Source organism: Eriocheir sinensis, chromosome 16 (genome assembly GCF_024679095.1).
Source record: "Eriocheir sinensis breed Jianghai 21 chromosome 16, ASM2467909v1, whole genome shotgun sequence".
Classification (NCBI taxonomy): Eukaryota; Metazoa; Arthropoda; class Malacostraca; order Decapoda; family Varunidae; genus Eriocheir; species Eriocheir sinensis.
The window spans coordinates 9,120,726-9,192,814 of record NC_066524.1 but is presented as its reverse complement, the minus strand read 5'-3'; the positions used below and the strand labels follow the sequence as shown (position 1 = coordinate 9,192,814).

Genomic DNA, 72,089 nt, shown 5'->3' with positions numbered 1-72,089 from the left:
CGCGTGGGCTGGATTATGTCGCAATAGAGGTGGAGATAGTCCACGTCGGCGTGGGGTCTGGCGGAAATCGGCATTTACCTGGCGAAGCGAGTAATGTGACTCCTCATCCGTGACGAATATATCATAGTAATGATTAGAATAAATCCAAGAATAGCCGCCAATCTGGGCTTAAATAATAAACTTATTTTGCAATAATTTAGATTACCGCAGCCATCTATAGAGCGTTTGTGGTAGCATACAAAATTTTTGGTCCAACTCAGTATTCCGCCTTCTCCATCAAAATAATCCTTGTAATTTGTAAACCCAAACACTCCATTTAATATAGCTTGCCAGTATGTATTAAGGTCAGCCACAATTGCGCTTATTTGCTTGCTCGTTATATTTTTCGAGGGAGACAGCGAGTACCGCAACTGTTTTCCTGAGGTGTCATTGAGCGTTTCTGTGTAAACTTCCACTATGGCTTCTTTGTCTTCTCGATGGAGGGTGTATACTTCTCTAGGAATAAAAATACCGTGTAAGGCAACCTGATAATCTCGGTCGGGGTGTAAATTTAACGGTATGATTTCATTTTTAAATGAACCTGGCACGTTGTCGGGATAAAGATCGCGGCATCCTAGGCTACTAAGGTATATTATATGTTCGTCCGCGCTCGTCATGTTTGCGATAAAGACTGAGCTTGTTATGGTTTAGGCTTTAGCTTTTAAGTAACAGATCAATGATTGCTTTTAGCGCGAGCTCTGTCGCCGTTACAGCCACTCGCGTGGGCTCCTTTGTCTGAAACCCAGCCCGGTGGGGGAGGGAATCTCCATGCCATTCTCGGGGGTGGGGAGGGTGAGGATAAAGGCGACCGTGGAGATGATGTTGACGCTGCTGGTAGCTGGCGCGATGGGAAGACATTGGTTTCTCTCCTCTTTCTTTTGTTTGATCGATTAACGTTCTCTACGTTGTATTTCCTATATCTTTTTCTCCATAGATTACACGCCACTGGTCTAGTTCCATGACTATACACACCCTCATCACCACTTTCACTTAAAGTATCCCCGACAACATTATGAGTAGTACTACTAGTAGTAGTAGTAGTACTAGCAGTAGTGGCAGTGGCTCAACTAGTAGAAGCAGTTTGAGATGTCCTCCGCATTTGACGCAGATTCTCAGGTAAATCAGGGTGGCCATAATCTCTCGTAAAACACGAGAAGGATTACCCGGCATGCTGTCATCAGAGAGCAGATGCACTCTTTTGTTGTCTAATGCGCTTAAAGTCGCCTTCTCAATGGAGGTAGTGCATACCTGACCTTTCAGGGTGCGGATGCAATAGAGGCGTGCCTTGTCCACCCCGCCCTTGCAGTACCTGTCTGTATTTTTCATGATTATAGTTTCTCAAACTATAGTGAGGTACCCCTTTAACTTTTTTTATTTCTGCATCCTCGCCGCTTGAGGGATCATGCAATTTGATAGAGTACATCTTAGGTTTCAGGCAAAGCACTTCCTTTATATGGGCCGCGCCCACTTCTGACTTGACATACCCCGCTTGACCTTTCTTGGAAGTGTCATAGGCGGGGTGGGTGGGGAAGTTACTAAAATCCATTATGGATTTTATGAGGAAGCAATAAAATTCACTAATGTCTTGGAAGTTAGAGATGCATATGGTGGCCGAATCTGTGAGAGTCCTATATTTAGTGCTTAACAATTTTTTTTTTTATATATGTACTCGCTCTGTGTGTATTATTTTTTTATATATATGTGCTTGTGTTGTGTATTTTTTTTCTTCATTTGTATATGTACTCGTGTTGTCATCCTTTTATGGGCTGTCTTTGGGCATGTACGACATAAGTTTGTAATATGTCTCTTTCAATTAGGATTTATTTTGGGGGAGGGAAAAAAAAAGGGTAGGATGGGTGGGTTTCCATTGTATTTCTTTGAGCCTGTACGGTGTGAGTTTGTAATATGTCTTTTTTTTTAATTTTTATGGCGATTGTGTGTTTTTGTTTTTAGGCTTAGCATGTATTTAGTCTGGATTAAGAAAGAACAAATTAGCCTGGATTAAGAAAGAACAAATAAAATAGACTAGATTAAGGTAATATAATAACTTGTCATACCATTTTTTCCACTATATTTCAATAAAAATGTATAAAATCTACTTTTCCCGTTCCTACCCCTCACTGAAAAGACAATCGATATAACTCCAGTCAATATGAAAATCAACAGTAACACACGCACACACACACACGCATATGCTGGCAAACTGAAAAATCAATAGCGGGTAGAGGGAGGGGTAGTGGTACCCTCAGACTGACCATCAAGTCACCGCTCGCGAGGGGTAGGGCATAGAGGGGGACACGCACACACATGCTGGCAAACTGGAAAAAAATCAATAGCGGGAGAGGGAGAGGGAGGGGGAAAGGTAGCCACAGGCCTCCGCCCAACAAGTCACCGCTCGCGCTAACCGATCCCCGGCAGGAGGGTGACGCCCCGGCACGGTGCGAAAGGACCGATCCCCGGCAGGCGGCTGACGCCCCGGCACGGTGCGAAAGGACGCCCCAGCCGATCCCCGGCACTGGGGCGAAAGGACGCCCGGCACGGCGCGAAAGGACCGATCCCCGGCACGGTGCGAAAGGACCGATCCCCGGCAGGAGGGTGACGCCCCGGCACGGCGCGAAAGGACCGATCCCCGGCAGGAGGGTGACGCCCGGCACGGTGCGAAAGGACGCCCTAGCCGATCCCCGGCACTGGGGCGAAAGGACGCCCCGGCACGGCGCGAAAGGACCGATCCCCCGGCAGGAGGGCGACGCCCCGGCACGGTGCGAAAGGACCGATCCCCCGGCAGGAGGGTGACGCCCCGGCACGGCGCGAAAGGACGCCCCTAACCGATCCCCTGAACAAGGCACCGCTCGCGCTAACCGATCCCCGGCAGGAGGGCGCGAAAGGACGCCCCTAACCGATCCCCCGAACACGTCACCGCTCGCGCTAACCGATCCCCGGCAGGAGGGCGACGCCCGGCACGGCGCGAAAGGACGCCCCTAACCAATCCCCGGCAGGAGGGTGACGCTCAGGCCTCCGGGGAGACACGATGGCGTGGAAGGTGGTGGGTGTTTGGGGTGGGTGGGGGGGGGTGGGGGAATGGTCACTTTGGGTAGGTTTGTGACCACTCCCGGTTGGGTAGTGGGAGGGCCCCGCGGCGGCTGGCTGCCCGCGCGGCTGGCTGGCCGTCCGGCTGACTGGCCGCACGGCCGGCCGGGAAATTCGACGTACAAAAATTTTTCGACGTCAAAAATTTTTCGACGTCATTTTTTTTTGGCTGCAAATTCTTGATTATGCTTGCGAATTATTTTGGTCCCGTCACTGTCACCATTACCTACTACTCAGGAGCAGGCTGCCTCCCCCCCGGCCAGCCCCCGCCACAGGAGCAGGCTACCTCACCCCCCGGCCAGCCCCAGCCACAGGAGCAGGCTGCCTCCCCCCCGGCCAGCCCCCGCCACAGGAGCAGGCTGCCTCCCCCCCCGCCCCGCCCCAGCCACAGGAACAGGCTACCTCACCCCCCGGCCAGCCCCCGCCACAGGAGCAGGCTGCCTCCCCCCCCGGCCAGCCCCCTCCACAGGAACAGGCTACCTCACCCCCCGGCCAGCCCCAGCCACAGGAGCAGGCTGCCTCCCCCCCCGGCCAGCCCCCTCCAATGGAACATGCTACCTCACCCCAGCCAGCCCCAGCCACAGGAGCAGGCTGCCTCCCCGGCCAGCCCCTCCATAGGAACAGGCTGCCTCTCCAGCCGGCCAGCCCCAGCCACAGGAGTAGGCTGCCTCTCCCCCCGGCCAGCCCCTCCACAGGAACAGGCTACCTCACCCCCCGGCCAGCCCCAGCCACAGGAGCAGGCTGCCTCCCCTCCGGCCAGCCCCGCCACAGGAACAGGCTACCTCACCCCGGCCAGCCCAAGCCACAGGAGCAGGCTGCCTCCCCCGGCCAGCCCCTCCACAGGAACAGGCTACCTCACCCCAGCCAGCCCCAGCCACAGGAGCAGGCTGCCTCCCTCCGGCCAACCCCCGCCCCAGGAGCAGGCTGCCTCCCCGGCCCGCCCCAGCCACAGGAGCAGGCTGCCTCCCCTCCGGCCACCCCCCGCCACAGGAGCAGGCTGCCTCCCCCCCGGCCAGCCCCCGCCACAGGAGCAGGCTGCCTCCCCCGCGGCCAGCCCCCGCCACAGGAGCCGGCTGCCTCCCCCCCGGCCCGCCCCCGCCACAGGAGCAGGCTGCCTCCCCCTCCGGCCAGCCCCCGCCACAGGAGCAGGCTGCATCCCCCGCCAGCCAGTTCGTGTCCCGGTCGCAGGGGCAGGCTGGCTCCCCCGCCAGCCAGCCCGTGTCCCCGCCGCTGGAGCATGCTGCTGCCCCCGCCAGCCAGCTCGTCTCCCAGCGACAGGGGCAGGCCGCCTACCATATCACCCAGCCCGGATCCCAACCACGGGGGCAGCACGCCTCACGAGAGCGGAGTAACAGTCCTCGCCACCCCTCGTTCGCCCATGTTGCTTCTCTTCCAGCCTCGCAGACGCCGCGCCAGCCCCTCAATCCGCACCCTGCTGGGGGTGCTGAGGGCCAGGGCCAGGAGGAACAAGGGTTTGTGGAGCAGCGTCAGCGCCGCCGCCGGCCTGGCGCAAGGGCGAATGGTCCTCATGGCTCCCCTCAGCACGTCCCTCAGCCCGGATAAGAACATAAGAACATAAGAACGCAGGAGTCTGCAAGAGGCCGGTAGGCCTGTACGAGGCAGCTCCTTTGACCCTAAGCTCCCGTGTATCTAACCCCACCTAATATCGCTGTCCATGAATTTATCTAGTCTATTTTTGAATGTGACAATTGTATTGGCACTCACCACATGACTGCTAAGCCTATTCCACTCATCCACGTTAGTAAACCAATTTTTGCCTATGTCCCTGTTGAATCTGAATTTATCCAGTTTAAACCCGTTACTTCGTGTCCTACCCGGTTCTCTTACCAACAAAACCTTATGAATGTCTCCCTTATTAAAGCCCTTCATCCATTTATAAACCTCGATCATGTCTCCACGCACCCTTCGCCTTTCTAGAGAATGCAAGTTTAACTGTTTGAGTCTTTCCTCGTATGGCAAGTTTCTCAACCCCTGAATCATCTTAGTCATTCTCCTCCGCACCGATTCTAACATTTTGATATCCATTCTATAGTAAGGTGACCAGAACTGAACCTCAAGATGAGGTCTAACTAATGCTAAATATAGTTTGAGGAAGACTTCGGGGCTTCTGTTGCTTACGCTCCTTGAAATAAATCCCAGTACCCTATTAGCTCGATTTCTAGCTTTTTTTTTTTTTTTTTTTTTTACAGCAAAGGAGACAGCTCAAGGGCACAAAAAAATAAACATTAATAAAAAAAAAGCCCGCTACTCGCTGCTCCTAAAAAGAATCCAAAGAGGTGGCCGAAAGATAAGTCAGTTTCGGGAGGAGAGGTGTCCTGATACCCTCCTCTTGAAAGAGTTCAAGTCGTAGGCAGGAGGAAATACAGATGAAGGAAGATTGTTCCAGAGTTTACCAGCGTGAGGGATGAAAGAGTGAAGATGCTGGTTAACTCTTGCATAAGGGGTTTGGACAGTATAGGGATGAGCATGAGTAGAAAGTCGAGTGCAGCGGGGCCGCGGAAGGGGGGGAGGCATGCAGTTAGCAAGTTCAGAAGAGCAGTCAGCGTGGAAATATCGATAGAAGATAGAAAGAGAGGCAACATTGCGGCGGAATTTAAGAGGTAGAAGACTATCAGTATGAGGAGGAGAGCTGATGAGACGAAGAGCCTTTGCCTCCACTCTGTCCAGAAGAGCTGTGTGAGTGGAGCCCCCCCACACATGAGATGCATACTCCATACGAGGGCGGACAAGGCCCTTGGACGGAGATCAGAGCTCACTAAGACCCCTAAATCCCTCTCGCACCCAGACCTACTTATGAGAGTGTCATTTAAGCAATAGTTATGTGAGGGGTTGTTCCTACCTACACTCAGAATACTGCACTTCCCTACATTGAACTCCATCTGCCATTTATCCGCCCAGTCATATAATCTGTTGAGTTCACCTTGGAGAATACTAGCGTCCTGATCCGACTCAATTACTCTACCGATCTTGGTATCATCTGCAAATTTACTAACATCACTACTAATTCCTGTATCTAAGTCATTGATATAAATAATAAACAAAAGTGGACCTAATACCGAACCTTGTGGGACCCCACTCGTAACACATCCCCAGTCAGATCTTTTACCATTGATTTGCACTCTTTGCTTCCTATTGCTAAGCCACGCCTTGACCCAGTTCAAAACTTTACCCTCTACTCCGTGAGCCTGTAATTTAAGCAACAGTCGTTGGTGAGGAACTTTGTCAAACGCTTTACTAAAATCAAGATAGATTACATCATAATTTTCATCTCTGTCAACCGCCTTAAATACTTTATTGTAGAAGTACAAGAGATTGATGAAGCATGACCTACCTTTTGTGAACCCATGCTGCGAGTCGTGAATTAAGCTATGTTTTTCTAAATGCTCCCGAATGTTCCTGGCTATTATGGACTCCAGCATCTTCCCTATAACCGATGTTAAGCTAATTGGGCGATAGTTTGAAGCAACTGACCTGTCCCCCTTTTTAAAAATCGGCGTCACATTAGCTACTTTCCATAGGCTCGGCACATAGCCAGTATTTACCGACTTCTTAAAGATGTCGGTTAGTGGGTCACTGAGTACATCACCTAACTCCTTTAATACCCTCGGAAATATCCCGTCAGGACCTGGCGACTTGTTCTTCTTAAGCTTATCTATCTCATCCTGAACTACTTGCCTGGTAATGATTATATCCCTCAATTTATCGCCATCCCCGCCCTCGTACACCTGAACTCTTTCCGTTATAGTCGTTCGATCCTCCTGTGTGAATACTGAAAGGAAGTAGTCGTTCAACAATGTGCTCATATTTTCGTAATTTTCTACTAGCTCCCCTGTGTTTGTTTTCAGCGGTCCAATTTTCTCCCGTGTTTTTGTTCTATACATCTGAAAGAAGCCCTTAGGATTACTTTTCGCCTCATTTGCTACTTTGATCTCATAGTTCTTTTTTGCTATCCTGGTGTTTTTCTTAACTAATCTAGATAGTTGGACGTACCAGCCCCTGAGATGTGTTTCCCCATTCTTTATTTTCTGATAAATTCCCTTCTTTAACCCAATCTCGTGTTTTAGTCCACGAGTCATCCACTTAGGATCATTGTTTTCTTTTCTAAGTGTTCGCTGTGGTATATGCTGTTCTTGCCCCTCTACTATTACTCTAACTAAATTATTGTAAGACATTTCTACCTGGTTCTCCTGGCTCTCCAATCCGCAGTTCTGGCCCTCATGAATCCCTAAATTATCCCAGTTTACCCCTTCAAGATGTCTTCGAAGCCCCTCGTAGTTTGCTCTTCTGAAATCTGGCACTAACACTGGGTTTGGTTCGCGGGTTACCGCCCAGTCAAAGCTAAAACGAACCGTTCTGTGGTCACTATTTCCTAACTCTCCGCCCACCTCCAACTCACGTAGCAAGTTCCCATTATTGGTTAGGACTAAGTCTAATATGTTATCTCCTCTGGTAGGCTCAGTAACTACCTGCTTAAGGAAATTATCTTGTATAACTTCAAGAAAGTCCTCGGCTTCCAGGTCACCCACTAGATCTTCCCAGTCTATATTCCTATAATTAAAGTCCCCCATTACGCAGACATTTCTACTCATACTCGCCCTGCCAATCTCCTGTAGTAATATACTCGTGTCCTGCCTGTTAAGGTTGGATGGCCTGTATATAACTCCTAGAGTTAGTTTTTCTTTCCCTTTGTAAACGTCCACCCAAACTGATTCTGAATCCATGTTAGTTTTGACTGAGTTGTTAACTAAACATTTAAGTGAGTCTTTAACATATAGCGCAACTCCACCTCCCTTTCTGCCCCTTCTGTCTTTGTGAAACATCTGATAACCCGTTATTTCAAATTCTGATCTAAAATTTCTATTAGCAGTGTCTATCCATGTCTCAGTGATCGCTATTATGTCAAAATTTTCTGAACAAGCTTCACCCCTTAGTAAGTCTATCTTGTTTCTGAGGCTCCTGCTGTTAGTATAGAAGATTCCTAGCCCGTCCTCTGTTACTCCCCTAGAATTACTTCTAAGCTGCCTGGTTATATTATGAGCTAGATGTCCCCTCCCATTACTCCTCCCATTGCTCCCATTACTCCTCCCCATGGGGACGAGAGACGGGGGCCGCCTGGGGAGCCCCCCTCCATGTCAGGTTCTGGTCAAACATTTACCCAGGGACTTCCACGGAGAGGAACTCGCGGCCTATGTACGTGAGCTGCTGCAGGACGACAGAGTGCAGGTGACGGAGCTGTGGAGGAGGCTCGTCTCTGGCTCGGCCTTTGTCGTCTCTGCCCCCTGGTGGCACCAGAGTGTGCTGCTAGACCTGAACAACTGGGAGCGGCATGTGTTTGTGTGTCGCTACCACACCCGAGTGGCTGCCGCTGCTGATACCCAGTCCCCTGTCAGTGATGGAGAATAAGTTGAAAATTGCCGCCTATAACTGTCAGGGGATCAAGAGCAGTGAGCCCTATATCAAGGACCTATTAGGCCAGGTCGATATCCTGGCCTTGCAGGAAACGTGGCTGTGCGGGGATGAACTGCACAGGCCAAACACTCTTCACAAGGACTTTGTGTCGTTCTCTACGACAGCTGTGGACGACACTCAGATCCTGAGGAGGGGGAGACCTTACGGGGGGCTCACCTTTCTGTGGCATAAAAGCCTCAGTAAGCACATCCGGGTGAGTGGTGCTCAGGACCCCCGAGTCCTGAGCATTACTTACAAGGATGACAGGCTCTCCCTCCTCCTGGTGAATGTGTATCGTCACTATCTCCCTACCAACATCAGGGAGAACAGGGATGACCAAGCCATGTGTTTAGGGACACTTGCCTCGTTGGTGGACAGTGCCCAGGAGCAACATATTTGTGTGTTGGGGGACTTCAATGCTGCTCCTGGCACCCCCTTCTTCAGTGACCTACAACACATGTGTGAGGACCGGGACATGGTGGTGGCCGATGTAAGGACGCTCCCCCCAACGAGCTACACTCTCGTTAACATGGGGTGCCTCTCTCGCACCTGGCTTGACCATGTAGTGCTATCACCATGTCTGCACAGTGCGTTGGATGGGTGCACAATTCTATACGACAGTGTCTCCTCTGACCATTTTCCTCTCTTATTTGGGCTAAAAATTAATGGGCTTCCTGCTTTGACACAGGTCAGGCAGGATAGGGTGGCAAGGGTTAAGTGGGATTTTCAGGACACAAGTTAAAGAGAGGAGTATGGTCAGGTGGTGACAATTGCTGAGAGACATTGCCATTGATCCTGTCAGGTTATGCTGCTTCCAGAGTACTTGTCTTGTCAGCGGGCATCATGACGCCATCGATAGGCTGCATCAGTCGTTGGTGGGGTGCATGGTGCGTGCTGGTGAGAGTATTCGGTACGTGCAGGGATGGAGGCAGATTCCTGACTGGAATGAGGTGGTGCGGGAGGCGCACGGTGTTGCCAGGGAGTCCTTCCTGGAGTGGAGGGCCGGCGGCAGTCCACGGTGGGGCCTTCTGGCAGAGAGGATGAGGCGCACCAGGGCCAGATTCAAGCTCTGCCTCCGGTGGTGCAGGGCTCATGAGCAGCAGCTCCGAGTTCAGGCGCTGGCTGCCCAGCTGGCTGGCGGTGACACAGCCGGCTTCTGGCGCGGCCTACGAGCCCTGTCCCCGGACTCTCACACGCTCCCCTTACGTGTGGATCAGGCCTTGGGGGAGGAGGACATTACCACCATGTGGGGTGACCACTTCGAGGGTACCCTGAACTGTGTGGCAGACGTGGAGAGTGAGAGGGCCCTCCGGAGCGAGCTGTGCGGGGTGATGCATGGAGGGCTTTCGCAGTGTCGACCACGGTGAACTGAGGGAGATTCTGCGGACGCTCTCCAATAGTGAGGCACTGGGCGTTGATGGGCTTCCCTCTGGCGCCTATAAGTATGCACCTCCCAGCCTGGTCTCTTGGCTCTGCCTCTTTATCAATGCCTGCGTCTGCCATCAATACATACCCTCTCAGGTCTTGGCAGTGCAAACAATTCCCTTGCTAAAGAGCAAGATTAAAAACCCTGCTCTCTCTAGCAACATCATCTCTCCTCCTCTAAACCTCACCTTCTCTTCCTTACCGAAACACAGGTTTCTGAGGCTACTGACAGCAATCTCTACTCTGTTCCCTCCTACTATCTCTATCCTAAATTTCAATCCAAAGCTGGATGTTGCGCCTACGTGCGCAACGACATCACTTGCTCTCGTGCCCACGACCTTGACTCTTCTGAATTTTCCACCATCTGGTTAAGACTTCACAGTCATTCTATTACTAAATACATCTGTGCTGTTTATCTCTCACCTAACTCTACCAACTATGTAAAATTCTTTGACTATTTGAATTCTAAAGTGGAGCACATCTTGATCCACTCTCCCTTCGCTGAAATCTCCATCCTAGGAGATTTCAATGTTCACCACCAGCTTTGGCTTTCATCCTCTTTCACTGACCATCCTGGTGAACAAGCCTACAACTTTGCTATCCTCAACGACCTAGAGCAGTTGGTCCAGCACCCTACACGTATTCCTGACCGTCTTGGAGATCGGCCCAACATTCTAGACCTCTTCCTTACCTCAAACCCTTCTGCTTATTCTGTCAAACTGTTCTCTCCGTTGGGCTCCTCCGATCACAATCTTATTTCTGCATCCTGTCCTATCGCTCCTGTACATCCTCTGGACCCACCGAAGAGGCGATGCTTCTGGCATTTTGCTTCAGCTCGGTGGGACGACCTGAGGATGTACTTTTCCGATTTCCCGTGGAATGATTATTGCTTCCAGGATAGAGACCCCTCTGTGTGTGCTCAGCGCATCACAGAGGTGATTGTCTCTGGAATGGAGGCATACATTCCTCGTTCTTTCTACTCCTCACGCTAAAAGCCTTGGTTTAATCACGCTTGTTCTCGTGCTGTCAATGATAGAGAGGTAGCTCACAAAAGATACCAGAGCCTTCAAACTAAAGCTAATTATGAACTTTACATTTCTGCCCGAAATCGTGCCAAATCTATTCTCCGACTAACCAAAAAATCTTTCATTAATAGAAAATGTCAAAACCTTGCTTTCTCTAACTCTTCCCGTGACTTCTGGCATCTAGCCAAAAACATCTCCTCCAACTTCACTTCTTCATCTTTCCCTCCACTCCTCAGTCCTGACGGCAACACTGCCGTCTCATCTATCTCTAAGGCTGAACTTTTTCAAACTTTCTCTTAAACCCCACTCTGGACGATTCTGGGAATATTCCTCCTACTCATCCCCCCTCTGACTCCTTTATGCCTGTTATAAAGATTCTTCAAAATGATGTTTTCTATGCCCTCTCTGGCCTGAATCCTCAGAAGGCTTATGGACCTGATGGAGTGCCTCCTATTGTCATTAAAAACTGTGCCTCCGTGCTGTCACCCTGCCTGGTCAAACTCTTTCGCCTCTGCCTGTCAACATCTACCTTTCCTTCTTGCTGGAAGTATGCCTTCACACAGCCTGTACCTAAGAAGGGTGACCGCTCCAATCCCTCAAACTACCGTCCTATTGCTTTACTTTCTTGTCTATCTAAAGCTTTTGAATCAATCCTTAACCGTAAGATTCAAAAGCACCTTTCCACTTCTGACCTTCTATCTGATCGCCAGTATGGGTTCCGCAAGGGGCGTTCTACTGGTGATCTCCTAGCCTTCTTAACTGACTCTTGGTCATCCTCTCTTAGCCGTTTCGGTGAAACTTTTGCTATTGCGCTGGACATATCAAAAGCTTTTGATAGGGTCTGGCACAAATCTTTGCTTTCTAAATACCCTCCTACGGTTTCTATCCTTCTCTCTGTACCTTTATCTCCAGTTTCCTTTCTGACCGTTCTATTTCTGCCGTGGTAGACGGTCACTGTTCTTCCCCTACATCTATTAACAGTGGTGTCCCACAGGGTTCTGTCCTATCTCCCACTCTTTTTCTGTTGTTCATTGATGATCTTCTTTCCAAAACGAACTGTCCTATCCATTCCTACGCCGATGATTCCACTCTGCATTATTCAACTTCTTTTAATAGAAGACCCACCCTTCAGGAACTTAACGACTCAAGGCTGGAGGCTGCAGAACGCTTAGCCTCAGACCTTACTATTATTTCCGATTGGGGCAAGAAGAACCTGGTGTCCTTCAACGCCTCAAAAACACAGTTTCTCCACCTATCCACTCGACACAATCTTCCAAACAACTATCCCCTATTCTTTGACAACACCCAGCTATCACCTTCCTCAACACTAAACATCCTCGGTCTATCCTTAACTCAAAATCTCAACTGGAAACTTCATATCTCATCTCTTACTAAATCAGCTTCCTCGAGGCCGGGCGTTCTGTACCGTCTCCGCCAGTTCTTCTCCCCTGCACAGTTGCTGTCCATATACAGGGGCCTTGTCCGCCCTCGTATGGAGTATGCATCTCATGAGTGGGGGGGCTCCACTCACACAGCTCTTCTGGACAGAGTGGAGGCAAAGGCTCTTCGTCTCATCAGCTCTCCTCCTCATACTGATAGTCTTCTACCTCTTAAATTCCGCCGCAATGTTGCCTCTCTTTCTATTTTCTATCGATATTTCCACGCTGACTGCTCTTCTGAACTTGCTAACTGCATGCCTACCCCCCTACCCCTGCCCCGCTGCACTCGACTTTCTACTCATGCTCATCCCTATACTGTCCAAACCCCTTATGCAAGAGTTAACCAGCATCTTCACTCTTTCATCCCTCACGCTGGTAAACTCTGGAACAATCTTCCTTCATCTGTATTTCCTCCTGCCTACGACTTGAACTCTTTCAAGAGGAGGGTATCAGGACACCTCTCCTCCCGAAACTGACTTATCTTTCGGCCACCTCTTTGGATTCTTTTTAGGAGCAGCGAGTAGCGGGCTTTTTTTTTTTATTAATGTTTACTTTTTTGTGCCCTTGAGCGGTCTCCTTTGCTGTAAAAAAAAAAAAAAAAAAAAAAAACTATAGGCCCATTGCCATTGCGACTGCCTTGTCAAAAGTGATTGAGAAGGCAGTGCTGCACCGCCTAGAGGCCTGTCTGAACACGTTGGACAATCAGTTTAATTACAAGAAAGGGCACGGCACGGAGATGTGTGTGAGGACGTTGAAGAATATCATTGAGTACTATACCTCCAGGGGCTCACCTGTCTACCTTTGCTTCCTTGACGCCAGCAAGGCCTTTGAGAGAGTGAACTACTGGAAGCTGTTTAAGAAACTGCTTGTAAGGGGAACTCCTGGGTACATTGTCAAGCTCCTACTGTACTGGTACACTACCCAGGAATTTGCTGTAAAATGGGTGGCTTCCACTTCGCTGCCATTTAAGACAGCCAATGGTATTCGCCAGGGAGGGATCCTGTCTCCCTACCTGTACAACGTCTGCACGGATAATCTCACTGCCGCTCTGCGTGACACAGGCACAGGCTGCCACTTACATGGTAGGCGCATGCTGAGTTATGCTGATGACATGGTACTAATGGCGCCCACAGTGGAGGCCCTGCAGGAACTTATTGGAGTGTGTCAGGCGTACGCTGCCACGCACGATATTGTCTACAACACCACCAAGACAGAGTGCATGGTAGTGCTGCCGCCACACTCCAGGGTGACCTACCAGACATCTGCGTGGCTAATTGGGAGTGCACTTGCATTTGTGGATAGATTCACATACCTGGGCCATGTCATCAACAGGGAACGGACCGATGATGATGACATCAAGAAGCAGACCACCAAGCTCACAGTCATCGGCAACACGCTGCTGAGGAAATTCTCCTTCTGCAGCACGGAGGTGCAAGTTATTCAGGAGCCACTGCTACTCTCTCTACTGTAACTCGCTGTGGTTGCGGTATAGGGCTGCCTCCATGAACCGTCTTTGGGTCTGTCATAACAACATCCTCAAGCGGCTTCTGGGGCGTCCTAGATGGACTAGCTCATCCTTGGCCTTCACCGAGCACGGGATGAACTGTCTGGCTGTGCTACGTCGCCCCGCGTACAGTATGAGGAGTAGAGTGGAACAATCTGGGAACTCCATCACCACCTCCGTCAGACAGAGCTCGGCCTATGTATGTAGATCTATGCAGCGGGAGTGGCTGGGCCTTCTGCACGTGTATATTGTGCATAAGTGTGCCGTGCATACGCATATATAATCATTAAGCTGTCATCTATTTGTGTATAATTATGTATCTCGATTTTGTTCTCGTTCGTTTACTTGTCCTGTTTTTTATATATGCCGATGTGCGATTTAAAATTATTATTATTATTATTATTATTATTATTATTATTATTATTATTATATCGACCTCAAAATGCCCCTGAAAAGGCTTATTTTTCAAAAGTTTCCCCCACCTGCACATTTTCGCTTCGCTCGCCACCTCACGAACCTGTAATGTCCTTTAGCCCCCTACCCCACAAAAATCTGCCAAAAGTACGGGCCTGCTGAGGGAACGTGCAAGCAGAATGAGAGTAGCACAGAATACCTCTGCTACACCGCCGCAGCCCCACAAAGGTGCCAGATCTCAAACCCGTGAGGTGCGAGAAGCACCACAAACCCGTCCTGAAAAGTACCTGAACCAAATTCCTCAAACTTTTCCCCATACATCTGGGGTCGTATCAGCCTCTTTGGAGGAATGAATGATTCTTTGTACTTTATAGTTAATTAATACCGAGTGTGATATTCTAATATACTGTAGGGTGGTAGGCTATAATACACAAATTTGTAATACTGTAATCGCAATTTCAATTATTATTTTTTATTTTACATTTATTATTTTCTTTCTAAAGCATCTTTCCGTACTGTGCACTCTTATACGCACTGGTTATATCATGTGGGCTACCCCTCCATGCACCCCATTATTTCAATGCACCCTTTGAGAAAAATCGTGCACCCTGGAGGCACCATGCACCCAGGTTGACAGTTGCTGTATTAGCCTAGAAGGCATGAAAACGGCACGCAGACATTATATGCCAGAATATGAAAATCATAATTACTTGACAGCAACTGTTCGTCAGCTAGTCTGAAACAAGTCAATTAAAAATTTAGAATAGACCACTTCACGGCCCTGTAGACTGTATGTAGGGTTTTGTTAGAGGGGAGAATTAGTTATACGTTAACCTATTGATCTATTTTTCTGTATCGGTCTATCTATCTATTTATCTAGATTTATCTATATATTTGTCTATCTTAAAAGATATATACTGTATGTATAAATAGGTACTTAAGGAATTCAAGATAATCAAACAAGTATTAGAGATTCATAATCCTTCACCGAGCTCTGAACACCCATGCAATATTGCTCTCTTGACAACACTACAGACAGCAAGTTTTTGTTATTGTTTAAGGATTGCTCCCTCCTTAAAGGGGGGAGCACTGACCTTTGCTAATTTATGCATGGCGACCAGTAGCAGGGTGCCGACCTACCGACTCTGTCGGCTGACGTCAGCCGAGCCGACCAAGTCGGTCTGTCGACGAGGACTGGCGTGTCTCTGAGACAAGACAGCAAGGATGACATAATTATACATAGTAGTACAGACTGGTGAATCAGTGCACACACGCACACACACGTCAAGAACACTTCTGGGAGCACAATATCCCTGATGAAGGATACAAAACCCAGCACCGAGCCAGCTGAGAGCCTGAAACAGGCAATGAATCACAAGATCCTCCCCCTCTACACACTCCATCACCCTCCCCACCTACAGAGTGCAAGAAAAATCACTTGTAACCTCTGCTTGGAAGAACACAGCGTTGAAACCAGGGCCGGATCTAGGTACTCCAAAACTATGCTGGACGCTTGAGTGGGCGGGGCACAACCATCAGAGCCGCAGCACATTGTGCCATATGCATATTTACCAACTGCACTCACTACCAGCAGCGAGAACAGTCGCGCTTACAGCTTTCAAGGGATAACTCAACAACCCTTCGACACTCCCGCACACTCTCTCTCTCTCTCTCTCTCTCTCTCTCTCTCTCTCTCTCTCTCTCTCTCTCACGAGGTAGTTGAGTTAACCCTAGAAAGCTGCCCGCGCGACCGAACTCGTCGCTGGTGCGACAGTAACAGACGTAAACACTGAGTTCTGCGCATGCGCAGATTTGGCGCAGATCAGGGTGGGACGACTCCAGAGAGTGGGACAAAATACGACGCCACACCGTACTCTCAGTCGCTTTCGGCTCTCACAACAACTAGTTATATAGTTATTTCCAAAGGTCACCAAAGAACTTAATCTGGTTTTCATGAGTGTGCTCAATTCTAAAACTACCCAGGGAAATGTTAACACAATCTCTACGGAAGTCTTATCAACATGTGGGCTTGTAAGCCCCGACATATAAATTTATAATTATGAATATGAAACATTGAGCATTTCTTACATTCATCTACATTGAGCATTTCTTACATTCATCTTCGCAACCATAGATTAAGCGTAGTCTTCGCTTTTGTCCTTGGCGGGACTGACGCACAAGTGATTACTTAAGCGTACCTCTATTCCACAAGTAGCTACGCCGTGAGGCACTCCGGAACGTATATTTCAAAGCGAAGCTACAAGCACAGCGCACAACCCCGCGATGGTGGAGCCCGAATAGGCTTGGTAATGAAACATTGTCAGCGTAGATTAGGTTGAGGAAGAGACAAGGTTGGCGCACCACGTTCATCTATACCGTGAGTAGCACGACTGACTGATGGTTGTGTCCGCGTGAGGTGTTAGGCCTAAGGCAGACCATAGCCCGGCCCTGTCTCCAACAATGCCATGGAAGTTTCTTAGGCAGTATAGGAATCACTTAATTGGCGCCGACGGGCAAACCCTTATGGATAATGGTACACACACACACACACACACACACACACACACACACACACTCCTCGCGCTCGCCCACTCAGCACAGGACACTCCTTATGATACAATAGTGACTTACACGCTATGGTATTGGCAATAACAGTGATTGATTTCACGTCTAAAAATAAAATACAAATAACAGTAATAATAATAAAAAAATGGCCGTAATGACAACAACTATAGATACAGAGATTAAAAGAAGGTCCAATATACTGTGTGTGTGTGTGTGTGTGTGTGTGTGTGTGTACTAAAAATTATCACAAGGTCACAGCATGGAACAGGGAGGGCCCAACACCGTCCCCATACACATGGATCTGGAAGACACCGTTTGACACGGCACAACCTCGGCAGGCGCCCCAGAGCCGAAGAACAGGACAGTGTGGCCACCACAGCCGCCATGTTGTTAGCAAAAGAGCCGCGGGAAATTCAAACTGGTGCCAATACAATAGCGTTTTTTGTGCTCTGCTTATTCCTTTGAGATCCTGGCGATACCTAAAAAAATACTTAATGTATCGGTATCATTTTTTTTCGCGCGGGTCTTTTGGAAACACCATGGTGCCTGTGTTGAGGTGGCCGAGCTCCCCTATATGCCATGGCTCTGGGTGGCCACACACATCCGCCTCAAGTTTCCCAAAGCTTCCCCCGCAACAAAGAACCATACGGCTTGCATAGTTCCCTCACTGCTCCTCTTCTGCCTCCTGCGTTCAGCGTTCACTATTCAGTAATATCACAAGATTGGTAATAGTTTTCATAATGCTTTCTTTATCGCAACAGTCTTTTGTCTTGCAGGGTTCGTATACTTCAGTGGGACATCTTTTTTTCTGCTCCTTCGTTTCATTCATCGGTCCATACATTCCTTGCCGCAACGGAACAAAATCCAGACTAAAAAACTGTTCTTATTACACTTTGTATGTTTCGGTGTTATTCTCATCACTTTATGAATGTATCTATTTATATATATATATTTCAATGCATCCATCCATCTATCTACCCATTACTGCTCTGGAAGTATCACTTACTCATCAGTAGCTTCGTATCACACAACAGTATTATCAATTATTATGTTATTTGTTCTCGTCCTATGTTTCTTGTGATATTTTGTTCATTCGGTAAACTTATCATCAAATATTATACTTCGTTTATTTTGTCACCTTTCATCGTCGCTCATCATAAAGTGACACATAATTGTACTTTTCATCAAACATTCCGAAGCATTGTACAAAAATTATATTAAATTATATGCTCTTTTTACTCTCTCTCTCTCTCTCTCTCTCTCTCTCTCTCTCTCTCTCTCTCTCTCTCTCTCTCTCTCTCTCTCTCTCTCTCTCTCTCTCTCTCTCTCTCTCTCTCTCTCTCTCTCTACATCATCCCTTATTTTCCCCTCATGAATTCTTCTTCCTCTTCTTCTCCTTCTCCTCTTCTTTTTTTCTCCTCCTACTTCTTCTTCTTCTTCACGCTCTCTACTTCTTCCCCTTTTTCTCTTCCTCCTTCCTGCTCCCCGGCGGTTTCTTCCATAACAGGTCTTTGATGACGTCCAGGTTCGTGCCAATCGTGGCGTTGTTTTGGGTAACTGAGGTGGCCGGGTCATTCTTCTTGGTCTGCGTGTGCCATACCCAGATCTGTGGGAGTAGTAGTCGTAGTATTAGTGGGAGTGGTAGTAGTAGTAGTAGTATATAGTAGCAGTACTAGTCATAGTAGTAGTAGTAGTAGTAATGGTAGTAGTAGTAGTAGTAGTAGTAGTAGTAGTAGTAGTAGTAGTAGTAGTAGTAGTAGTAGTAGTAGTAGTAGTAGTAGTAGTAGTAGCAGTACTAGTCGTAATAGTAGTAGTAGTAATAGAAGTAGTAGGAGGAGGAGGAGAGGAGGAGGAGGAGGAGGAGGTACTAAAATGCTTATAGGCTCATAGTAAGTACATTCAAATGTGATAACTTTTCAGATTATCAGCCTATTCTATTTTTTTTTCAGTCTTGAAAATGACCGAGTAGCGAGTTTTACGAAACTACGCGCTGACACACATTTGGTTTATAGCAGACGTCAAATTATTAGTAGCACGCATAGGCATGTCGAAAATGCATTAAACTCCACTTGATGCTTTTATTTTCAGATGACTAGAGAATTGTGATCTACTCAGCCGCACATTCCAACAAGTGGAGATGAATATGCCAAAGAAGAGGACACGGACAGAGTGCATCATTCATTGCTCTGATGAAGACACTCACCTTGGTGTCCATACAAGACTTGGATTCATGGACCCTGAGAACCAGATCGTCAGTAGCTGGACTGGGTTCAATATCCAAGTTTGCAATAACATCACAGTGTGTCAAGACACTGTGAGCTACCTGCCTACAGTCAGTGCTCCTGCAACAGACATGTCAACTGTGAATTGAGTGTTGGAGCAGACTCTCAGCATCATGCAGGGCTTACATCTAAAACATCGTCTGTGTGTTTGACCAGGCTCTCTTTGCAAAGGCTGCAGAGATTGTATGGAAGCATGACAAGTTCAAGAGAATTGTCATTAGGATGGGAGTCTTCCACACAATCTGTAATCTTCTCTCCGTCATGAACAAGCTATTTCAGGATGCAGGGCTCAGGGATCTCTGTGTTGAAGCTGGTGTCGTTGCCGAAGGCTCAGTGAATGCAGTAATGGTAGGCCGCAAGTACAACAGAGCAGTGAGACTGCACAAGCTGGTGTATGAAGCGCTGCTGAGGCTTGCCTCGAAAGGCTTTCTTAACTGGCTAGAGGTACACCATTTAAGAGACCTTCAACCCCTGGAGGAAACCCTGAAGAAGATTGCAAGCTTCAGTGACAATGTCTCTCAGAGTGCACTTCAAGAGCTGCTGGAGCATGTCATGCACACACATTCTGAATATGTTCCAAGTGTATCTGCAGCCACTTAGGGATGGGCATAGCCTCTCAGCATTCTGGATGTCCTACAAGGACATGACTGATATCATGTTAGATCTGATTCGAGCTTCCAGATAAGGCAACTGGATGCTGCATCTTGCCGCAATCAGGCAAATGCTCCCCTGGCGCTTCGCCTATGACAAGGTGAACTATGCCCGCTACCTGACCTACTACTATGCCTCGATGTCTCGACTACCCATCGAATATCCTGAAGTCCACGCCCACTTCATGCAGGGTGGCTTTTCTGTATAGACTGGTAGTCAGAACCCGTTTGGGCGTATACCCGTCGATCAAACAATAGAGGAAACCGTCAACAAAGACACTCAAACACCAGGAGGCACGAAAAGTTTCAGCCTGAAAGCTGGAGCTATTGCAAGGTACTATCTGACATCAGAGTACCGCATTAGATATCTGAGGCAACTGCGGAGCATGATAGGTCAACATGACACTGATTAGCATCATCCAGACTTCCAACTGCCCAGAATAAGAAGAGATGAGTCTGATGTGCAATCCCTCATGCAGCTTATGGAAAAAAAGTTGGTTGAATCCGATCGATCCTAAGCAGGAAGAGCTAGTCAGTTTGTCAACTGCGGCAGAGGTACCACCATTAGTGTCCAAGAACCTTCTTAAGGCCTACCAAATAGGGGAGGAGGCATACCAAACTTTCAACCAAGAGCGCTTGCAAGGAGAGATTTCATCTATGCTGTTTCATGAAAAAACTACAAAGAAGAAATTGAAAAGATTTACTGACATCAGAAAGAAGCCACAAAGCAAATGTCATGGCAAAGAGGGGGTGCTAAAGGCTGACAGGAAACTGTTTGGCCAGATGGTTCTCATTGCAGAGAGCAGAAAGCTTCAGATGAGCGACGTTTTATCCCATCCACTTGGTCCTTTACCTTGGGCTTTAGCCAATGGTGATGGGTCACTTCGCAAGACCAACAAAGCAGCTCTGGCGAGGGAGATAGAGAAGAATGATTCCCCAGTTGAAGAAATTGAAGAACCATCAGCAAACATCATTGATGAGATGGCACTGGTCCAGAAGTTGAAAGGGAATGACCAGACCTTCTTGCAGCTGGCAGAATCAGCCCTGTCCCATGTACCACATGAAGGGTCCAAGAGTCATCGCACAGATGTCGTCTTTGTTGTCTACAGGGATATGTCCACCAAAAATACTGAGCGAATGAACAGAGGTGCAGATACAGGAATCCAGTTCAAGAGTATTGCACCTGGACACAAGATCCAGCGTTGGCGAAAGCTCCTGTGTAGTTCTGCCAACAAAACAGCCCTGATCAGGTTCATCGTGGATGAGTGGAAGGGCCTACAACACAGAAAGAAACTCATGGAGAAGACACTTTACGTTACCTGTGAGCAGACATGCTTTAAGTACACGAGAGAGCAATGGGAAGAGATACCAGAGCTAAGATCATCACGAGAAGAAGCTGATACCCGCCTTCTTCTTCATGCTCTCCATGCAGCAGAGTCTGGCTACAGATCACTTATTGTCACTGCTGAGGACACAGATGTGATTGTTCTGTGCATCGGGATGTGTGATAAAATTCCTTGTCAAATGTACCAAAAGTGTGGAACAAAGGCCCGGACAAGGTTCATTGACACTAAGCTCAGCAATGCACTGGGGAGAAGCGTCTGTATTGCTCTTATTGGTGTGCATGCCTTCACAGGTTGTGACACAGTAAGTGCTGTTGAAATCTGACCAAACATATCAAGAGGCCTTCACTGAACTTGGACGCTCATGGATCGTATCTGAAGAACTTTCAGAGAAAATGGAAGAGATCACCTGTCGTATGTATCTTCCCTGCACCCACACAACGAAGGTAAACAACCTTCGTTACCAAATCTTCTGTGCCAGACGTGGAGAAGTGGACTCGAGTCAACTTCCTCCTTGTAAGGATTGCCTCTCCATGCATATACTTCGTGCAAATTATCAGGCTGCCATATGGCGGAGATGTCTGGAACCTTCAACATGTGTTCCAAGAACAACTGATCAAGGCTGGGCTACCGATGACGATGGGAATTTGGTGCTCCCCTGCACCTGATGTTGTGTTACAGTTTCTTTCTTGCAAGTGTTCACGCTCGTATAAACTACCGGCATGCACCTGTCTCAGCAATGGCCTCAAGTGTACATACATGTGCAGACTGCAAACCTGTGGCAATCAGGCCAGTGAAGACGAGCCACAAGCAGATGTAACCGACTCTGATGTGGAGGATGATGCTAAAGATGATTAGAGTGGGTCTTTTTTTTATTACATGTGCACTGATGCATATCTAACAGAATGTGTGAAACTATTAATATTTTTAACACTTACAGTAGTTTAAGGAATGAACGTCCAGAAGACTATATTTTATTCATTTTTTCTAGAACTCATCGAGTCAAAGTTATGGAAGTTAGTTGCATTTAATTGAACTTTTCTAGAATTACATTAAACTTTACCAGATACAGTTGTGAGGACTTTGAAGGTTTGAGCAATTTGACAGTGACACAAATATGGCCGTTTATTACACAGTTTTTACGGCTTTAGTGGCTAATTCAACTAATTGTGCTTGAGTTTGGATGTCTTTATCAACCACAAAGAAGCGTGGAATGTGTTTACGGAATGGATAGTGTATTCATATTCTGTGCCAGTGGTTATGAGTTCGAGCCTCGATGAGGCCAATATATAAAAGAGCAACCCATATATAGCAGCGGTGCCAGACATTTAAATAAGTGCAGTAGCTGTTTGTAGCCGTGCATTAATTGTTGATATCCCTCGGGTTATTCGCAAGTCTGAAAAAAAGTAAGAGGTTTGCTATCGGGGCCCAAACTTTTGTGTGGCGCTCGGATAACCTGGATTGCTTTTAGAGCCATAATGTATAAAAATAATAAACCACAATGGACCTCTACTTCTGGTTTGGATAATGTGTGACAAAATTGGGTTGTTGAAAAAAACATTGGTAATGTTAGACTAAAGATAACTGTCACAATAGGTGTTCTCGCATTATTCGGGTTGTGTGTCAGGGTGTATCCACTCAAGGAGCGATATCCCCCATTAAGCTGCCAGTTACCAAGGGTTATCACATCAAAACATAAACTAGAGATACATAGAGAGTCCAATATACCAAAGATTATTAGTCACCTCGGGTGGTACCGGTTTGTCAAAAAATCGCCCCGGGCTCAAGGACTATATAGGGATGAGCTAGAGTGGACAGGCGAGTGCAGCGGGGCCGCGGGAGTCGGGGAGGCATGCAGTTAGCAAGTTCAGAAGAGCAGTCAGCGTGAAAGTGACGATAGAAGATAGAAAGAGAGGCAACATGGCGGCGGAATTTAAGATGTAGAAGACTATCAGTAATAGGAGGAGAGCTGATGAGACGGAGAGCCTTAGACTACACTCTATCCAGGAGAGCTGTGTGAGTGGAGCCCCCCTACACGTGAGATGCTACAAAGTGGCTGTAGTATCTGATGTTTCAATTTTTTCAATAACCGAGGGAACAAGTTGTCGGGTCCCGTTGATTTGTTCGTGTCAAGTTTGTCAAGCTACTTTTTAACATCTTGGGGGCTTATGGCGTCAGTTTTTAGGGATAAGATCCCCCTCAGTGGAATGGGATCCTCGGGAATGGTTTCAATGTCCTCAACAGAGTATACGGAAGCAAAAATACTGTCGGTCCCTTCGCGAGCTATTTGTTCTTTATAGTTGCGTTTACTAGTCCGAATGAAAGTTCGACAAGCTCTGAGGCTGTTTCGTTACTGTATTCGGGCTTCGGCCGTGTCATATTATTATATTTCCCGACTTCCTACCCCCAAACTGTCTTCTGGGCTCCAATTAGGAAACTAATTTATAGTTATCGTTAAAGGAGTTAGATTCTGATGTTTCTTGGCAATAGTTAGGCGTCAGAAACCGGTAAATACTATGCTCTGAGTACGACAATCTGGCACCGGTGGATATACGTATTTTCATATTATTGTTCTGTCGTTTATTCAATGTTGTGTTCAAGAAAAAGAATACTCATAATTTTTGTTAGTGTTCGGTTATAAGGATTCTTTACGAAATACAATTATAACTTTTTTTTTTTTTTTTTTTTTTTACGTCGTTGCCTGTTGCGCCGGTAGGCATCTTCCTGGTGGGGCGTGATGGTCGGCCCAAGGCTTCTTCCCGGTGGGGCTTGATGGTCGGCCCAGCCCGTTCTGGCGCAGGCGAGTGTTTATAGTGGCGCCATCTTGCATTGGCTCATGCTGCCCCCCGGAACTCGTTCTTGATTCGCTTGGACGGCTTCCTCTAGAGTCCGGGTTGATGGGTGGTCTTCAGGACAGCATGTGGGTAGTTTTTAAGCCACTCGGCGGTGACTGAAAAATCCGAGTGATAGCGTGGGGATTCGAACCCGCGTCGTCCATCACGCGGTGAATGTGGGCCCAGTACGCTACCAGTTCGCCCACCGCCTACCTACTCTGACTTAGGAAACGTCCTAAATTCTGGATCGGCTATGGTAATGTTAGGTACGCCTATTTCCATCTTATTTTCCCTTTATATATAGTTTTCTAGCTAAGTAATACAATTTTTTGTTATTCCTTCTTAATTCGCTTATTTTTTTTCTTAAGTCGCTTATTAATTCTCTGAATTCGCTTTTTGTTCTCTTAATTTGCTGAATAGTTCTTACCTTCCAGAAAGGTGTAGAGTGTAGTTCAAACTTGCTTCTAGTAATATTATTAGTTTAGTTATGTGTGAATATTTAAACGGTGTTGAATATAGGAGGATGAATGGGAAAGGGAAGGTGAACACCTGCAAACTGGCCGCGTAGAACACCTGCATGACTGTCACGGCTGGGTTAGCTAGGGAGTGCCGGAGAAAAGGTTAGTTGACCGCGTTAATCCTTGGGTGATCATTACCGGCTTTACTGATGGCTACCGGAAGTGGTGGTCCACTGGGAATAATTAAAGAGCTTTAGCGGGGCTCAGGGAATTTCAGAGACGATTAACGAACAGCAACGAAAAGGAAAATACAGCGTGTTGTAGTATAATCATGGACTAGGTTGGTAATAACAAAAAAAAAAAAAAACTCGATATAATAAGTGATAATGTGTCACTCGGGTTTGTGTGTGTTTGAGACAAAGCGTGTGTGATGTGTCTTAATAGAATACTAAGGGAGGAGGAGGAGGAGGAGGAGGAAGGGGAAGAGGGAGAGGAGGAAGAGGAAAACAAGGAAACATGGCAGCATGGGAAACATGGGCGAGCAGACAGCAGAAAGCCTATTGGGTCATTGCGAGATTGTCTGCTTTCGGTGATTTAATCAATTCGTCAGCCACAGGAGTGACCGGCAGGAAGGATTAAAGAACTTATGTACGTACTCGGGAATACGTGCAATTCATTCCTGACGCAGCAAAGTGACGGTCAATGCGATTTTTAAATGAGTTGATTATTTCCGCACTAACCACTCCAGCAAGAAGGCTGTTCTAGTGGCGGACGACTCTGTTCGAGAAATACCTCCTGCCAGTATCCGTACTGCATCGCTTCGCTTTAATTGTTTTTACCGTTGTTGCTTGTTCTCCAGTATATAAGGAAGAGGAGGAGTTAGCCACCCACCTTGGTACAGTTGAAGGCCAGGGGTTCGATGTCGGCCGCCGCGATGCCAAGACTCAGCAGAAAACCGTCTTCCTCATAGCCCACCTTAAAGGGCATTGACGCCTCGGGATGCTGCAGGAGAAAGGCCACGTTCACCGCGAAGCCTGCCATGTCCACTGGGAACTTCCTCTTGGCAATCCACCCATCGTAGAAACCAACCACCCGGCCCTCGCGCACGATAGGGGTGGAGACGCCCAGCTTGGTTACCAGGCCCACAGGGAACATGGAGACTCGCTCGGTCCACCGCATCTGTCATCATACAAAGAGAGGGAAGTTATAATTATATTGATGTTCGTGCTTACTAGTAATGATGCCAGTATTAGGCTATGGAGGAAGGGTCCTATAGATGGTACTGGCTATACACGCAGCGCCACACGGCCACCCGGAGAACCGTCTTTCCTATAGTCTGGCTCGGCCAAACGTGCGGTTGGGGGGGTTCAGCGTAGGGGGATCCCCTTGTACAGCTTTGCCGCATGTCTCCTAGCCCGCGATGTAGCTAGAAATGTTCTAATATAAGTAAAACCATGGCAAATATGATCAGTAAATATGCATACACATTTAATCTTAGTATTATAACGTATAAAAGATCAGTTAACTTATTATGGAAAATATATTTATAAGCATATAAAGAAACGTGGCGTACGTATTTTACAGTGTTGCGAAAAAAAAATGCTATACTTATTATTGAGTTTCCTTTTCGTTTTGGGATGTGTAAGTAGTTGCACAATTATATTTAGATTATATCGTGAAGGAATCAACGTTAAAATAAGCTGACATAAGTAAGAAAAAAAATCCATTCAAATCCTCGAGGCGGTAACGCCACAGAGAGAGAGAGAGAGAGAGAGAGAGAGAGAGAGAGAGAGAGAGAGAGAAGCAACCAAAGTGGGGTTAAAAAAGCGTGGCAACGCTGTACTCCCGGAAAATTCCTCATATGGCACCTTACAGCCACATTTTAAGATGTAATCCAGGACCTGCAATAGAGGCCCGTTTGCAACTCAGTGTACAGAGATTTTCTCACAGAGGTGTTCGTGCGCTCGGTGGCAGGTTACCGAGTTATGGCGGCCATCTTGTATTTCATCCCTTGGCCATTGGGTGAATCATAACTTCCTTACTAATTGGGCTAGAATCATGTATAATGTCAATTTTCCTAGGTTTTCGAGGACAAGGAATTCATTTATGTACTTTTTTTTTTAATTTGACCACATCTTGGCCTTTGAAATATGGGTTCAAGAATCCATCGGCTTCAGATCAGAGCTTGCAGCTGGAGATGGTACTATCGTGTATTATTCATCTAGCTTATTTAGAGTAGTGACTAAAATTTATGACAGTGCTCCCGATGTATCAACCAAGATGCTTTTTCACTTTTCAGGTGTGCAACATGGAGAGAATGAACAAGAAGAATGAAGTGGAAGTGTTCAACCTAAACTTATGCATCATTTGCCAAAGAGATGACAAATCACCAGGAACTAGTGAGATAGCAGGACGTAACAAGGTGAAACGTGCAGCAGAAATCCGTAATGATGTTGTTGCCAAGCGTCTCAGAAATATTTATTGAGAAGACACTACTGAAGGAAATAACGAGGAAACATTTGTATATCACAGTACCAACCAGTGTTACAAGAATTACACACATGTCAACAAACTCAAATCAATTGAAATTAAAAGTAAGCAAACTGATGAAAGGACCATGTTGTGTGAGGCTATCGCCTTAAACTGTCAGTCAGACATTGGAAAACATAAAACCCGCAGCAGCATATCACTCCTCGAGCACCACCAAGCACACAGAAGGACCCTAAGACATTACCATGTCTTATATGTGGGCAGACCACTAACAAGAAAATCTATGAAAAGTACCGGGTTTTTGAGTTTAGAAGTGCTGAGAGACTCATTGAAGCTGCATGCAAATCATAACCAGGACGCTGTTTATATTCGAATTGCCGACCGGCTCAGAGAAACAATGGAAGACTCAGTTAAAGCTCTCGTCGCTGCTGATTTGTATTGCCATGCTTGCTGCAAGACAATGTACACTGTCATACACAAACGTGACACTGAAATGCTGCCTGAAAAAAATAAAATCAACAAAAATATTAAGCGTGTCCTATTTTTACGTGCCTTGCCATTTATTGATCTGTTATTGGCCAGAAAGGAGTTCTGCAGAGGTGGGCAAGTGCAGCACTTAGTGCGGTAGTGCGGTAGTACCTTATCACAAAAAAAGTACCGCACTACCGCAAACTTTCTGAAAATACCACACTACCACGGACCGCACTAAAAAATCCTGCGGTACTTTTTACGGTACTTAGAAAACCATCGAAGACATTTGCAGCGCGGCATTTTCACAGAAATGTCTTTTTTTTTTTTTTTTTTTAGAGTGAATCGGACTCAATCAGTCAATCGGTATCAGTCATCAGAATGGGTGATTCAATCATTCTGACTTTTAAGTTATTGTTCAAAATTGGATGCTAAATGAATAACTCAGAATAAATCTGTTCTTCACTCAACCCAAGGCGGCGCGCCATGACTGCCTCAGACGATGACTGTACATGGCAGTGTACAACAGTACAAGCAAGCACTAACACGATCGCCGCTCAATCTCATGCCCCGTACAAATTTTTCTTTGATGCATAACATAGACCATAGTACATACTATATTTGTTTTGTAACTTCATTGTAACTTTTCTGTTTTCTCTCTCTCTCTCTCTCTCTCTCTCTCTCTCTCTCTCTCTCTCTCTCTCTCTCTCTCTCTCTCTCTCTCTCTCTTTTCAATGTAGCTAAGATCAATATTGTTTGATAATAATAATAATAATAATAATAATAATAATAATAATAATAATTTATTATCATTATTATCATTGTTATTATTATTATTATTATTATTATTATTATTATTATTATTATTATTATTATTATCTCCTCGTTGAAATTTCCACGTGGTTTATTCGCTGAGCCTGAGACGCCAGGGCTTACAGCTTTCCCACGGGAGTCGCTATTACCAGTTGCAGTTGATGTGTTTTGTCCTAATATGTTGGACAGTTTGAATAATCTTTCACTCTTCCCGTCATGACTTTCCTATATTAATAATCTTTCGTTTTCGCTCAAACGCTGGAGAATTCCTCCCCTTCCTCCCCTCCTCCCATTCCCTTTCACTCCCCCATATCCCTGCACCTGTACCACCCTTCCTTCCTTCCATCCTTCCTTCCCACCCCCCACTTCCTCCTCTCTCACATGACGCTGATCTCCTCCTCCCCCTTCCCTGTCCCCTCCCTCCTCCCTCGGAAAGTTCTATTCCCTTCTCTCCCCCTCCTCCCCTTCCCGTCCTCTACTCCCCGGCCTGCCCCCCTTCCTCCTCCCTGACCTGCCTCTCTCCCTCCCCCAGTCCTCCTTTATTATATATTTTGTATCTCAGAAGTTATTAGTTAGTCAATGGATAGTCAGGATAGGCACTGAAGTTTTTTTTTTTATATTTACTCGTGACTACCGCTACCGCAGTACCGCACACCGCGTACCGCACTGGGAAAGAAAAAAAATGGGACCGCACTACCGCAACCGCTCTACTCCGGAAAAAGTACCGCACTACCGTAACCGCACAACTGATTTTTCAGTACCGCGCCCACCTCTGGAGTTCTGCACTTCGAGTGATATGGTAGAATTCTCCACCAGCCTGTTGGAAGATGGTGAAGAGCTGCAAAGTGTCTTTCTAACCCATGATATGAAGCAACTACTCATCTCCCACTATGGAGAATCAGTCACAGTTGCTCCAAATTTCAGAGTGAATGAATCAGACATAGTGTTTTCCTCCTCAGTCACTGCTGCTGAACTAGCAGTGAAAATGAGAAACTTGACCAAATAAAAACAGCAGCACTCCAACTAAGAAAGCTACTCATGGAGGTTGACTTTGGTCTACAAGACAGTTTCTGCGACCGTACAGATTTGAAAGCATCATGGGAGAATACTCTAATGCCAGCACCTCTCCTCACATTCTTTGCCACCCTCTTTGAGATTCCCAAGCACAAGTTCTTTCACTCCAGCCCTATGAACCTGGAGTACCTTCTCCAGGCCTCTGAGGATAAAGAGGCTGACCAGAAAGTCACAGATGAACATTCAGAGCAGGAGAAACAAAAATATATCCAAATGTTTGTCTATACGTTGCATAATGGTAAGCAGGTAACACCTCTTCACATGATGTTGGGACGTACCATTTATGCAAGGGATCGAAGTAAGACCCTCATCACTGCACTCAACAGGATTAGAGCCTGCTCAAGCTATCAGCGTATAAAGTCTACTCGTACCCTTCTGGCAAGGTATGCTATTAAGTCATCTGATGATGGAGAAACACCCATTCCAACGACCTTCACAAAGACTGACTTCATAATGGGTGGCATGGACAATTCAGACTATGCCGACAGGTCATCACTGTCTGGCACTGAAGGATCCCACTATACTGCTCTGGTACTTTTCCAGGATGCAACTTGCAGTAAGGCCCAAAGTAAACCTCCAGTTTCTACCACAGGATTGAACCATACTGATCGTATCCTCCAGGCTACGTTGCCATGTCAATAAGTACCCCCTCATGTAAGGCTAGTAGTTCGACCTATGCTTCCAGAAAATATGATGCTTCATCCTGAAAATAAAGAGATCATACTACTCTTAAATGAGAACTGCTCCGGGTAGGCGGTGGCTGAACAGATAGCGAGACGGCCCCGCGTTCAGGAGGACGCGAGTTCAATCCCCGACCGGTGCCACCAAGCTGGGATTTTTCAGCCGCCGCCGAGTGGCTTAAAACTACCCACATGCTGTCCAGAAGACCACCTATCAACCCGGACTCTAGATTCTAGGATTAAAGATGAGCTCCGGGAGGGCAGCATGAGCCAATGCAAGATGGCGCCACTATAAACACTCGCCTGCCCCAGAAAGGGCTGGGCCGACCATCAGGCCCCACCGAGAAGAAGCCTTGGACCGACCATCAGGATCCACCGGGAAGAAGCCTAGCGGCGCAATAGGCCAAGACGTAAAAAAAAAGAATAAATAAATAAATAAAAATGCTGAGAAAAGTGAATTTCTTATTGGCTTACTACGTCTTGGTGCACCAGTAGGAGAGCCTCACATTTGGGCTGTTATCCATACACTCGTATCATCAGCTGTAGTACCACTGATGCGCGTGGAGTACCTTCCTGTAATACCACAACCGATCACTGAGCGTGCAACTGTCAGGCATGCATTGACAAACTTTTAGAGTGCAAGAAAACAAGTGAACCAAAAATCAATGGCAGTGTGGTGTGACGAGGGAGTATTTTGCATATCTGCTGACATCTGTTTATCAGAACCAGAGCAGTCCAGAGACCTATTCATTGGCATGGGTTCTTTCCATTGCACTCGTGTCCTGCGGACACGAGTCACATCCATCATGTCTCACATCCATACAGTAAGACAGGGAGCACGAGCAACTTAAGATTTGAATCTTTGTCCGCCTGCACAGATATATCGACAACGCCACATACTCGTGTTGAGCGAGTCCATAACACCATGAGTAAAGCCAATCCGTCGAGTGACTTCCTGGTGAGACCCATCATTGCTATGCACTACACTACCAAGGTATGTGACCTTTGGTGAACTTGATATCCTCATCACATGCATGAACAGACTGATCTGTGTTATCCAGCAAGCCTCCAAACGACTGGACCTTGGTTTTGACCCAGGAGACCTTCAGTTCAGTCTTCGCCTCCTCATACAGCAATTTGAGAGCTGGCACCAGGACCTCCAGCGATTCCGCGAGAGGTACAGGATCATCAGCAAACACAAGGTCAGTGACCTTGGCGTCGCCAACGATGCTCCACAATGACTTTGATCAACAAGACCTGATATTATAACCACCAGACCTAATATCATAACGTAACTAATATCATTACAGGCTAATATCATAGCCGCCAGACCTAATATTATAAGAGAACTAATATCATAACAGACTAATATCATAACCACTAACCATTCAACAGTGGCTGAATGGTTAGCGTGTGGGCCCCACGTTCGCCGCGTCATGGGCGACGCGAATTCGAATCCGCCGCTACCACCTGGGATTTTTCAGTCACCGGCGAGTGGCCTAAGACTACCCACATGCTGTCCTGAAGACCACCTATCAACCCGGACCCTAGAAGAACTGTCAAGCGAATCAAGAATGAGCTCCGGGGGGCAGCATAAACCAAGAAAAAGATGGCGCCACAATGAAGTATATTCAGAGTTGCCAACTAGCAGGTCACAGGGCTATTCTTTCAATTATCTTAAATTACCTGTGTTTTTCCGGGGCTTGTAACAATTACACTTCAATACAATAAGTGACACTATTGTTAATAAAAATGTAGGTGATCATTCTCGTTGTTTTATTTATTGATAGACGAGAAAAAATATAAATGCCGTCTGGCAGCTCCCTCATGAAGGCCCTGCGAAATCAAGCAGAAATGAGATTTTAATAAATATTATTTACATTACATTATATGCTGAGTGCCTGCTTTGCGTGCATCAGTGTCGCCTTCGCTAAATTTATCAAAAATATTAGGGCGTCAGGCATCGCGACAGTCCCCTCCCCACCAAAGCAAAGACGGCTAAGTGTTTATGTCTCACTGAGGTCACTGGCTTCCACTTCCAGCATATTATACTCCGCCTTCATCTAACTGCTGCTTGTTATGTGAGATGGACCAAGACCTTGGGTGGACGCCTGCTACTACCAGGAGCGTGGGCAGGTCAAAGGTGATGGCGATTAAGGCCAGGAGTTGTGGGTGGAGGGAAAGACTATTGGACGAAAGCCAATGTCGCACACGGACATCTTTTGAGATGCCTGACGCCCTAATATTTTCGATAAATTTCGCCGAGGGCGACACTGATACACCAGCGGCAGGTACTCAGCATATATTGTTATGTAAAGAGAATTTTTTAAAAAGCCCATTTCTGCTTGATCTCGCAGCTAGGGCTTTCATGCAAGAACTATTTTTGATGAGGAGAAGCTTTTATAAGTAAATAAATCAACGAGAATGATCAGCTACATTTTTATTAACAATAATGTCACTTTTTGTATTGAAGTGTAATTGTTCCAAGTCCCAGAGAAACACAGGTAATTTACGATAATTGAAAGAATAGCTCAAGCTTCGTGGGCCCTGTGACCCTATCGCTGGTGATACCTGCTAAGAAATTAATATACCTCATAAACACTGACTGAGTGTTTAATTGGTCACATGCTTCATGTAAAGATCGTATGTCAGTTATCACTGGAAATCATTTCTTGGTCCTTCACACATTTCTTAGAACATTCAGCTGACAAAGCATGAAACGAACACTCATCAGTTAGATATACGTAGATAATGGCGAGCGGAAGAGCAATGAGCTTTCTGGCTGTGACTCGTGAGCATGATGCCGTAGAATGATTTTCCGGTTCTTTATGGTGAAAACTTTGAGCATACAATAGCTCCAGTTTCTTTACACCTTAGGTGGTTATTCAGTCAAAAGTACAAAAGTACCTCAAAAGTACTTTTACTTGGTTAGAACTTAGATATTGTTCCATCTTAAAAAGGGAATTTCAGGTAGATACTAAGCCGTGTATCTTCATAATTTTTGGACCCCTACCCTGCAAGTCATAGTTGGCACAAAATGCGTTAAAGTAACTTTTTTAGGCGCGTTTATCTAATTTAATTTGACTGGGAAAATTTGACATTACATTATTTCGTGTTGCCAAATATTAAGAATAAGTATAGGGATATATTTTTCAGAGACATCACTAGACAGAATCTAAGCGAGATGGAGTAAGCTGAGCAGAACCTGCAACCACCCTTTCAGAGAAAGAAGGACAAGGACAAGCCTCAGCATGGATACATTAAATTGTTCACATTCCTGGAATCACACATGGAACCTTCAAGTAAAATATGGATGAGAAAACCCCCGCAAAGTTCAATAAGATACTTGAAATAAAGACGCGGAGGTTAGATGAACCTATAACCTCACCTACACATATGCAACAACAATGTAATCTCATACCGGACAACAAAGACGACCGACACTGGAACTGTTACAAGCGCACATCGGCCAAAGTCCGTCCAAATTTCCTGTGAATCGCTTGTAACAGTGGGGGAGGTGCATGGGGGCTACCCTAGCTGTCGACCTAATAGTCTAACTCAGCTATGAAGTCAATGGGACTGGGAGCAGTTCCGTATCCCAATAATTGCTGGTGATCGCTAGCTACTTTAATTAAAACTGGGTCAGAGCCTGTTGAAGCGATGAGGACTCGCACACTCTAAAATCTCTCACGTGATAAACTATGATGCACTGTGCCTATATTCAACAAGACATTGATCCCAAGTGTTTATGCTAACATTTTTCATGTGAATTGGTGAGAAACACTCTACCATTCAGTTATTACAAGCTAATTACTCGCAACTAAACTTACACCATTCTCGCATTTTTTTCTATTCTCCTGCCGCATGCATAGCTTGAACCATTTTTTGCAATAGATTCCATGGAGACTAATGTTTAATCTGGCAAGTACCGAACAGAATCTAGTCAGTAGAACTCGTGGTAAAGAGATGTTTAAAAGGCCGAAACCCGCATAGTGGCGAAAAGAGGCTGAGCGGCCGAACTCACCCTCACCAGGACCTTCCAAAACAAAGGGCTGTAGCTGTAGGACACTGGGGAGAAAGAAACAGTGGAACACCTAATTGTAGAATGTAGCAACTACGAGAGGCAGAGAGGGGAGTTAAAAGCAGGAGTAGTGACGGTAATAGGCAGGAAGGAGTGGGCGAGGAGGCTAGAGGAGGACAACGGAGCAATCTGCACGTTGTAGGGGTGTATGGAGACAAAAAGGAAACAGAGAGAAGAATTGTAAAGCTGGCAAAAGTGTTCCTGACGCAGTGCGGGGGAAAAAGGGCATAAATGCTTGAATTTAAGTGCACAGAATTACAATGAAAATAAGTGATTTCAGCAACACACATAAAATTATAATACAATAGCGTATTACAGTGAGGAAAGATGCGTAACACAATACTATTGAAAAGCAAGTTGTGTGGATAAGAAGAAGAGAGGACCGAGAGGAGGAGGACCGATACAAAGCGTTACAGGTCAGAAGAATAAGAATAAGAAGGTTTGTTTTGGTTTGGTTACGGACCATCTCATAAGAATGCCAAGCCGTCTTAGGCATATTAATACTTATGAACAAGTATATTCTGTGTTCGTGATTTATTGATTGCTTTAGTGTAAAAAGTGCCTAAAATTGATTGTACAGAAGTTTTTTGAAGACCAAAAAACAACGAACATTTTTTCCCCAGGTCGTTGATTGTACAGCGGTCCAACCAACGGTTCATAATTTCATTTATCATAATACCGCATCTGTGTCAAAGATTATTGAAGAAAAATTTTCTCAGTGTTCATAACTTTGTTTTGAATTCCACTGGGATAAACAAAACATTTTTTTCTTATAGTAGACCCAGTTTTCTGTACCATATTATGTTTTCCAGATAATCTTGATTCTTTTTTCCGAGGAATGGGATTGCTCGGATTGGGTGGGGCCCGCTCGGGGAGTTTCCTGGCCATAGCGCTGCCAAATCATATTTAATGTGTACAGTATATTTGACACAATTGCAAATAGTACGTAGATGACATATGAGGGAGGGAGTGATGTGTTGGGGTGGTGCAGCAGTGATGTATTGGGGTGGTGCAGCACCGCTGTGAGGAAGTTCGGGACCCACCCAAACTGACGTCATATTTGTGTCAGACTCTAGCAGTTCTTAGGGCATTTTCTGTTCAGTATGGGGTTATGTTCCACGATAAAAAAAAAAAAATCATATTTTTATCTAAATTCCTGTTAACAGTGTACTTATGACGATTATTTTTTACTCCTCTTAGTCCTTGGCACTATAGGTAATAGACATGCCCCATGGTAAAATAGCATTTTAGTCGGTGGTTTTGAGGTGTAATCATATTTTTTTGTGCACTCCACGTGGTGATGCGACATTGTGAGTGGTGATTGGCTGCCGCTTAGCCAGTCAAAACCAAGAGAGAAAAGAGGGGGCGCGGCCGCCTGTAACTTGCTACAGGTAACTCTCTATTTACGCGAGTATTGTGTCCATGAAGAGGTCGTGTAAATCAAAAACAATGTAAATCAAACAAGAGGTAGGTTTCTATCGAAAAATAAATATTCACTTCATTCAGTGGAGAGAGAGAGAGAGAGAGAGAGAGAGAGAGAGAGAGAGAGAGAGAGAGAGAGAGAGAGAGAGAGAGAGTATCCGTATCACCGAGATATCCACTCAGGAACCCAGTCTCAGCCTCACTCGTGTGAGGAAGAAATGAGGGACACCATGAGCGACTGGCTAGTATTGGTACCGGTACCGTACCGTATAGGTGGTACCGTTAGTACCGGTACTGGTACCGGTACCTGCCCGCTCCTATTGTTAAGCAGCGTGGCAGCGTGGGTACTGTATTGTTGTTCAGTGGCGCGCGGGAAGAATTGAGCTCAGCTGTGTGGCCGCGGCGCCGTGTAAGTCCAGTTGCGTGAGACATCTGGTGGCCACTCCATAAAATATCGCGTATAAGTGAAAAAAACGTGTAAATTAAACATTTATTTGGATTTTAGACCCGGCGTTATTTAAAAAAACGCGTAAATCAAACTCGCGTAAATCGAGAGTTACCTGTATTAAGCAGACTTACACTGCAGTATAAATGCTTTTCCCCTTCTCTTTAATGTTCATATACTCCATCCTGCTCCGGCAAATGCTCAAACTTCATCTCTCCACCTGTTCTGCCTCCCATGACTTCTTCGATTCTTGGGTCGCCACATTGTTACTTTGGTTGCCTATTTCTTATCAGTTCTACGAGGAGACACGATATAGTATTCCTATTTGAAACTGGCCGGTGGGGTGTCGGCCGATGTGGGTCAGCCCTGCCCCGCAGCTCTGCCACACATTCTCAAGACCTCTCGCTTCATCTCATATGTCAGCTATGTACTACCTTTAAATGAATTTAATTACATAAGTGGATAATTCTTTTTTTTTTTTTTTTTTTTTTTACAACAGAGGAGGCAGCTCAAGGGCACAAAAAAAGGAAACAATAATAAAAAAAAGCCCGCTACTCGCTGCTCCTAAAAAAGAATCATAAGAGGTGGCGGAAAGAGAGGTCAATTTCGGGAGGAGAGAAGTCCTGATACCCTTCTCTTGAAAGAGTTCAAGTCGAAGGCAGGAGGAAATACAGATGAAGGAAGATTGTTCCAGAGTTTACCAGCGTGAGGGATGAAAGAGTGAAGATGCTGGTTAACTCTTGCATAAGGGGTTTGGACAGTATAGGGATGAGCATGAGTAGAAAGTCGTGTGCAGCGGGGCCGCGGGAGGGGGGGAGGCATGCAGTTAGCAATTTCAGAAGAGCAGTCAGCGTGGAAATATCGATAGAAGATAGAAAGAGAGGCAACATCGCGACGGAATTTAAGAGGTAGAAGACTATCAGTAGGAGGAGGAGAGCTGATGAGACGAAGAGCCTTAGACTCCACTCTGTCCAGAAGAGCTGTGTATGTGGAGCCCCCCCACACATGAGATGCATACTCCATACGAGGGCGGACAAGGCCCCTGTATATAGATAGCAACTGCGCGGGGGAGAAGAATTGGCGGAGACGATACAGAACGCCCAACCTCGAGGAAGCTGATTTAGCGAGAGAGGAGATGTGAAGTTTTCAGTTGAGATTTTGAGTTAAGGATAGACCGAGGATGTTTAGTGTTGAAGATGGTGATAGCTGAGTGTTGTCGAAGAATAGGGGATAGGTGTTTGGAAAATTATGTCGAGGTAATATAGTGTTAAGATTGTTTCGTTTTTAGGATAATAACAAAGATTTTGTATAAATACCGCGACACTTGACAACGTTGTATTCTAACGTCGTGTCGTAGTATTTATACAAAATCGTTATTATCCTAAAAACGAAACAATCTTAACATTATAATGTTGTGCTAGTGACGACAGTGAGAAGGCAAGACTAGAAAGAGAAAGGGATGCTCATAAACTGTTAGCTAATGAAGGACAGAAACTCATGAAAAATTTAGCTGTTAGTGGTAATACTGATGATTCTACAAGAGTGATCTGCCTTGATCTTCAGCAAACTCAGCCTCTACCACGACTCAGTATCAGTGAGGACTTTTATAAGAGAAAGGTGTGGTTATACAACCTCTGCATACATGATCTTAAGAAAAATAAGTCAAACTTTTATGTCTGGGATGAAGTAACAGGTGGAAGGGGTTCGGTAGAAATCACAACCTGTCTCCGGAAGTGAATTGAAGTGGAATGCGCGGCTGGTGATTTTGAGCATTTAATAGTGTTCAGTGATAATTGTGGGGGACAAAATAAGAATATAAACATAATACTTAACTATCTACGCGAGTTGCACAGTGCACGTCTCTCAGATATCACTCACTATTTCCTAGTGCCTGGACACAGCTACATGGCATGTGACAGGGCTTTCGGCAACATTGAAAAAGCTGTCAGATGTTATGGAGATATTCACAGAATGGACACGTATATATTGCGACATTATAAAAAATGCTGTACATGCCGGGTATGAGGTAAACAAGGTGGATAGGGATGAGTTTCTTGATACAGGGGCTCTCAAGAAGTTTATAGTCTACCGAACACCCTGTGCACCTTACACATTTGCATTTGCCAGGAGGTTCGTGTTTGCCCTTAACTTCCAGGAAGGCTATTTGCTGGGCATGGATTACACTAACCCCCTAGGAAGTGTTCGACTGATGCGTGGCAGGGAAAAATACCAAGCCTCTCAGTTCAACCTAAGTCGTGTAGTGTAGCCACTAAAATACCCCAAGCCGCTTCACCTGCAGCCTAGCAAATTAAAAGACATAGAGGCGCTCATGCAATACATCCCTCCTGTGAAAACCAAGTATCTTCGTGGTGTTCTGGATGAGCAGTACTCACTAACACTAGTGATGGATGGCTCCAGCACTGAGGAAGAGGTTGACCCTGAACAGGATTTGACTGACATTGAGAGTGAGGAGAGGGGTGGCTTCGAAGACCCCGACAACTTTCTTGACTACCATGATTCTGGCTCAACCTCTGACCCAAACTCTTCCTAAATGCTATACCATAATAACACTGAAACACATTATTCCCCTTGATTTGAATCAGTTATTGCCCAATCCTATGTAACTTTACTAGAAACACGCATGATAACCCACACTTTAATAAAAAAAAATTCATTTTCAATGTAATTATTGTCACGCATGTGATAGGACATTACAGCACAGAACTTTGGTAAGAAAAGTAAGTGCAATATCTATCTGAAACTGACCTCTCTTCTCACCATTCACGCCGTTTACTTTTACAAAAGCAGTACACTTAGCGGCTTTTCTGTTTTCTCCTTGTCTTCTGCCCTTGACCTGCTTACTTTATTGTAAATAAAAAGAACAGACGGAGAACCAAAGTAAGAGTGGCAACCCAGTAATTGCAGGAGGTCAGGGCAGACAGAGGCCCAGGGGGAGAGGTGATGGAGAACATAGCCGACCCTAGGTTTTTTGTCGTCCTGTCACGCCTACCTGCTCGAAGAGGCGGATGTCGTAGGTGTTATCGTCGTCAGCGAAGTACAGGACACCTTCTTTGGCGTTCTCCCGCACCCAGTTCATCCCAGCCATCCTGTTGGCCACACCTCGAGGCTTGTTCTTCACCTTCTGGTACTGGGCCGGCATCTGGACTGCGTGGTCAAGGACAGGACGAGGACAGAACAAGAGTTAGTCAAGTGGATGGGTGAATGGTTGTCTGGGTGGATGGGTGCATGGATGAGCAGGTGGACGGATGGAAGCGTGCAAGGGAAAAAAGGATGAACAGGCATACACATAGATACATATATACAGACAAACATGTAGACAGATAAACAGACACATAGACAGATAGACAAACACAGACAGATAGGGAAATATAGACAAACAAACATACACACTAAACAGACACATCTCCCCCCCTCCCCCCCCCCTCTCTCTCTCTCTCTCTCTCTCTCTCTCTCTCTCTCTCTCACCTCGCATGTAGACGGAGCTGAGGGCGGACTCGTTGAGGTAGCGGGTGAGGGCAGGGGTGGGCGTGTCCGCATCCTCGCTTACGATCCACACCACGTTAGGGACATTGAGCAACGTCTGAGCGGTGCGCGTTATCTCCGGTATCTGCTCGGCGCGCGGGTAGGTGGGAGTGACAACATACAGCGTCGGAAGGCCCTCCACCCACCTGCTGGCGCCTACGGTTGTGCAGGGACTCTGAAAGACGAGGTGATGGTGATGATGCCAACCGTGCTGGTGGTAGGGTCCTAGGGATGAGTATGAGTAGCGGGAGTGGTAGTGATAGTGATAAAGGAGTAACGTTAGGGGGTAATTGTGGTTGTTGTTGTTGTTGTTGTTGTTGTTGTTGTTAATAATAGTAGTAGTTGTAGTAGTAGTAGTAGTAGTAGTAGTAGTAGTAGCAGTAATAGTAAAAGCAGTAATAGTAGTAGCAGTAATAGTAGCAGTAGTAGTAGTAGCAGTAGTAGTAGTAGCAGTAATAGTAGTAGCAGTAATAGTAGTAGCAGTAATAGTAGTAGCAGTAATAGTAGCAGTAGTAATAGTAGCAGTAGTAACAGTAGTAGCAGCAGTAACAGTAGTAGCAGCAGTAACAGTAGTAGCAGTAGTAACAGTAGTAGCAACGAGTGTAGATATTAAAGATGGGACACTCGTGCGCTCCCCTGCGGGAAACCTGTAACCGGGACGACGGTGGCGCCCCAAGCGGCGAGCACACAACTTGTGATGGCAGTTGTATGTGCTGGCACCCAACACACTGATGTTTGGGCGAATGTTAGCTATGTGCTTTGTTACAATGTGAACCGCTCCGGTAGCTCAATCGGTTAGAGCGCTGCACTGATAGGCTTCACAGCCTGACAGGCGGCGGTTCGAGTCCCGTTTGCTTATGTCGGGAGGGTACGTGCTGGCGAGTGCGAGTCCAACTCGTGATCAGGCCGTGGTGAATTATATAACGATGCACTGATTCGGAAAACTTACAAATAATCTAAAGGAATTAAATGAGTAGTTACTACACGCAAGTGTCGCTCGACCTTGACAGCTGCACATGGGTGTCGCTGGTCCCTGACAGTTCATACCTCTGCCTGTCCTCTTGACACATGGCCTGTGAATGTGGTTTGGATCTTTACCTAAAACTACTAAAAATAGCAAAATATCATCCATATGTTCTTTTTGTGATCACTTGTAGGCTGTAAGACAAGTGCAGCCTCTTATAGCAAATAGGAGAGGCTACACCTGTGTTGATAACCTAGAAATGTTACTAGATTTTTGATAAAGCAAAACGAAGAGACTGTTCTTTCTATAAGCACTTTTAGCCTGTAACACAAGTATAGCCTATTATGGCAAATCGGAGAGGCTGAGCTTGTGTAGATAGCCTAAGAATGCGCTATTGTATATTAGATAAAGCAATACGAAGACGTAATAAAAAGAAAATTATTCCCAATAACTTTAAATAACCACTGTAGGCTCAGGTGGCTGACTGGTGGTGTGGGTGACTCACTGGCTGAGGTGGTTGATTTTATATAGTTGGGTGGTGGTGGTGGTGGTGTGGGTGACTCACTGGCTGAGGTGGTTGATTTTATATAGTTGGGTGGTGGTGGTGGTGTGGGTGACTCACTGGCTGAGGTGGTCGACAAGCTGGGTGGTGGTGGTGTGGCTGGCTTACTGACTAAGGTGTCCGACAAGTGTAAACTCATTATTATTACTATTTTTTTTTTACAAACTGTGATTGGAAAAAGCATGGCTAACCTTTCTTTGTTCTATTGGAATCTAAACATCTGATAACTTAGGCCTTTTCTTGCAAGATTTAATGCAATTAATAGCAGCACTTCACTGTGTGCTTGTCAAGTTGTTTACCGTCCACTGGGGATGTACTGTACGTTTCGGTCCGAGCAGTAGTACTCGGTTTACTCGGTTCTTGGATTTGAGTTAATACGTATTACTCGATTTACTCAGTTTTTGCAATTCAGTTACTTAATCAAATAAATCCGCAAAATTCTGAGCGGGATTTAATCGTCGATCGATGATGGGCTAATTATGCAAGAGTAATCGACTTTGTATGACACAATACAAATATAGTTCATCAGTCTGGGAAATGAAACTCGTCATCGCAGTGAAGAACATAAATTTTCCGGTCCAACTGGTGGCGTGGAAAATATTTATGTATATTAATTAATCATATACCGACACATGTCTATAATCTGTAGACCTTGACCCTTCTGTCTGATCTCGAGCAGGAATGAAGTACTGCAGCTCTTTGAAAATAAGAAAATTTGATATTGTTTGAATTTCACATGGAATGTTACAGCCATCTGCCCTCAGACGAATTTGAACATTTCTCATCTCTGGCAACCCTTTGACACCCCCCTCTAGCCTCCTGTGATAAAATAGCTACCCTCGCCCCCCTCCATCCGGCCAACCCTGTACGGTCTGCTTGTCCGTCTGTCGCCTGAGAGTAAAGGAGTCATTTGGCACTCGATTTACTCGATTTTGAAGAATAATCAAAACCGAATTATTCGGTTTGCAGCAAGTACTCGGTTCACCCCTCAACCGAGTAATGTTGCGCACTTACCGCTTGGGGCGCCACCGTCGCCCCGGTTACAAGGGTTTGGCGCGAGTGTCCTCTCTATACTGTCTATACTCTTTGGTAGTAGTAGTAGTAGTAGTAGTAATATTAGTAGTAATATTATTATTATTAGTAGTAGTAGTAGTAATATTAGTAGTAGTAGTAATAGTAGTAGTAATAGTAGCAATAATAGTAGTAGTAGTAGTAGTAGTAGTAGTAGTAGTAGTAGTAGTAGTAGTAGTAGTAGTAGTAGTAGTTGTGATAATAGTAGTAGTGGTGGTGATAATAATAGCAGTAGTAGTAGTGGTGGTGGTGGTGGTGATAATAGTAGTAGTAGTAGTAGTAATTTTGACGGAGGAGGTTGTGATCGTGTTGGTGGTTGGATAAGAGGAGGAGGAGGAGGAGGACAGACTCGCTGCTAAACCACTTGACTCGCAAACAATCATACGTCTGGGGAACACAAAGACACACACATGCTGCTCTCGTTCTCCCTCTCCTCCTTTCAAGTCACTAACCCTCCTCCTCCTCCTCCTCCTTCTCTTCCTCTTCTTCCTTCTCGTCTTGTTGCATTTTCTGTTTTCTATCAAAGGTATGGCAGGATAAGAAAGTGGGTAAATAGGTAAAAGTTAAGTTGGGTGCATACGCCACAGCTGCGCGTGGCGACGCTCATCTCCGTCTCGTTGGCCCTTTGAGCCTGTGGTGGGAGAGAATTAACCCTTATCTGATGCATGACAAGTGTGACATCCGGGTTACCACAGTTTATTTTCCCCGGGTTTCCCCAGGTACCCAGTTATCGACCATCCCGATAGGAAGGATGAACAGCTGGGTGGACTGCACGCCGACTGCCCAGGCAGGGATTCGAACCCAGGTGCGCAGATTCGTAGTCAGGAACGTTAACCACTGCAAGGCGGATGTGGGTCAATTGGGTCCTTCACTGAGCTGGACCTGCCATCTGGTGGCCCTGCTGGAGCCTCTGCCAGAGCCAAGCCTGCGGACAGCTGGGGTCCAGCGAGCCTTAATTCACATTTTTCTGTACCAAACTAGCAAAACACCAGAGTTGTAATGGCCACTATCATGTTTACACCAAAATATCTGAGTGCTGTACATTATTCATGTCGCGGTAATGAATAATGAATAAATAAGAGATAAGAAGAGATAAGAATAAATAAGAGCATCCATCAATATATCCTACAACACTCCATCCCGTGGCTAATAGGAATACATCAGTGCGGCCTCTTGGGCATATATTTCCGTCATGCAAGAAAAGAGAAACCAAACAAGTCTGGCATGGTGTCATGCTCTCAAAATTTTATAGCAGTGGTGGAAGGAAGTGTTGAAAATTTTGCCACTCAACATTCCTCCGGTTGGCACGCCGCTGCCTCAACACGATGCCTTCCTCTGTCCCTCCAATCAGAGCGCGGGAGGTTGTCTACACTGCTGCCAAACATATCGTGCACTGCCGGCAGCAAGTGTTATACTTATTTCATATTTCTAATTTAGATTATAATACATACATCTTTAGCATCTTATACTATTACATTCACTCTATGGAACTTTAAAGGAACAACATAGAGCATGTGACGATTCTTTATGTGGGAAAAAGTATACAAATTTCCTATTTCTTGCATTTCCACGTTTCTTAAATACTACTAGCAAGTCAAGTGTCTCTATACCGTAGCTATGAGAAAAATATGTGATTTCTAAATAATAGCAAAAAAATAGTAAGAAAAATTATTTGGACGTACGCCGCATGCATATTTTTGGGGGTAGTTCCACCAGGGCCACCAGATGGCAGGTAGAGCTTAGTGAAGGGACCAACAGAGACGGTGCAAAACGGGAAAATGATAAAAAAGAGACCTCTATTTACGATGATGCGTTTCCGGTGACTGATCTGGTCGTGAAGCCCGTGTTATGCTTAGCATTGAGATCAAGATTTTCGTGATCTGGGTGACCCGGATCACGATCTGCTTGATCTGCCTCCGAAGGTGGTTTGTAGTATACGACACCCCAGTCCTCAGCTGCACTGCGGCTGACCCATGGCTGTTTTTCCGTTGGTGCTTGGAGCTATGCTTCTCTAGTCCTGGTTACCCGATAAAGACGCCTGCCTACGTTTTTGTATGCAGCTTTATGCTTGAACAACCACTGTGTGAACTACACGAAGGGCTGCACATTGCATCGGCTCGTGTCCGATATTCCTCTTCCTCCTCACTCACCAACCGCCAGCAGCTACCGTTTGAGGCCCTCAGACACCACCAGGGGACCTTAATTACAACTATGATATTATGATAAAAAGCAGAAATTAGTATCAAAATGGCCGTCGCCAAATGGACATGAACCAGAAAGCCTTCCGTAATGTATGAGGTGCAGCTATGGACTTGTAGGCATACAGTAAAAATGTAGAACGACACAACAATAGAACCATGCCACAACGCCGATCAAGTGCGCCGATCAATGCCGACCACGTTAGTGGCGTGTGACTCGGCGGGCCATCAGTAATGCTGGGCTCCCACTTCGGCGATTTCGGGCTGCGATGCTCTGCGATGGGCTAAATTTCCCAAATCGCCATCAAAAATGTTGGAATCGGCATACTCACACGGCATCTGCTCTGTGGTGCCCCGAGGGCTGCGACACCACTCGTGTCATCATCATCTTCACCGGCAATATTTTCCGATGACAACAGCGGTATCGACCGCTAAAACACAACACGGACTCCAACACATGATTGTCCCCACTGTTCATTTACCAACCTATACACAATTGTAATTGCCCATTAACGCACCCGCTTATCTCTCTAAGCCAAAACACAATCACCGCGGCAAAAACAGGATCAGCCGCGGAACAAAATGTTATGAAAACAAAGCTGCGTCACCGCGTGAATTAAGCATGTCGGTTAGGTAGATTATTGTATGAGCTCGGTGTGAGTTTGATGTATGACTCACACGCCTGACGTATTACCCTCGCGATATCTGCCTATATAAGAAGCATTTTCTCCAGGCTTGACCTCAGATTAACCAGCACTCTGTTCGTGGCTGGACACTCAGTTGTCCTTCCCTAGACAACATGGGTAGAACATTCATCGTTGCTACTGTGAGTATGGAGTGAAGAATTACCATAGAGGAAAGCGTATCTAACATATCTATTGTGTTCTATTATCTTAGTTTTACTTAGGATTATATTTCTATGATACTTTATTGTGTGAGTTTTTACTCAATATTATACCAGTGTTAACGTCAGTAACCAATAGTGAAAGAAAACCTGAAAACTCATTGAGTCTAGTAAGCCAGTCGCTGGTTTAAACAATATTTTTACCCTCTGTAATATTAAGTAGTATTAAGGTAGAATAAAATACATATAAGAAAGGCGACACCGTTTCATCACCCCATTTATGAACTCCTTTAAATACTCCTAAAGTACCAGAATTTTAAGTCAAGTGTCACTAGTACAAACAGTGTGTCGTCTCCCCTGTGTGACCCGGCAAACGGGTTACAACATTGGTGTCAGGTGTGGGGTGGTGAAACATGTGGTGAAACATGTGGTGAAACTGGTGGTGAAACATGTGGTGAAACATGTGGTGAAACTTGTGGTGAAACATGTGGTGAAACTTGTGGTGAAACTTGCGATTTATATTGGTTTATATTGGTATTGTACTGGTGTATGTCCACATCCGAAAGCGAGGGAGAAGACAGTTATTCTTGGAATTACGGGAATAAGACTTTAGAGTTAAAAATGCCAGACGAAGGCAAGAACCCTCCCCCCAAAAAAGAAGATGGAAAATCGATCACCCTTGCCCATGATGATCTTGTCACGCTACTTAGCCGTCATACCTTGAATGATTTTAGTAGAGTGCAGGGACTCTTATATTTTTGTGGTGGAGAAGAAAAAAGTAGCAAAGCACCAAACCTCCCATGCCATAAGCTAGCAAAGAAATGGATAGAGGATATTGAAAGCCGGACACAGGCAAATTGGGACACTACCGGAAAGATTGAGTTAGCCAAACAATATGCCCTGGGAGCAGCGCGATCATCTCCTCGGTTGTATCACTAGATGTGGACAGGATTGGGAAAAGTAAAGGAAGACTTCCTACGTGTGTTTCCCACAGTAAGGACCTTTCGGTCCTCCAGAAAGAATTGGGAGAGGCAAAACGGCGGACAGGAGAAAACATCCGCACCTTCCTCATCCGCCTGGAGACATTGAGAGACGAGTTGATCGTTCTCAAGCCTGACAATGCCAGTTTGCTAAATGAGATAACCGCTTTACGGCTCAGAGAGGCTTTCCTCCGGCCCTCTTACTCATCCTAACGGAGGAAGAAAAGGGGACCCACAGAAGGTATTAAAGAAAGGGTATGAGTATATTAAAGCTTATCCAGAGTCGAAGCTATCCGATGCCGATATCGCCAAAGTAATACAAGTGCTGAACGACTGTTCCACCCAGGCCTCCGGACCCAAACCTGTCTCACAAGCCTGTCCTCCACGCCCTCCAGGCCAGTCACGTTACCCGATACCCCAAAGGGAGGACGGCACGCCGCGCCACCTACACGCCCATATGGGAACGCGCCCACGCCACCTACAAGATAAGCTTGTGGGTATGTAAGACACAATTCTCGCGATTGAACATATGGAATGCAGTATAGGGTAGCCTACCACACACAAACGTCCTCTCGGTACCCTCAGTACCAGCCCACTCGAAACAGGCGTCAGCCTGTCTCATTGCGCTGCCTGGCGCCCGGAGTACACGGCCGGTCCCTCACCCTGTAGCTCCTGGGTTAACCCTGACCACGAGAAGAACAAAAAAACGACCCCAGAGTAGCTGCGGCAGTCCACGGCCCTACCAACGCCCTCACGTTGAGATTGTGCGTAGGCGCTAATGCACAAAAGGAGATGGTTTACGCAATGCTAGACACAGGAGCAGGAGCGTCCCTAATAGAAGAAGATTTATTTAGGAAGGTAGGCGGGAAGATGATAGTTACAGAACCTCTCTCCATACAAGGGGTAGATCGGACTCCAATCCCTAATAAAGGAATAGCCGAAGTAGTAGTAGACTTTGGGCACGGAGAAATTAAAGAAAAGTTTGTAGTAATATCACAAGGTATAGTGTTACCAACAGCAGTTTTGTTGGGCCTAGAATTTATGTGGAGACAAAATGTGGTAGCTGCACCGCTGGACACACCTGGGCAGTTTAGTGTAATGGTGGGGGCCTACCCAGTGGAAGTACATTCCTGGCTGCGGACGATATGAGCCCGTACCCAGAAGATCATAAACCTACTTTAGACGAGATGGAGGAAGTACCAGTGAAAGCATACGCTATTAACGTGGCGTCCTTGCTCCCAGGCACGGCAGGGTATGTCACTCTGGAGGCAGAGATTGGCAGAGCCCAGCAAGCCTTATTTCTCCCAAGGTCCAATGATATCCCTTCTTCATTTTTATTTCCCTGGTTAGTTACCTTAACTCCTAACGTCAAACAAACCAAAGGTAAATTCATCATTCCCTATGCTAACCCAACTGAAGAAACTATTGAGATGCCAACAGGTGAAGTGATGGGACACATTTATTCTTGTCACTCAGAATACTATCAATCATCGACTAATGAATGTGTAGCGGCTGTCACAAAACAGCTACAAAGCCGCCTGTCACCCAGTCAAGTAAGCAGATGGTACTCGATAAGCTGATAGACGAGCTATTTTACCCTCACAACGGGAAAATTGCTGTCTGAAGGGCTTAACCCGCAAGTATCCTGATGTGTTTGCTCTAAAAACGAGCCACTCACTATTACCCCTATTATGTTCACACTTTAAGGCTAAAAATGACAAGCCTATATATAAAAGCCATACCCAATACCAGTAAAATATCATAAAGAAATAGAGATTCAGCTCAAGGACCTTGAGGCCCAGGGTATTATACGCCCTAGTGCGTCACCCTACAGCGCACCTCTAGTCCCTGTTGCTAAAAGGATGGTGGAGTCAGACTTTGTCTCGACTTCCGCGCTCTGAACGATGAATTGATTGATGACAAACATCCACTCCTAACATTAACCTCATTTTGCAACAGTTAGGGGAAAGTAAAGTATTCACCTCCCTTGATTTGCGCCAGGGCTATCACCAAGTCCCATTGGCAGAGGAATCTAAACACTTGACAGCCTTCACGACACCTTATGGCCTCTATGAATTCACACAGTCCCCTTTGGATTAAAACAGCACCTGCAGCCTATCAACGGATCATGAATCAAGTTCTCATAGGTCTGACAGGAAGAATTGTACATGTATACCTTGATGATTTGATAGTACAAGGGAAAGACATGGACCATCACCTAAAGAACCTCCATGCCGTCTTGGACAGACTGCAGAAGGCTCACCTGTCCTTAAGACTAGATAAGTGTTCCTTTTTCAGAGAGCAAGTAGATTATCTGGGTCACATTGTTAGTGCTTCTGGCTTGAAGCCTCAGCCCTCAAAGGTACAGGCGGTGCAACAACTCACCTCCGAAAACAGTCAAAGAACTTCAAGGTTTCCTGGGATTGGTTAACTTTTATAGGAAATTCATTAAAGACTTTGCCAAGATAGCATCCCCACTTAATAATTTACTCAAAGGGAGGAAAGTAACCAAGAACGATAAGACACATCTGGAGTGGAATGAAGAGGCATTGCATGCATTTAGCACACTAAAGAACAGTCTAACGACTGACATTGTTTTAGCCTTTCCGTATTTCCGTAAGCCCTTCAATCTCACCACAGATGCGTCAGATAAGGCAATAGGTGGTGTGTTGCAACAAAAGGATGAAAATGGTAGTTTACGTCCCATAGCATATTTTAGTAGAACCCTGAATGGAGCAGAACGTAACTACTCAGCGGTAGAGAGAGAAGCTTTAGCAGTCATCTATGGCCTCAGTACTAACCGACCCCTTATCTTGGGTTATAGGATACACATCCTGTCGGACCATAGACCACTGACCTGGCTGTTAAAAAGCACAGTACCTAGCAGCAGGATTGCACGCTGGCAGACACTTCTAGGAGAATTTGACTTTAGTATTGATTATCTCCCAGGCTCCAGCAACATGGTAGCAGATTTTTTGTCAAGGATTAGGAATCAAGAGAGTGACGTGATAGAAGGCGAATTGATGCTCGAATTATGTCTGTCACCCTTACGGGTGGACAGGACATGTCTGTCGCCTCTCCGGAGGGACATGACAAACAGGATAAGTTTCTCCATTGGAGTCTTGCTGGACTCATGGAGCACCAGGATCGCGATCCTGAACTGAGAGAATTGAAGCATGCTTTTGAACAAACCACCGGTGGTAACGTACATGAGAGAGATGAGAGAAAGGTTGCAGAGAGGAGCAATGTAACGTTAATGCAGCTAAGAGGCACTTCAAAAACTGCCTCTTAGTGAAGTGTGTAGAGAACGGCATTCTCTACCGCGATGTTTGCGATGAATACAACAAGCAGAAAAGACTGGTTATCGTTCCACCAAGCTACATTCCTAACGCGTTAGCTTTGGCGCATTCCATGCTACCTGCAGGGCATGGAGGCACTAAGGTTACGTTGGCACGCTGTCGCAAGTTTGCGTACTGGCCGGGAATGAAGGCGGACGTGGAGCAATATGTCAGATCTTGTCCTGTCTGTTGTCGGTTTAAGAAGAGGGATCCCCGCCAGCTCCACTTATGAGGTATCCAGAGGTTGGCCAACCGTTTGACAGAGTCCATATGGATATTGTCGGACCTTTGTCTGTTTCAGACGAAGGCTATAGGTATGTACTGACAGTGATAGACGTCCTGTCACGCTTCTTGGTAGCAACCCCTTCGTACGAAGGCAGCCAAGGAAGTGGCAGCTGCGTTCTACAAGAACGTAGTCTGTGTACACAGCATCCCGCCGATTCTAGTCACGGATCAAGGAAAGGAGTTCGTCAACACTCTCTTACGAGAGTTGACTCAGTTGTTACAGATTGATCATCTAAGGACAACTCCTTATCACCCGTCTGCAAACGGTGTGATAGAAAGGCCTAATGGCACCTTAATAAATATCTTGAGAACTTTGTGCGAGGACAATCGCGGTATCTGGGACCAAATGCTTCCGGTTGCAACACACGCCTACAACACTGCCTACCATCGTGTTCTGAAAGATTCACCATTTTTCTTGCTTTTCTCGGGACCCAAATGTTCCTTTTGAAGTGCTTGAGAATAAACTCCAACCTTGTTATGATGTTGACAGCTATAAAGCATTTACTTCTAGTGTCGCGCAGCGGACCTATAAACTATGTCAGACCAATATAGATATAGGATGGCAGGAGTCAGAAAGAATGTTTAGGAAATCCAAACCCAAACAGGTGGTAGTAGGAGATCGGGTCTACTTAAGGCATGTATGTACAAAGGGCGAACCAAAGAAGCTCCAGCCCTTGTTCAATGGACCTTTAGGGTGCTAGAAAAATAAGCCCTGTAGTCTTACGACTGCGTCATGTTAGAGGTGGTAAGATCAAGACAGTTCACACAAATAATGTTCAGGTCGTTCACGAGGACTCTCTTGGCTTCCATGACTCTCCTAATGTCAGGCGTGCATACCCTCTCCCTGATCAAGTAGTAGAAGTGGACCCACTCCCATGACTTATTCCCCGAGGAGCCGCTGCCATTGTCCTTTCCAGCTCCTTCCGAGCTCTCCTCACCGGCTCCTGTCTCCTCAGATGCTTCAGAGGTCCCCTCATTGGTTCCCTCAGCTCCTTCAGAGCCCTGTGTCAGTCGCTCATTACGATCCAATACGGTACCCCTTCTCTCCCCAATGTGATGGAACGCCCTTGAGTATCGCCAACGACCAACGAACTGATGCCCCTATAATTACAGATCCTGGGTGTTGCCCTCTCCTTGTCTTCCCTTGATCCCTCCTGGAGCAACCCATTCGTCCCGGCCTCGTCTTCTCCCCAGTCTTTAAGATGCTGTTGACAGGACGGTACTATGTTGTCCCGTCGTCATCAAGACGGACGACATCCAACGTCCTCTCATCAACGTGGCAAATCTAACAGCGGAAGTTTCATGGTCGATTGAACATATGAATCAATCGTTCCCCACTGTTGGTCTGCTCAGGCGCACTCTAGACTCTTTTCACATTGAGTTTGAGAAGTTATTCAAAGATCTTAACAGCTTTCTGTCGGCTATGAGTGGTAGAGGTGGAAGCCCGTTTCGGACTCGCCAGAAGCGAGGAGCCGTGGATTTCCTTGGCTCGGTAGCAAACCTCCTTTTCGGTACGGCCACTCAGGCCCAAATAGATGTGATACACGGAAGCTCTCCCAGCTCTACACTCTGTCCACAGAAGAGAGACGTCAACTTAACCTCCATCAGGAAGTCCTCAACGCCACAGTTCGGGACCTCCGTCATATTCATTCTGCCATCTCCGTCTAGAGTCCGCCTCGGCTTTGGCCTCAGCTATTATCCGTCAGTTCTCACTAAAACCTTGCAAATTGAAGGAAATGCGTATTTTGGAGACTATCCTTCTCATTCAGTTGGCACTTAGTGACCTAAATCATGATACTCTGAATCTCAAGCTTGGCCTTCAGCAGCTGTCCCAAACGCAGGTTTCCTCTCCTCCTTCCAAATGATGTACTATTTCGTGTGCTCAGCAATGCGTCACTCCATTACCCAGGCTTACTTTTCCTGCAGCACATGAATATTTAGCATTGTATAGAGATGTCTCTAGGGTTATTTCTAAAGGTACGCTTTCCTCAGGAACCCTTCACTTCTACTTACAAATCCCCATGAAAGGATCCCTCTGACGTGTTCGATGTGTTTAAAATGGACGCGTTGCCTTTTCATCTTGATGGCACGCCATATTTTCTGCACACCGACACGCTTTCCACTTACCTTGCGGTTTCTGAAGACCGCACTCACTATATGCTCTTGGACTCCTTGGACCGCTGTACTAAACACCACCTGCTCTATGTATGTCCCCTGTCGCCCCTGTCTACTCGACTTCTGTCCAGCGCTGCGAGATCGCTCTTTCTCGATCGCCCAGACGCCCTCTCGCTGTGTTCTAAGTCTCTCTCAGAGTCTTCCCCCCGGTCTTCATCCCGTCTCCTGCGGGCTGGGTCTTCGCTACCGATACTCCCCAGATGGTCACCATGGTCTGCCCGGACAGCCCGGTCTCCAAATACAGGCAGACCATCAACGGGACGGGTCTCCTCAGCCTCGGTATGGGCTGTAGTGCCCACTCCGACGCCTTCAGCCTCCCTGCCTCTGCTACTATGGACGGTGACGCCCTGCTGACGGTTCATCGCGCCCCTTCCACATCGGACGTGACGTGGTCTCATCGCTCCTGGCCAAGACTCCCCTTGGCCCTTCCCTCCCCGCCGCCGTCGCCCGGGTCGTCTCTGGCCCCCTGCTGACCTCCTCCAGCACTTCACGCGCTCCAGGAATCCGTCTCTCCGGTCCCCGCCTTCGACCCCTTCCTCCCTTGGTGGGGTGGCTGCTCCTCCTCGGCGTCGTCTTCGTCGCCGGTGGGTGGCCTTCTTCTGTCTCTTCCGGTCCCGTCTCGCAGGCCTCCTCCCCACGATCCCGCCATCCCCGTCTTGGCCCTCCATGGTCGTCCGCCGGGCGGACCGCTTCGTGCCACGAGGACGTGGCGTGGTTTTAACGGGGGGGGTATGTGGTGCCCCGAGGGCTGCGACACCACTCGTGTCATCATCATCTTCACCGGCAATATTTTCCGATGACAACAGCGGTATCGACCGCTAAAACACAACACGGACTCCAACACATGATTGTCCCCACTGTTCATTTACCAACCTATACACAATTGTAATTGCCCATTAACGCACCCGCTTATCTCGCTAAGCCAAAACACAATCACCGCGGCAAAAACAGGATCAGCCGCGGAACAAAATGTTATGAAAACAAAGCTGCGTCACCGCGTGAATTAAGCATGTCGGTTAGGTAGATTATTGTATGAGCTCGGTGTGAGTTTGATGTATGACTCACACGCCTGACGTATTACCCTCGCGATATCTGCCTATATAAGAAGCATTTTCTCCAGGCTTGACCTCAGATTAACCAGCACTCTGTTCGTGGCTGGACACTCAGTTGTCCTTCCCTAGACAACATGGGTAGAACATTCATCGTTGCTACTGTGAGTATGGAGTGAAGAATTACCATAGAGGAAAGCGTATCTAACATATCTATTGTGTTCTATTATCTTAGTTTTACTTAGGATTATATTTCTATGATACTTTATTGTGTGAGTTTTTACTCAATATTATACCAGTGTTAACGTCAGTAACCAATAGTGAAAGAAAACCTGAAAACTCATTGAGTCTAGTAAGCCAGTCGCTGGTTTAAACAATATTTTTACCCTCTGTAATATTAAGTAGTATTAAGGTAGAATAAAATACATATAAGAAAGGCGACACCGTTTCATCACCCCATTTATGAACTCCTTTAAATACTCCTAAAGTACCAGAATTTTAAGTCAAGTGTCACTAGTACAAACAGTGTGTCGTCTCCCCTGTGTGACCCGGCAAACGGGTTACAACAGCTCGATCAATCGCCTACATCGCTTGACGGCATCGCATAGCATCGCCGTGGAGAAGGACATCGCAGAACACCTGCGATTGCTTTGGCAGGTTCAAAGGAATCGGGGAACTTTGATCGATGTCCTACATCGCACGACTACATCGCCCGATATCGAGCGACAGCGCTGCGGCTCGTGGGTAGTACAACGATTGTGGTGCGATGTCGAGCGATGGAAATCGTGATAATCGCACCAAAGCGGTTGATTTTCCAAAATTTGCGGCTTAATGATACATAGTGATTGTATGTGTGTATTCAAAGTCCATGCTGCATCTCACTAGTTCTGGATCCCTCCTGATGAGTGTGGGTGTGATGTAGTACAGAAGACTCATGGTGGGCGCGACGCTCTGGAGGCTGCAGACGTAAGTGCAGGGCAGGTGGGATGGCCCCATTTTATATGCTGGCACTCCTACCTGCGTCGTCCCAACGACACTCCCTCGACGTCGTTGTGGTGTCGTTCGTTCAACGATCGACGGTCGATCGCTGGTCGTCAGGCATCGTTCATGGCGAGCAGCCATCGTGTGTATGGTGCGATAGTCGCACGATTTTAATCCCATGAACGCGCATTGTCCCTCGTAATCGTCAGACAGTCGTGCGCCACCCGCTCGACGGCCCCTCGCCAGTCGCCTTCGTCTGCGGTGTCGGCGAGCGTAGGCCTGCGACCCTCCCTCGCTATGTCGTTGTGGGTCGTTATGGGGTGGTTGTCGTTCAGGGTCGCTCCATTTCATGTTCATCTCGCTCGATTTGGGAAATTTCATTCATTGCAGAGCATCGCAGCCCGAAATCGCTAAGGTGGGAGCCCAGCATAAAAGAATTGTCAGACATGTCGATCAAAGCGCGTCGCCCAGTGCCGACCACGTTGGTGGTGCTTGTCTTGAGTGACCATCGGCGACTGTCCAAAGCCAAAAATACATCAGAGCGTATGTCAATCGCCGTGTCGGTGACGAACAGCGACTGAGATACGGATACCTGTTTGTGAACGTTGAGAAACGGCGATGAAAGCTGATAGGTAACCTCCACTCGACGAGCCATCGCCGCGGCGCCCATAAAGAGCGGTGACGACCGGTGACGACGCCCTGGTAAGCGTCGAACAGGCAAAAAATTGTCTGCCTGCCTGCCTGCCTTTATTTAATATTACAATTTTGATTTGTATTGTGGGAACACATCATAGCTACCATCTGCCTGCCTGCCTCTCTCTCTCTCTCTCTCTCTCTCTCTCTCTCTCTCTTTTATTTAAACACAGACACATCTATACTATTTACATACCCAAAGGTGCACTGTCGTGTGCTGCCTATTCAAAGGGCAGAATAAAATCTATATAGAAAATAACTACATAAACTATAAAAAATATATATACAAAAATAACATACAATACGGAATACATTTATGTACGCACTGCACTCGTTTCACTGCTCCACCACGAGTGTCAGTGGAGTGGGGAGTAAGCCCCTTCAGTGGTGGGCCGACAGTTTTATTTTTTGGGTGTTCATCTCCCGGATGTTTGGTACACAGGCCGTGAACATGTTCCACATCCGGCAAACTCTTCCCGAGAAGGTACGTTGGTGCTGGCTGGTACGGGAACGCGGCACCTCCACTGCGTCACCACGGGATAGCACCGTTCTTGTGTCCCGCTTGGTGACTCTCGGAGGTTGGCGTAGGCCCGCCAGATGTGGCACTCCTTGTACTTGTGCCTTGTGAAGCACCACCAGAGCAGCTACGTCCCTGCGGTGTTCCAAGGAGTCGACGGAGCTGAGAGTTTCCTGCCCGGTTGGGGGGTCTGCAGCATCCACCAATCGCAGTGCCCGTCTCTGGATGGCGTCGAGTCTCCCGCTGTGCGAGGCAGCACACGACATCCAAGAGAGGGCAGCATACTCTAAGTAAGGCCGTATCTGGGCCTTGTAGAGCAACAACCTCCCTTTTCTGTCGAGGAAGCTGGCCACCCTTCGCAGGCAGGAGACTCTGTGGGAGGCCTTTTGGGCAATGTGTTTGATGTGGCTGTCAAACCGTAGCCCTCGATCCACCTCCACTCCCAGAATCTTGACGGATTCCTGGAGTGGGAGGGGGACGCCACCAAAGCTTAGCTTCCCCTCCACTGCTGGCCCGTCAGTGGGGGATCGAGAGACCACCATTGCCTGGGTCTTCTCTGGGGCAAAGGTCACCTGCCAGCGGGCACCCCACTCCTGTAGCACCCTCAGCTGCTGATTGATCTCGTCAGCAGCTCGCCCACTGTCTTGTCGGGGGTAGGTGCAGGAGAGAGTGCAGTCATCAGCGTAAGCTGAGACTGCTGGCAGCTGCCGGAGAAGGTCGTCCACATATATGTTCCACAGAACTGGCCCCAGCACTGAACCCTGTGGCACTGATGCCTCCACTGGCAAGGAGTCGGACGTCTGCCCGTTGACGACAACCTGGAGGGTCCTTCCTTGAAGGTAGTCTCCCAGGAGCTGAAGGAGGTCGCCTTGAATGCCCTTAGCACGGAGTTTTTCAAGAAGACCTCCGTGCCACACCCAGTCAAACGCACCCGCTATGTCCAGGGCTACCACAACAGTATCCAGGCCGTCGTCAAGGGCGTCCTGCCAGTTCTTGGTGAGGAGCATCAGCAGATCGGAGGTGGACCGGCCAGGTCTGAACCCATACTGCTGGTCCGAGAGGAGGTAGTTGTCCTTGAGGTGGCGACAGACTACGTCTGCCACGACCCTCTCGAACACTTTCCCCGCCACAGACAGCAGGGAGATGGGTCGGTAGTTTTTTGGGAAGGATGTAATTTTTTACCCTTTCGAGTGGGTTTTAGAGCCCTGTCGCTTATTAAAAAATATAGCCCTTTCATATTGCCGTCGATTGATACCAAAAATAATTCTGTAGCCCCAGAAATAAGGGAGTTATGGGGATTCGGACCAAAGCGGTTGATTTTCCAAAATTCGCGGCTTAATGATAAGGGCGCCGCTAGATCAAAAGAGTCCGCCGTCCATTACTTGAGATGTCACTGTATATATATATATATATATATATATATATATATATATATATATATATATATATATATATATATATATATATATATATATATATAGAGATATATCTATATATATATATATATATATATATATATATATATATATATATTAGCATGTTGAAAACATTTTGGCGGATTTAACAGTAAAGCGAACGGCGTCAACACTAGTCTAAAACAATTATGTAACGATGAAGGCGTAGCGCTCACAAACGCCTGGCAGCACGTCAATGAACGCCCAGACCTGTTTCGCGGTGATGGCCTCCACCTGTACGAGGTTGGTTCGGCGCGGCTTGGAGGCTCCTGAACAAGACAGTTGAAAGCTTTTCGAAAAGCTATTAAAAAAAACCTGCAGGCTAGGGCGGGGAAAAGGCAGCCCTTGATCAACCAAACCGTAACGTCGGTGCGACTTACAAGAAACTGTGTAACTGACGACGCTGCCGAGAAGCGAACTGACACAACTCGTCGCAGCCAAAATATGAGTTACATTTCTGTTTTGTACACAAATGCACGAAGTTTATTTCCCAAAAAGGACGAAATTGGGGCGTATATTGCAACAGAGAAACCAGATATGGTAGCCATCACAGAGACTTGGGTCACCTCTGCACATCTGATATCAGAATTGTCATTCCCTGGGTACGAAAGCTTCCACAAAAAAAAAAATAGAAAGCACAAGAAAGGAGGAGGAGTAATTTGCTAAGTAAAGAGTACGCTCCCTGCCATAAAAATAGAGAAACAGGACGCAGAAAAATACGATTCCGTCTATGTGGAAATAACCGCAAATAATGAGAAACTAACACTTGCAAATGTATACAGGCCCCCAAAACAACAGGCAGCCGACGACACTGCCCTATACGAAGAGATTCACTTTCTAACACAAGGCAAGGAAGCAATAATAATTGGAGACTTTAATTGCCCAAACATTGACTGGGGACTGATGACTGGAGATCAAGAGGGTAACAGGCTTATAGAAGTGGATAAAAGATTGGCTCACCGACAGAAAACAAAGAGTACTACTCAACAGACAGCCTTCCGATTGGCTTCCAGTCACTAATGGAGTGCCTCAAGGGTCAGTGCTGGGACCCATTCTCTTTATCATATATATCAACGACCTAGAATCAGGACTGAAATCCACAATATCGAAATTTGCTGATGACACCAAAGTGGGTGGAAAGGCCCTCACAAAGATCGACTGCGAAATCATCCAGAAAGACCTCAATCACATTATCGAAAGGTCGGAAAAATGACAAATGTTCTTTAATGTTGACAAATGCAAAGTCATGCACATTGGGTCCAGGAATGGTAACCACACATACATCATGAATGGGAAACCTTTGCAGACGATGCAGGAGGAAAAGATCTTGCGGTCACTATCAGCAGTGACCAGAAACACGCGAATCACTGTAAAAAAAGCATATAACAAAGCCAACACTATGCTCGGGTTCATAGCGAGTAACACGAGTGTGAAACACAAGAAGTGATGCTATCCTTGTATAATTCCATGGTAAGACCGCATCTCGAGTATGCAGTACAGTTCTGGTCTCCTAATTACAGAAAGGACATTGAATTACTGGAAAAGATTCAACGACGCGCCACGAAAATGATTCCAACCTTAAAGGCTCAATCGTACGAGGAACGACTCAAGCGACTCAATCTCTTTACACTGGAGAAAAGACACCTACGAGGGAATATGAATCAAGTCTTCAAGTATCTGAAAAAGTTCGATAACGTCTATTACTCCAAATTCTTTGAACTGCAAACCAACTCAAGAACTAGAAATAACGGTTTACCCATTCAGTCGAGTCGATGTAACACAGACATTGGAAGGAGTTTCTTTTCAAACCGAGTCATCCGCCACTGCAACAATCTTCCCTCAGAAGTAGTAAATACGAATACCATAAATTCCTTCAAATATCGAATCGACCGTCATTTCATTGCGTCAGGAGTAAACCGTCATCGAGGTTCTTTCATCTGCTCCAAGCCCAAAGTGGCTGTCGAGCAAATCACTTAACCAAAAGCGGGCAACCTCGTAATGAGCCAATAGGCTTTCTGTTGTCTGCATTTCCATGTTTCCATGTTTCAAGCCGACCACTGGAACGTAGCCACGACCAAGATCCAACTAGTATTTAGATCTTGGCCACGACACTCCTGACTATGCACAATGCGCGGTGACCACAACGGCGATGCCTTCCCGACCACGTGGTTGGCATTGGTTGAGGCTCTTAATCGGCGTAATGAGACAACTCCTTTCCGACAGCGTGATCGGCATTAGTCGGTGCCCTTGATCGGTAAAGTGTGACAGCCCCTGTATAGTGAAATTATGCCAATCAAGAGCGCCGACCAGTGCCGACCATGTGATCTGAAGGTCTAGGCACTGCGGTCACCGCACATCGTGCAAGGTCAGGAAGTGTCGTGGCTGCGTTGCAGTGGTCGGCGTGGAGATTAAAATGTCTTCAACATGGCAAAAGCTTTTTCACGTGGTCACTGCAGTCATCATACCTCAATACACAGAGAGCGTTACATAGACAGATAGATAGTTAGATAGATAGATAGATAGGTAGATAGATAGATAGACAAATAGATCGATCGATAGGTATAGTTATACAGATAGATTAGCAGATAGATATAGATAGATTGATAGTAGATAGATAGATATAGATATGGATATAGATAGAGATAGGTAGACAGATAGATGGATATATATATATATATATATATATATATATATATATATATATATATATATATATATATATAGATATATATATATATATATATATATATATATATATATATATAGACAGTAAGATTGACTGATATATATTGATTATGAAGTGTTCCCACAATACAAATATATTATATCACAGTTAATGAGGCGCGTTCCTTCATGATTTACGTCTTTTAGTACTGAGTCTCTATGCTTTTATATTGCTCCCACTTTGTTCTTCTCGACGCCGATGAAAAGGGAAGACTGGGAACATTGCTGGCAGATGGTCGCTGCTCGTGAATTCCTTGCGTGTGGTGGATCTTCCGTGCGAGAGCTCTTACCAACTGCACGTTACAGCAAACACTAACTGATGGCACGAAACGCGAGCATGTCAAGCATTGCCCCTTGGAAGACTCCACTAGATTTTTTGGTTCCTATCATCTCACCCTGTACGGCGCCACTCTAAGGTGAATGCCGATACAGTTACACAGCTCCTCATGCCAGCAAATACCAGCATACAGAAGAAACTAACGAGTGAATGCATGGAAACAGGAGTCAAGTATTGCCATGCAGGACTCACGTGGCACCATTCGCCTCCCCAGCACCAGATGCGTCCCGGCCAGATGAACCATTGAATGCGTAGCTCAACATGTGGTCACAGCAACACTAGATGATGCACATGCCGACTGAAGGGCACATTAACACTGAGATGAGTTAGACGATGCTCCCTCCCTCTCAGCTCTCCCTGGAGGACGAGGCGAAGAAGGGGAAGGAGGAGGAGGAGGAGGAGGAGGAGGAGGAACACAAAGGAACAAAGGAACACAAAGGAAGAACAAACACCAGCAGACCTGATGGTCCTTACGAGGCTGTTTGTGACAAGCTACACTAACTATCTAATCAAAGGTGGAAGATGAAGGACAGCAAAAGCGAAGGCTCCTCCCCACCCCCCATCCCTCCAGCCAAAGCTGGCAGGAAAGGAAAAAGAACCATGCAGCACGGAAAAACTGCATGGAAATTAGGTAGGAAAGAACTACCATTGCTGCTACCACTAACCGGGCGATAACAACGGACAAAGACACCAGATTTCGAAAGAATTTAACGTCATTACGACAATGAGTAATATCTTAAATGCTGGTTGGATTCAAAATACTTGTCTAATCTATTCTTGAGGGCCGTAACTGTTGTACTATCAACGATATCACAGGGTAGAGAATTTCAAACATTAACGACTCGATTGAAGAAGTGTTTGGCTTCGTGCGACGAGAATCTTTTACCACGTATCCTGAAGTTGTTATTTCTTCTTATTCTATTTGATCGATCACTTGTAATCTTCCGCATTAATATCACTGAATCCTTTAAACATTTTAAACACTTATATTAGATCGTCTCGCATTTTTCGTTTTGAAAGCTGAATGAATTTACATTCTTAAGCCTTTGTTCATAAGATAAATTTCTCAATCTAGGAATCATTTTTGTTATTCTCCGTTGAACCCGTTCTAACTTTTATACGTCTTTTCTGTAATAGAGAGACCAAAACTGTACATAGTACTCTAGATGGGTCGAACCAGCGAATTATACAGTTTTAATATTACTTTTTCCGATTTATTATTAAAGACTCGTCCGATGAAACCAACCAATTTGTTTGCGGTTTTAACTGCCTCTGAACAATGCTGACCGGGCTTTAAATCGCTTGATATAGTGATTCCAAGATCCTTTTCTTTACTTATTGCAAAAAGTTGTTGGCCATTCATAACGTACTGAACGCGATTGTTATGTGTAACACTTTACATTTGTCAACGTTAAATTTCATTTGTCATTGATTGGCCCAACGTGCAAGTCGATCTAGATCTGATTGTAAAGCTTCTTCGTCGAGTGTCGTAGTTACCTTACTAGCGATTTTTGTGTCATCCGCAAATTTTGATATTTTACAAGTGAGCCCATCATCGGTGTCATTAACATAAATTAAGAAGAGCATGGGACCAAGCACTGATCCTTGAGGTATGCCGCTTCTGACATCGAGCCAGTTAGATGTAACACCGTTTAGAACTACTCTCTGTTTCCGTTCAGAGAGCCAGTCCGCAAGCCAATTGTGAATGTTACCCGAGATACCGTGCGCCAATAGTTTGCTGAGCAATCGTTGGTGGGGGACCTTATCAAATGCCTTTTGAAAATCCAGATATATGATATCTACTGATCTGCTTTCATCGAACACCTCAAAAATTTAATGAAAAAAAATCAAGTAAGTTAGTTAAACACGAACGTTGACTACGGAAACCATGTTGCGAATTATTTGTTATATTATTTTCTTCGAAGAATTTCACCATATTGTCGCGAATGATAGTCTCCATTAACTTACAAACAATCGATGTCAGGCTAATTGGTCGATAGTTTCCTGGATGAGACTTGTCCCCCTTTTTGAAAATTGGTGTGACATTTGCTTGTTTCCAATCCGACGGAACTTTTCCAGCCGTTAAAGATTTATTGAATACGATAGAGAGCGGTTTACAAATTTGATGTTTGATTTCTTTTAAATTTCTAATGGTAATTTTGTTTGGACCAGAAGCTTTGCTTACTTTAATCTTTTCAGTTGTGCGTAAAATGTCACTTTCTACGATGAGCACCCCATTTAAAATCTTTTCGGTCCTTCTAACCTTCGGCGGTTGAGGTGATAAACAATCTTCGTCGGTAAATAGGGATGCGAAAAAGCTATTTAGGATTGTAGCCATTTCATTTTCACGTTCGTGTGGTTATCATTTTCATTAGCAAGCGGTCCGATACCACAAGTGAGTGACTTTTTATTACTTACATAGCTAAAAAAAATATTTAGGATTAGATTTCCTTGTTTCCGCTATATATTATTCAAAGATTTTTCTGGATTCGTTTTATCAATTTCTTGGTTTCGCCGCAAATTCAGTCCAACTCAAGTTTGGCAGCCTCACTTTGGGTTGATATGTATTTATACTGTAAACGCGTTTTTTAAGAGAGGCTATTTTTAATTTCGTTATTCCACCATTTGGGTTTGTTCTTAATAGTTGAGCGTCTGTTACGATAGGGTACGCATATGCTTATGGCATTGTTCAATATTGTGGTGAAGGCCTCCCGCGATTTATCAATATATGTTTCCGTCGAAATTACAGTCCAGTCAGAATTATTTAAAATTGATCGAAGTCTTACGGAATTCGCTCTCTGATAATCTGGTACCTTTTCTTTACTAGCAATTACTTCACTTTCATTCATCTTGATGCTGAATGTGATTATTCGGTGATCGCTAGAACTAAAAGCTGGACCAACATTTACTTCGTTAACTAGATTAGCTGTCGTTGAAAAGATAAGGTCAAGTATATTATTTTCCCGAGTCGGTTCTTGAACGTGTTGATGTAAATCACTTTCTAATAAATTTGTGTACAGGTCGAGCCCTGTAAGAGAGTTCAACGGTTCACCCCAACTTTTCACTGGCAAGTTAAAGTCCTCCAAAATTACTGCCTCGCAACTGCTACTTGTTTCTAACATTAATTCACTTAACGCGTGGTCGATATCAAGAGTCTGCCCTGGCGGTCTATAGATAGTCCAACTACTATTTTACGAGATTTATTTTTAATTTCAATGAAGACCGTGTCCACATTGGTTATAATATCTGTTTTCACGGATACTGGATGGAGAAAACATAAGAACATAAGAACGTAAGGACTCTGCAAGGGGCCGGTTGGCCTATACAAGGCAGCTCCTGTACACTCAGGAGCTGCCTGAGTGTACAGCTTTATCTAACCTCTTCTTGAATGTATCTATGGTATTGGCACCCACAACATGGCTCCCAAGCCTGTTCCATTCGTCCACCTCTCTATTAGTGAACCAATTCTTGCCTATGTATTTCTTGAATCTGAATTTGTCTAACTTAAAATCATTGCCACGCGTCCTACCTGGCTCTTTTACGATCAAAATCGTATTGACATCCCCTTTATTAAAGTCCTTCATCCATTTATAAACTTCGATCAAATCTCCTCGCAACCTTCGCCTTTCTAGAGAGTGTAGATTTAAATGCTTCAGCCTGTCTTCATAAGGTAAGTTTCTCACCCCCTGAATCATTTTTATCATCCTCCTCTGTACTGATTCTAACATCTTGATATCCATTCTATAGTAGGGGGACCAGAACTGAACTGCATAATCGAGATGAGGTCTAACTAGTGCTCAGTAAAGTTTGAGGATGACTTCAGTGCTTCTATTGCTTACGCTCCTTGAGATGAAACGCAGTACTCTGTTGACCCGATTTTTAGCCTGAATGCATTGAGCCCTAGGACGGAGGTCAGCGCTCACTAGGACTCCTAAGTCTCTCTCACGCCCAGACCTGCTTAGAGGAGTGTCATTTAAGTAGTAATTGTGTGAGGGGTTATTCCTACCTACACTCAAAATACTACACTTCCCGACTCTGAATTCCATCTGCCACTTCCCCGCCCAATCATATAGTCTGTCAAGCTCATCCTGGAGAACGGTAGCGTACCTGTCTGATTGGATTACTCTACCGATCTTGGTATCATCTGCGAACTTACTGACATCATTACTAATTCCTGTGTCCAAGTCATTAATGTAAATAATAAAAAGCAGAGGACCCATCATCGACCCTTGAGGGACTCCACTCGTAACACTGCCCCATTTAGATTTTTTACCATTGATTTGCACTCTCTGCTTCCTACCACTAAGCCACGCCCTGATCCAGTTCAAAACTTTCCCATCTACGCCGTGAGCCTGTAATTTTAGTAATAGCCGATGATGAGGGACTTTGTCGAACGCTTTACTGAAATCTAGATATAATATGTCATAGTTTTCATCCCGGCCAACCACCTCGATTACTTTAGTGTAGAAGGACAACAGGTTAGTAAGGCAAGACCTACCCTTTGTGAATCCATGCTGTGAATCATGAATTAAATTATGCTTTTCTAGATGGTCCCGAATGCTCCCGACTATAATTGACTCCAACATCTTTCCTACAACTGATGTTAAGCTAATTGGGCGATAATTTGAGGTGGCTGACTTGTCTCCCTTTTTGAAAATCGGCGTCACATTAGCTACTTTCCATTGATTGAGCACATATCCAGAATTTACCGACATCTTAAAGATATCGGTAAGAGGGCCCAGCGATTTGTTTTTCTTCAACCTACCAATCTCATCCTGGACTACTTGCCTAGTGATGATCACATCCCTCAACTTGTCGTTCTCTTCGCCCTCATATACCTGAACTCTCTCCGGAATGGTTGTTAGATTTTCCTGCGTGAAAACTGAGAGGAAATAGTCATTCATCATTTGACTCATATCTTCTCCATTCTCAACGAGCTCGCCCGTGTTTGTTTTCAACGATCCAATTCTGTCCCTTGTTTTCGTTCTGTACAGTTTGAAGAAGCCCTTGGGATCGCTCTTGGCCTCGTTGGCTACCCTAATCTCATAATTTCTTTTTGCTAGGCGGGTGTTCTTCTTCACCGACCTGGCTAGCTCAACATACCTACCCCTGAGGTGAATTTCGCCGTTCTTTATTTTCCTATAAATTCCTCTCTTCAAGCCTATCTCATGCTTGAGTCTGCGGGTCATCCATTTGGGGTCGTTATTTTCCTTCCTACGTGCTTGGTAAGGGATATGCTGTCTCTGACCCTCTGCAATTACTCTAACTAAATTATTGTAGGTCATTTCTACATGGTTCCCCTGTCTTTCCGGTTCCAGCCCCGAGATCTGGTCCTCATCCAGCCCTAAGGTTCCCCAATTTACCTCCTCAAGGTGTCTTCTGAGCCTCTCATAATCAGCTCTTCTAAAGTCAGGTACCAACACAGGGTTGAGTTCATGGGTCACCGCCCAGTCTAATTTAAACCTAATTTCCCTGTGATCACTGCCACCTAATTCTCCCCCAACATCTAGCTCGCTGAACATATTCTCGTTGTTCGTTAAGACCAAGTCTAGAATGTTGTTACCCCTGGTGGGCACAGTTACTGTCTGCTTGAGAAAATTATCTTGTATTACTTTCAGAAAATCCTCAGATTCTAGATCACCCACCACGCCTTCCCAGTCTATATTCCTATAGTTAAAATCCCCCATTATGCAGACATTTTTGCTCCTGCTCGCCCTGCGTACCTCTTGCAGTAATATATCAGTGTCCTGCCTGTTAAGGTTGGGTGGCCTGTAAAGAACCCCTAGAATTAGTTTGTCATTCCCTTTGTGGACGTCCACGGGAGGAAGTTGTCCCTTTCGGATCCAACTACAGCCTTTGTAACGGCTTACTCCCTCAGGGCCAACACCCTGAAAAATCCAAAAATAAAATATAACCATTTGAAAGAGCCTGTAGAGGCACAGATGGGGACACCTACAGGAGTCCACCCTATCCGGTGCGCACTGCCCAGGCTCTCTCCGGGAATTCCTTAACCCCCTCTAATGTTCTTCTGGTGACTGTCTGCTGTGTACTCAGACCTAGCAATAATTCTATCACCCTTCCTACATCCCCCTCTAGCATCCTATTCCATACTTTTGTTCCTATTTCCTGTGTTATTAGTTCTACCAAACTCTGCCTATTCATATTATACCTAGGACACTCTAGTAGCATATGCTCTACTGTCTCGTCAACCCCCCCTTCACACATACGGCATACCTTGCTTCCCCCATTTGCCCACCTATATGTCCTACTATTCAAGTCTAAGGATGTAATCCTGGACATGAAGAGCAACACCCCCCCCCCCACCCATTCCCCAGGCTATCATCGTAGAAGGCTTCACACTTGGGTTTGGCCTTCAACTTGTACCATTCTAGAGAACTCTTTGCCCCCACCCTCTGGCTCCAGTCTACCCTGCCCCTCTCCTGAACTCTGTCATTCACTCTACTCTTCACCTCTTTCACCTCCCCCCCTAGCATCATCTCCGAGAGTGTGAAGCCCTCCAGCCCACATCTCTTCTCCCAGCGTATGCTAGACTTGTTCCACTTCGTCCCTTGTCCCGCCCACTCATATACCTTGCGCGCCGACCTATTCTCACTCATCTTTCTTAGCCTGACTTTGTACCCTAAAACTGCTTTACCTATTCTTTCCTCAAAGGTGCTCCAGCCTACTTCCCCTCACACTGCATCTACCGCCGCATACCTATTGGCACCCAGAGCCAGCCTGCCTACTATGCTCTGTACTACCTCTAGCTTATCTAGAGTTGTGGATATATAAGATAACGCCTCCCCCCTTTCTGTTCTCTCTTTCGTGACTAAAAATCGTATAACCCGGTAATCTATGTTCCGCAATGAAATCTCTATTTGAAGTGTCTATCCAAGATTCTGTGACTCCGATGATGTGATAATGATTTGTAGCTACAAGTGCTTCTAGGTTTTCAAATTTGTTACGTAGGCTACGAGCGTTTATATAGCAAGCTTTAATATGATTTGAGTCGGGGGTTCCGCGGGTTGAGTGCTCCCTCACGGTGGAGCTGGTGATGTTTTCACCTTGGCGTTTTTGGGCTTTCGAAGAGCCACTTGGTCACAGAGCAGCCTCTCGAAATGGGCTGCTCCGACAGGGTTTAAGTGGATGCCATCGGCAAGGAACAAGTCCGAATCGTAGTAAAATTGTTCGACAAGTTAACGAACTGGACGTTTTCTTGTGAGCAAAGGGACTGAAGTCTGTTGTTCATGCTAAAGGCCTTGCTGTAAAAGCTAGGTTCGGCACCGACCCTCGGGAGGATTCCTGAGATTATGATGTTACTGGTATCCATTTTTCGTTTATACTGCTTGATCATGCGGCGGTATTTTTCAAGCAGTTCCTCAGAACGGGTTGTGATGATGATTATTGGGGCGTTCTCTGCTTGGCGCCACAGTAGAGAAGTTTCGCGTGACGTCACGCCAATCCATGACGTCACGGCCGCGGTACATTATGGGTTGGCGGGATCAGCCGATTCTTGTTGAGGGACCTTGCCGGGAGGTTTCATGGCCACAGGACTGACGGGACGCGAGTTTCTAGCCTCATTTTGAGGTGTTCACATCACGTACTGTTGGCCCGTCTGAGGACAGAAATGCCACATCTTTGCTGTGTTATTGGGTGTGAAAATAATGCAGATAAACACCCAAGTTTATCGTCTTACCGCCTGCCTAAAATACCAACGCGGCAAGCTGAGCGGAGGGAATTGATCGCTGAAAGAAGTCTCTGGTTAGCGAGGTTCTCCAGAGTCCAGACTTCAAACCCTGAACACTGGAGAGTCTGTGGAAAGCACTTCATGACAGGTAAAAATTATGTTTCAGTCATACACAATAATGAGTAGAGACAGTGTTTCCTCAGTCCTAGTGAGCGCTTCCAGTGTCAACATATATCACACCTGCAGATTCAGATAGTTTGTTCCAGTGGTGTCAAGCAAAGATTAGTGACATTGCACGACAGTGAAGTGAATTTTCACTTGTTTGCCAAATTATTTAGCCTTTATTAAGAGTTCATCCCTCATGACTAGATTTAGTAGTGGCCAGCCCCAAAAGCTATTAATGTATGGTAGGTATGAGTGATGATGAATGTTGGCACTTTGATACATTAGTTATTATTAGATATGTTGCCAGCATCATTGTTCAAGTATTAGTTACTGTTAGATATGTAGACACTCGCTTTGTGAATGACCAACCCTCTAAGAGTGGGTTAGCTTGTGTGGTAGGTAGTACAAGTGAAGGTTGGTACTCTCTGAAACATCACTCCCATAACTCCCTCTGCCAGGAGGGGGGTACCTCTTTGGCCGACTGGTTGAGGAGTGGCTTTCCCGTTTCGCTGGTCGCGGGTTCGATCCCCTGCCGGAGGAGGAGGAGTAAGAGGAGTAGTAAGAGGAAGAGGAAGAGGAAGAGGAGGAGCAGAAGGAGAAGGAGGAGGAGGAGGAGGAGGAGGAGGAGGAAGGGGAGAAGGAAATTCATCAACAGTAAGACAATACCGATTAGATTAGGAGGAGGAGGAGGAGGAGAATTACTGATGAGAAATGACAGTAGGACAATAAGAGAGAGAGAGAGAGAGAGAGAGAGAGAGAGAGAGAGAGAGAGAGAGAGAGAGAGAGAGAGAGAGAAGACAGACAGAACACACACACACACTGACACACACAAACACACATACACCACCAACCTTCGATTTCTCTGGTATTAGTTGTTGTTGTTGTTGTTGTTGTTGCTGGGTAGGGAAATCGTTGAGGGCACGGAGAGGCACTCTGAGGAAGCTGCTGACGCTGGCTGACTCTGAGTACAAACTAGAGGGCGGGGAGAGCAGGCCGAGTAGCAGTAGAAGCAGCAGCAGGACCCCTGATGCCGCTAGCACCAGTAGTGAGCGTGTCACGCAGCCCCGGCGGCCCATACTGCAGAGTCTGTGTGTAGTAGTAGTAGTAGTAGTAGTAGTAGTAGTAGTAGTAGTAGTAGGAGTAGTAATAGCAGTAGTAGTAGTAATACTAGTAGTAATGGTAATAGTAGTAGGGAAGAAGGTGGTTACCATGGACCACTTTTTTATTTTAAGCAAAAACACCAATTTTACGTGAAAAAAAATCAACAACCGTCATATGTATTGGCAAATTTTAACCCCATAACACATTCAGAGGTATAGTGAGGAAAATTAAAATCATTCAAAAGCAACAACTATTTATTCAAGGACATCCAAAAGATTGGGTCGTGGAAAATGGCATGGTAATTTGAAACTAGTGGGCCGGTAATATGAAACAATTTTGAAAACTACATTAAGACTATTTTTTTTTACATATTTTTTTACAGGAAAATGGTATGATTAAGAACAGAAGTCACAAATAAAAATATCAGTTTCTCAGCCACTACACACGACATGAGCCCACCCCCGGCACACCACTCACTGAACCCATACTTCTCATTTGGGGTTTGTGAATTTTTCTGAACAAAAAAGGCATTCTGCATCATCGCCTCCAGGATATGCCTCTCCAATAATTTCTTCTATCAAACTTCCAGAAGGCAGACTAATTCCCTTTTCTTCTTCACTAGAACCTTCATCCTTTAAAAAAAAAATCGTAGCTACCTTTGGTTAAATTTTCGGTCTTTCACCAGTCTCTCTATTCCGGACGAAACTATTTTTTTCTAGTAGCTTTCGGCCTGTTTTTAATTACTCTGCTTGTTGTTTTTCAGGCAAATTATTAAATCACCAATAAAATGAGACTTTTCTATGCCTGTTGTGCACCCGTCGCCGCCATCGCAAAATATATCGCATAGAGGCTCAACTTGTTAACTGTTTCTATATTTCACTCACCGCTCACAAAGATCACAAGTGGACAAACTAGAACAAAACCAGGCAATTTAATGTTTTCCTGCTGTGTATTCCCCCAGCGTGCATGCATGGTGGATAGAAGAGCGACTTATTTCTGCGAGGAGATATTTCTCCCAACACCGGTCCGCGTAGTGTGCCGCCGCCGCCATGTCCCGTCCTGCGCTGCATATTTCCGTCGCCCCACAACCTAACTTGACTTAACCTAGCTAACGGGGGGGGCTTCGCCTCCCTCGACTCCCTGGGCGTTACGCTCTCCCTCCCAGCCGCGGAATTCAATATCGGGAAGTGTAGCATTCTGAGTGTAGGTAGAAATAACCCCTCACACAATTACTCCTTAAATGGCACTGCTCTAAGTAGGTCTGGGCGTGAGAGAGACTTAGGAGTCCTAGTGAGCGCTGACCTCCGTCCTAGGGCTCAATGCATTCAGGCTAAAAATCGGGCAAACAGAGTACTGCGTTTCATCTCAAGGAGCGTAAGCAATAGGAGCACTGAAGTCATCCTCAAACTTTACTTAGCACTAGTTAGACCTCATCTCGATTATGCAGCTCAGTTCTGGTCCCCCTACTATAGAATGGATATCAAGATGTTAGAATCTGTATAGAGGAGGATGACAAAGATGATTCAGGGGGTGAGAAACTTGCCTTATGAAGACAGGCTGAAGCAGTTAAATCTACACTCGCTAGAAAGGCGAAGGTTGCGAATAGACTTGATCGAAGTCTATAAATGGATGAAGGGATTTAATAAAGGGGATGTCAATAAGATTTTGATAGTAAAAGAGCCAGGTAGGACGCGTAGCAATGGTTTTAAGTTAGACAAATTCAGATTTAACAAAGACATAGGCAAGAATTGGTTCACCAATAGAGTGGTGGACGAATGGAACAGGCTTGGGAGCCATGTTATGGGTGTCAATACCGTAGATACATTCAAGAAGAGGTTAGATAAAGCCATGGATGGTGAGGTAAGGTGGGGTTGAGTGTACAGGAGCTGCCTTGTATAGGCCAACCGGTCTCTTGCAGACTCCTTACGTTCTTATGTTCTTATTGCGCCACAAGGTCCCCGCAAGAAACCCACTAACTTTCAAAAATCGCTGTCAGCATTATAAATAATTTGCGGTGAGTATATATGGGGTTCAAATTACTCAGAATGAGAAACTCTATCTGATGAGAGGGGTAAAAAAAGCCTTGTTGAGACTGCTGAAAGACCGAAATAATACCCTTTTTTTGGGTAGGACTGCGTGACTCGATGCTGTCTCCTGACGCGCATCTCTCTTCTTACTTTAACCTTTGGATGCTGTTTCTTGGGCAGGTACTTTCTCCTGTCCAGCTGCACCGAAGTTTTTCCTCCAATGAGGACTTTGAAGCCTTATTACATAGAGAGGAAGTCAAGAGAGATGCTTTCTAAGCTTTGCGACCTCTATATAACACCCTCCTTGCTTATGAAGCTGGAGAAATTATGTGTGGGAGGTACACCCTGGAGATAAGGAATGGTGGCATTATGCAACATGCTGTTCCATATTACCACCCAGCGCCATTTTCATAATTGGTTAGCAGAAATTCTAAGCTAATTTTTTTTCCAGAAAACTAAGTGCGTCATTTTAATAAGTGATTTGACGACTAATCAACACACTATATATCATAGTCCATATATATTTATTCATATAGGATAACAGGTTTTGAATCTTACCAAAGAAACGTTTCATTGATCAAAAATTAAATAATTGCCCCTCAGAGCCCCTCACCACAAGCGAGTGACTCCAGAGCACTCTGGTGGCCTGTGGGGAACTACTGTTATGTTTAAATTCAGTTACCAATAAACAACAGCACGCAGTTTGCTGAGATATGGCCTGTTTCATATTACCACCCCCTCCCCTAGTAGTAGTAGTAGTAGTAGTAGTAGTAGTAACAGTAGTAGTAGTAGTAATAGTAGTAGTAATAGTAGTAGTAGTAGTAGTAGTAGTAGTAGGAGGAGGAGGAGGAGGAGGAGGAGGAGGAGGACGAGGTTCATAGCAATAGTAGTATATTATATTATTATTATTATTATTATTATTATTATTATTATTATTAGTAGTAGTAGTAGTAGTAGTAGTAGTAGTAGTTGTTGTTGTCGTAGTAGTAGTAGTAGTCAGTCAACCAGCCATATCATCTAGCAAAACAAATATTAGGCTACATATTGTGCAACAGATGAAAAGGAATGAGCAACACGTTTAATCTTGACGAAACTGCATCACAACACAAGAAAAACACTAAGGCAGACATTTACTGCATGGAACAAAATAATCCATTGAGAAAAAAATGCAAAGAAATACATCAACTAAAACGTAGATTCATATAAAAAACATTTAACATTAAAAAAGCAAACAATGCAGTATTAGAAAAAAAAAATGTAAAGAATGATCTTTCTTAGTTAAAGAAAATTATATTTATTTATAAATGGCCATGAAATGACCATGATGCCCGCCCGTTCTCGCGACTTTGTGGCAGTTTGTGCGCATTAAATTCTGGAACTGAGACCG

The 72,089-nt window shown here is 45.7% G+C and overlaps 1 protein-coding gene across 1 annotated transcript; it reads right to left on the bottom strand.

Annotated features, from left to right (window-relative positions):
• Positions 1 to 18,228: 18,228 nt before the first annotated feature.
• On the bottom strand, positions 18,229 to 68,685 carry LOC126999242 (galactosylgalactosylxylosylprotein 3-beta-glucuronosyltransferase P-like). The gene is made up of 5 exons (XM_050861630.1): positions 68,426 to 68,685; positions 39,494 to 39,725; positions 39,018 to 39,172; positions 25,426 to 25,713; positions 18,229 to 18,573 (listed from the first exon to the last, which is right to left on the bottom strand). Exons 1-5 carry the CDS (start codon positions 68,648 to 68,650, stop codon positions 18,415 to 18,417), a joined length of 1,059 nt encoding a protein of 352 aa, XP_050717587.1. The 5' UTR covers positions 68,651 to 68,685; the 3' UTR covers positions 18,229 to 18,414.
• Between the last annotated feature and the right edge of the window lie 3,404 nt (positions 68,686 to 72,089).

What these genes read in the sequence shown, in the direction of transcription:
- LOC126999242 (XM_050861630.1), bottom strand. Translation starts at nt 68,650, where the DNA reads ATGGGCCGCCGGGGCTGCGTGACACGCTCACTACTGGTGCTAGCGGCA. An exon ending in ACATCCGCCTCTTCGAGCAG is followed by an intron (nt 25,714 to 39,017) that starts GTAGGCGTGACA and finishes GTATGATGACAG; the next exon opens with ATGCGGTGGACCGAGCGAGT. An exon ending in TGGCCTTCAACTGTACCAAG is followed by an intron (nt 18,574 to 25,425) that starts GTGGGTGGCTAA and finishes CTACTCCCACAG; the next exon opens with ATCTGGGTATGGCACACGCA.